Below are 71,345 nucleotides of genomic sequence, written 5' to 3'. Positions count from 1 at the left end.
CCTCTAGCACCAGCGCCACCAGTGCTTCCAGCACTGCCAGGACAACTGGTACTTCACAAGCCTCTACCACCAGCGCCCCCAGTGCTTCCAGCACTGCCAGGACAACTGGTAATTCACAAGCCTCTACCACCAGCGCCCCCAGTGCTTCCAGCACTGCCAGGACAACTGGTACTTCACAAGCATCTACCAACAGCGCGCCCAGTGCTTCCAGCACTGCCAGGACAACTGGTACTTCACAAGCCTCTACCACCAGCGCCCCCAGTGCTTCCAGCACTGCCAGCACAACTGGTACTTCACAAGCCTCTAGGACCAACGCCCCCAGTGCTTCCAGCACTGCCAGCACTACTGGTACCTCACAAGCCTCTACCACCAGCGCCCCCAGTGCTTCCAGCACTGCCAGCACTACTGGTACTTCACAAGCCTCTAGCACTAGCGCCCCCAGTGCTTCCAGCACTGCCAGCACAACTGGTACCTCACAAGCCTCTACCACCAGCGCCCCCAGTGATTCCAGCACTGCCAGGACAACTGGTACTTCACAAGCCTCTACCACCAGCGCACCGAGTGCTTCCAGCACTGCCAGCACAACTGGTACCTCACAAGCCTCTACCACCAGCACCTCCAGTGCTTCCAGCACTGTCAGGACAACTGGTACTTCACAAGCCTCTAGCACCAGCGCCCCCAGTGCTTCCAGCACTGCCAGGACAACTGGTACTTCACAAGCCTCTACCACCAGCGCCACCAGTGCTTCCAGCACTGCCAGGACAACTGGTAATTCACAAGCCTCTACCACCAGCGCCCCCAGTGCTTCCAGCACTACCAGCACAACTGGTACTTCACAAGCCTCTACCACCAGCGCCCCCAGTGCTTCCAGCACTGCCAGGACAACTGGTACCTCACAAGCCTCTACCACCAGCGCCGCCAGTGCTTCCAGCAGTACCAGCACAACTGGTACTTCACAAGCCTCTACCCCCAGTGCTTCCAGCAGTACCAGCACAACTGGTACTTCACAAGCCTCTACCACCAGCGCCCCCAGTGCTTCCAGCACTGCCAGGACAACTGGTACTTCACAAGCCTCTAGCACCAGCGCCCCGAGATCTTCGAGCACTGCCAGCACAACTGGTACTTCACAAGCCTCTACCACCAGCGCCCCCAGTGCTTCCAGCACTGCCACAACAACTGGTACTTCACAAGCCTCTACCACCAGCGCCCCCAGTGCTTCCAGCACAGCCAGGACAACTGGTACTTCACAAGCCTCTACCACCAGCGCCCCCAGTGCTTCCAGCACTGCCAGGACAACTGGTACTTCACAAGCATCTACCAACAGCGCCCCCAGTGCTTCCAGCACTGCCAGGACAACGGGTACCTCACAAGCCTCTACCACCAGCGCCCCCAGTGCTTCCAGCACTGCCAGCACAACTGGTACCTCAAAAGCCTCTACCACCAGCACCCCCAGTGATTCCAGCACTGCCAGGACAACTGGTACTTCACAAGCCTCTACCACCAGCACCCCCAGTGCTTCCAGCACTGCCAGCACAACTGGTACTTCACAAGCCTCTAGCACCAGCGCCACCAGTGCTTCCAGCACTGCCAGGACAACTGGTACTTCACAAGCCTCTACCACCAGCGCCCCCGGTGCTTCCAGCACTGCCAGCACAACTGCTACTTCACAAGCCTCTACCACCAGCGCCCCCAGTGCTTCCAGCACTGCCAGGACAACTGGTACCTCACAAGCCTCTACCACCAGCGCCCCCAGTGCTTCCAGCACTGCCAGGACAACTGCTACTTCACAAGCCTCTACCACCAGCGCCCCCAGTGCTTCCAGCACTGCCAGGACAACTGGTACTTCACAAGCCTCTACCACCAGCGCCCCCAGTGCTTCCAGCACTGCCACAACAACTGGTACTTCACAAGCCTCTACCACCAGCGCCCCCAGTGCTTCCAGCACAGCCAGGACAACTGGTACTTCACAAGCCTCTACCACCAGCGCCCCCAGTGCTTCCAGCACTGCCAGGACAACTGGTACTTCACAAGCATCTACCAACAGCGCGCCCAGTGCTTCCAGCACTGCCAGGACAACGGGTACCTCACAAGCCTCTACCACCAGCGCCCCCAGTGCTTCCAGCACTGCCAGGACAACTGGTACCTCACAAGCCTCTACCACCAGCACCCCCAGTGATTCCAGCACTGCCAGGACAACTGGTACTTCACAAGCCTCTACCACGAGCACCGCCAGTGCTTCCAGCACTGCCAGGACAACTGGTACTTCACAGGCCTCTACCACCAGCGCCACCGGTACTTCCAGCACTGCCAGGACAACTGCTACTTCACAAGCCTCTACCACCAGCGCCCCCAGTGCTTCCAGCACTGCCAGGACATCTGGTACCTCACAGGCCTCTACCACCAGCGCCCCCAGTGCTTCCAGCACTGCCAGGACAACTGCTACTTCACAAGCCTCTACCACCAGCGTCCCCAGTGCTTCCAGCACTGCCAGGACAACTGGTACTTCACAAGCCTCTACCACCAGCGCCCCCAGTGTTTCCAGCACTGCCAGAACAACTGGTACTTCACAAGCCTCTACCACCAGCGCCCCCAGGGCTTCCAGCACTGCCAGGACAACTGGTACTTCACACGCCTCTACCACCAGCGCCCCCAGCACTTCCAGCACTGCCAGGACAACTGGTAATTCACAAGCCTCTACCACCAGCGCCCCCAGCGCTTCCAGCACTGCCCGGACAACTGGTACTTCACAAGCCTCTACCACCAGGGCTCCCAGTGCTTCCAGCACTGCCAGCACAACTGGTACTTCACAAGCCCCTACCACCAGCGCCCCCAGTGCTTCCAGCACTGCCAGCACAACTGGTACTTCACAAGCCTCTACCACCATCACCTCCAGTGCTTCCAGCACTGCCCAGACAACTGGTACTTCACAAGCCTCTACCACCAGCACCCCCAGTGCTTCCAGCACTGCCAGGACAACTGGTACTTCACAAGCCTCTACCACCAGCGACCCCAGTGCTTCCAGCACTGCCAGCACAACTGGTACTTCACAAGCCTCTACCACCAGTGCCCCCAGTGCTTCCAGCACTGCCACGACAACTGGTACTTCACAAGCCTCTACCATCAGCGCCCCTAGTGCTTCCAGCACTGCCAGCACAACTCGTACTTCACAAGCCTCTACCACCATCACCTCCAGTGCTTCCAGCACTGCCAGGACAACTGGTACTTCACAAGCCTCTACCACCAGCGCCCCCAGTGCTTCCAGCACTGCCACGACAACTGGTACTTCACAAGCCTCTACCACCATCGCCCCCAGTGCTTCCAGCACTGCCAGCACAACTGGTACTTCACAAGCCTCTACCACCAGCGCCCCTAGAACTTCCAGCACTGCCAGGACAACTGGTACTTCACAAGCCTCTACCACCAGCGCCCCCAGTGCTTCCAGCACTGCCAGGACAACTGGTACTTCACAAGCCTCTACCACTAGTGCTCCCAGTGCTTCCAGCACTGCCAGCAAAACTGGTACATCACAAGCCTCTACCACCAGCGCCCCCAGTGCTTCCAGCACTGCCAGGACAACTGGTACTTCACAAGCCTCTACCACCAGCGCCCCCAGCGCTTCCAGCACTGCCAGCACAACTGGTACTTCACAAGCCTCTACCACCAGCGCCCCCAGCGCTTCCAGCACTGCCAGCACAACTGGTACTTCACAAGCCTCTACCACCAATGCCCCCAGTGCTTCCAGCACTGCCACGACAACTGGTACTTCACAAGCCTCCACCACCATCACCTCCAGTGCTTCCAGCACTGCCAGGACAACTGGTACTTCACAAGCCTCTACCACCAGCGCCCCCAGCGCTTCCAGCACTGCCAGGACAACTGGTACTTCACAAGCCTCTACCACCAGCGCCCCAAGTGCTTCCAGCACTGCCAGGACAACTGGTACTTCACAAGCCTCTACCACTAGTGCTCCCAGTGCTTCCAGCACTGCCAGCACAACTGGTACTTCACAAGCCTCTACCACCAATGCCCCCAGTGCTTCCAGCACTGCCATGACAACTGGTACCTCACAAGCCTCTACCACCAGCGCCCCCAGTGCTTCCAGCAGTACCAGCACAACTGTTACTTCACAAGCCTCTACCCCCAGTGCTTCCAGCAGTACCAGCACAACTGGTACTTCACAAGCCTCTACCACCAGCGCCCCCAGTGCTTCCACCACTGCCAGGACAACTGGTACTTCACAAGCCTCTAGCACCAGCGCCCCCAGATCTTCGAGCACTGCCAGCACAACTGGTACTTCACAAGCCTCTACCACCAGCGCCCCCAGTGCTTCCAGCACTGCCACGACAACTGGTACTTCACAAGCCTCTACCACCATCGCCCCCAGTGCTTCCAGCACTGCCAGGACAACTGGTACTTCACAAGCCTCTACCACCAGCGCCCCCAGTGCTTCCAGCACTGCCAGCACAACTGGTACTTCACAAGCCTCTACCACCAGCGCCCACAGTGCTTCCAGCACTGCCAGGACAATTGGTACTTCACAAGCCTCTACCACCAGCGCCCCCATTGCTTCCAGCACTGCCAGGACAACTGGTACTTCACAAGCCTCTACCACCAGCGCTCCCAGTGCTTCCAGCACTGCCAGCACAACTGGTACTTCACAAGCCTCTACCACCAGCGCCCCCAGTGCTTCCAGCACTGCCAGCACAACTGGTACTTCACAAGCCTCTACCACCAGCGCCCCCAGTGCTTCCAGCACTGCCAGCACAACTGGTACTTCACAAGCCTCTACCACCATCACCTCCAGTGCTTCCAGCACTGCCAGGACAACTGGTAGTTCACAAGCCTCTACCACCAGCGCCCCCAGTGCTTCCAGCACTGCCACGACAACTGATACTTCACAAGCCTCTACCACCAGTGCCCCCAGTGCTTCCAGCACTGCCAGGACAACTGGTACTTCACAAGCCTCCACCACCATCACCTCCAGTGCTTCCAGCACTGCCAGGACAACTGGTACTTCACAAGCCTCCACCACCAGCGCCCCCAGTGCTTCCAGCACTGCCAGCACTACTGGTACTTCACAAGCCTCTAGCACCAGCGCCCCCAGTGCTTCCAGCACTGCCAGGACAACTGGTACTTCACAGGCCTCTACCACCAGCGCCCCCAGTGCTTCCAGCACTGCCAGCACAACTGGTACTTCACAAGCCTCTACCACTAGTGCCCCCAGTGCTTCCAGCACTGCCACGACAACTGGTACTTCACAAGCCTCTACCACCAGCGCCCCCAGTGTTTCCAGCACTGCCAGCACAACTGGTACTTCACAAGCCTCTACCACCATCACCTCCAGTGCTTCCAGCACTGCTAGGACAACTGGTACTTCACAAGCCTCTACCACCAGCGCCCCCAGTGATTCCAGCACTGCCAGGACAACTGGTACTTCACAAGCCTCTACCACCAGCGCCCCCAGTGCTTCCAGCACTGCCAGGACAATTGGTACTTCACAAGCCTCTACCACCAGCGCTCCCAGTGCTTCCAGCACTGCCAGCACAACTGGTACTTCACAAGCCTCAACCACCAGCGCCCCCAGTGCTTCCAGCACTGCCAGCACAGCTGGTACTTCACAAGCCTCTACCACCAATGCCCCCAGTGCTTCCAGCACTGCCATGTCAACTGGTACTTCACAAGCCTCTACCACCAGCGCCCCCAGTGCTTCCAGCACTGCCAGCACAACTGGTACTTCACAAGCCTCTACCACCATCACCTCCAGTGCTTCCAGCACTGCCAGGACAACTGGTAGTTCACAAGCCTCTACCACCAGCGCCCCCAGTGCTTCCAGCACTGCCACGACAACTGATACTTCACAAGCCTCTACCACCAGTGCCCCCAGTGCTTCCAGCACTGCCAGGACAACTGGTACTTCACAAGCCTCCACCACCATCACCTCCAGTGATTCCAGCACTGCCAGGACAACTGGTACTTCACAAGCCTCTACCACCAGCGCCCCCATTGCTTCCAGCACTGCCAGGACAACTGGTACTTCACAAGCCTCTACCACCAGCGCCCCCAGTGCTTCCAGCACTGCCACAACAACTGGTACTTCACAAGCCTCTACCACCAGCGCCCCCAGTGCCTCCAGCACTGCCAGGACAACTGGTACTTCACAAGCCTCTACCACCAGCGCCCCCAGTGCTTCCAGCACTGCCAGGACAACTGGTACCTCACAAGCCTCTACCACCAGCGCCCCCAGTGCTTCCAGCAGTACCAGCACAACTGGTACTTCACAAGCCTCTACCACCAGTGCTTCCAGCACTGCCAGGACAACTGGAACTTCACAAGCCTCTACCACCAGCGCCCCCAGTGCTTCCAGCTCTCCCACGACGTCTGGCACTTCACCCATATCTACCACCAGCTCCACCAGTGCTGCCATCTCTACTACAACGACCAGCATGTCTACCACCACGCTCGCCACCTCACCTACCACAAGTAATCAATTTCTCCAATTATCTTTTTGAACTACATTTCTCTTCTAATCAGTCTGTTTGCAATATCCAAAATTTTAATTTTTATATACTTTTCCATTTCTATGGTTTTTACTGACAATCCTTCATGTCATCACTTTGTATTGACTGTTCACTCTCTCTGGTGTTTTTGTACATTCCACCTCAGTACAACTCTTGCCAATATCTCTGTAACATTCCATGTCATTTCAAATGTCCTGATAATCTTGTTTCCTTGCTTTTGCACACTGCAAGTCTTTCCCCTGCATTTTTTATCCACTGATTTAATTGACTGTGGTTTTCATTTGCATTTTCACATCTATGTTGTATATTTTCTGTTGACTCAAAGCATGGTGCACAGATTCTTCCCCAAAGGGATATAACTGTCCTGTTAAAGTGTATCTTTGACCTCTCTCTCTGACCCCATTCACTTTTTTTTTTAAAGATTTATTTATTCATGCATACAAGAGCTGGGGTACAGGCCAGAAGTGTGGGGGCTGAGAGGATTCGCCAGAGACAGAGTGGGGAACAGGACAGACCCCATTCACTTTTACACTGTTCCACCTTATCCTCTAAGCATCTACATTTGAGGCCTATATAGGGTCATTCATCAACCCTGAACTCTGTCTCCACGCCCTTGAGTGTTTCTCTGGCTCATACTTTCCTCTCTTGTCTCTACGGAAGTTTCCACTCAGCTCTCTTCACTCTGGCTTCACTCAGCTCATTTCAGGTACAGTTAGAATATACCGTATATTATTTATATTACACAGATTATATATGATATTCTATATACATCACATGTATAGCACAGCAATATACCTGTGAACATTCGTTCCCATTCAGATTGATAAAGGTAGTGGTATGCATTAAAATACAAATACTAATTAAATTACTTGAATCATTCATTTACATTTAGATGAACCACAGATATGCTCAGACGCACAGTCTGGGTCTGCCCCAGGCACTGCCCAATCTCGTCTTGACCTGATGCAGTTGAAGGGCACTTCTTCAGCTTTAGGTTATTGTATTTTCTCAGGGCTGCTCATTGCTTCCTCTGTTGAGCTCTGTGTTGCTTCCTCTTCAGGTTGGAGGTTTTGTTCTCTGGCTTCTCTCCAATGTGTCTTTGTCTTTTGAGATCTCTTGTTCTCAGATAGAGGGCTGAGCATTTTTGGAAGGGAGGTCTGGCCCTTGTCTTCTCAAGAAGACCCATAGGTATCTCCCAGCCATGGCCTGGTGACTACCTATCCGCAGGGCCCAAAGTTGGTGTTAGCTGCCTCTCTGAGGGGAGATGGGCCCCTTTCTTTCTTCTCTTTAGTCCCACTTGTCAGCCTTCTCTTTAGATGGTCAGACAACATGTGGACACACCCCAGCTGTTATTTTTGCTGCTACTCACAAGTTCTTGGGTGCATCAATCAGGTCTGAACATCCTTAGTAAGGAGAAAGCGAGAGAGAGAGAGAGAGAGAAAGAGAGAGAAAAGAGAGTGAGATAGAGAAAGAGGTGGGTGGGAGAGAGGAGACTGAGTTAGGATTTGTGGGCGTCCATTGTGCCCAAGACTCTTGACTTATCCCCTCCATTCTTCCTTAATGTCTGGGACCCAGGCCCTGCAACCAGAGGCAGCACCACATGACCGCCATGGTGTGAGCCCTGCTCTCCCAGTGGGGTGGTGGCAGACCAGGAGGCCGCGGGGGCGCAGTGTCTGTAGCGCACATGAACGGCTTGTACGCCTCCCCACACCGAGCACACTGGGCCAGGGCCTGCACAGGTGCTGCTCTGTTCAAGACAAGCCAAAGAGAACAAGCCCTGGACTTTCCCGCCTGGGTGGCATTGATACTTGAGAGGTATCTATACCTTGTCCCATCTGTTTAAACTAAGTCTACCCTCCTCCCCTGAATGCCATGTCCCAGCAAATAAAAAAGCGATCCTGAGCCGTCACAGCAGCAGCAATTGCATCCCAGCTCTTCTAAAGTAGGCGTTGAAGGGACATTGCCTGTTCACTCCCGAGCTTGGTCAGGTGCCCTGGCTTCTGTCCCTCTCTGTCTCCTCTTCTCTCCCTCAGCCCCTAACTGTGCTGTCCCCCACCTTTTGTCTTTCCTCACTCTTTGGGGCTAAGGTGGGTCTCCAAGGCCAGGTCAGGTCTGACCTCCACCTGGAACATTGGGCAGGAGACTCAGTCTCTCTCTACCTCACGCCTTCCCTCTGTAGGGCGGGGGTGATACCTGCCCATGCTGGGGGTGATACCCTGACACTGTCAAGTTCCGCAGTGTCTGTGAGAATACGTTGCCCGTTGTAAAGTGCAGTGCAACTGCGTGTGGTGGAACAGGACCTTGCCTCTTGCAGGTAGCTGCCTCAACGGAGGGATCTGGAACGGGATGAACTGTGTGTGCCCCAGCGGCTTTGTGGGTGACCGGTGCGAGTCGGTGGACAGTTACATCTGCCAGAACGGAGGCTCCTGGGATGGAATTAAGTGCCTGTGCCCGGAACCATACATAGGCAACGAGTGCCAGTTTCTGAAGGGAGATGACTTTTGCTATAACGGAGGCACCTGGGACGGGATTAAATGCAACTGCACTGAACAATTCATAGGGCCGAAGTGTCAGGACGTGATTTCCAACATCGAGCTAAGTGAGTGAGGTGGCAGGGCCTTCCCCCCAGCCCTGCAGGCCAGGAACAGGGCCTCTTCCCACAGCAACCTTTGACCTGGTGGCAAGAAAGTTAAAAAATGAGTAAAGCAAGACGTTGTAGTTTGGAACAAAATACAAACTTGCTACAGATGTTGGAGCAAAGTGCACTTAAGAGAGATGAGTATGTGATGGTGCAGAATACAAAGCGTGTGTGGAATCTCTAAGAGAACATAAGAGCGAGGGTCCTCAGCTCCATCCCAAAGCCATGAGGAGTACAGTGACACCCCCTCCGGGGTGGGATGGGGGTGGCAGGAGATGTGGGTGTCCTTGGTAGGGAATTCGGGGGTGCTACCCTCAGTAAGTGCTGCTGCTTTCTGACCCCTTCAGCACCCCCGCCTACCATCAAAGCCCAGGTGGAAGTGACCGTGACAGTGACTCAGAACTTCACTGAAGACCTACATGACAACTCTTCTGAGGCTTACCAGAATTTCACAAGGGAATTCAAAAACAAGGTGAGCCTGGGAGAGCAAGTACTGGGGCCACTCACTCTCTTCCCCCCAGAGAGGAGTCCCTAGGGGTTAAGAAGGTAGCTGAGGGCCCATTGTTCTCTGGGGAGAGGTGTGTGTGTTTCTCTGCTCTCATTTCCTCAGGGCTGGCCAGGAGGAAGGGGAATGACACAGGATTGACCTGGTTGCTGCTGGGTGCCCAGGGCAGGCTGGTCTTTGGGAGGGGGCTGCTCCCACTGGGCAGTGTGCCACTGCCAGCTGGGGCGGCCGGGGCTGCAGGTCCACTGCCCACCTTGCTGCGTCTACAGCATCCCCCTTGCCTTTCAGATGAACAAGGTTTATTCCCAGATCCCTGAGTATAAAGAAGTCATCATCAAAAGTCTGAGGTAGGTACCGGGGTCCCAGAAGAAGGCCTTTGGAGAGGACATGGTAGTCATGTGCGTTAAGACAACTACAGCTTCGTCCCCTGTCCGTGTGCCCGGGCTGTCCTGACAAAACGCCGCCCACCAGCAGTCTCCAGCAGAACTTGATTTCTCATGAAGCTGGCTGCTGGGAGTCCAAGATGGAGGTGTGGGCAGGTTGGTCTGGCAGACGGCCAGCGTCGTGCAGGGGCCTTTCCTCTTGTGTGCACATCCCGGTGTGTCTCTACCACCAAAGTTTCTCTTCTTATAGGGACACATTGGATTAGGGTCCTGACCCCCAGCGCAGGCACATTCTGGGGTTCTGGAGATTAAGGTCTCAACATATAAATGGGGGGGCGCACAATTCGGCCCCTAACACCCTCCAACAATCATAGCTTGACATCATTTTCCAATGGAAGTACATAATGCCTGGGAGCGGGCCTGGGAGGCTGCCCCAGGACATCTTTCCCTCCCTCCTCAGAAAAGGCAGTGTGGTGGTGGATCATGAGGTCATCCTGGAGACTGATTACTCCTTAGAATATGAGGAGGTTTTGAAGAATGTCACCGACAATGTGGAGAAAACAATCATGCATGTAACTGGAAATGAAAGCTGCACAGGTAAAGGCCTCCACTTCTGGGAGCAGCTGGAGGTTCCTTCACAGCAGCTTTAAGCTTTGTCCGCCTGGGGGACAGGAGGGGGGGAAAGGCCAAGAGGGGGATGGGGATGAGGACTAAGAGGCCAGGAAGCAGGTCCAAAGGCAGTGGCCCAGGGTAACAGATGCCAAGAGAGGTTTTGAGGGGCGGGGGTGCAAAGCTAGGGGTACACACAGACTAAATCCCCTGCAGCCTCAGAATCTATATGCTTTATGCAAAATACATTCTTCTCAAGCTAAGAGGAGAGAAGGACCGGGGGAGGCGCAGGAAGCTGGGATGGTCATCGCTCTAGAGAACCGGCTGTGAGGCTGGTGTCCCCCTCCACAGGGAAGGGCCTCCCACCCCCACACTCGCACCTGTGCCCCCGCTGAACAAGCAAGCACTAATGGATTTCATGTCTCCATCACAGGCATGTGTTTCAAAGCCAATTCCACCAAAGTGCAAGACTTTACAGTTACCAACTACAACCCTGAACGTAGGTGACCTGAGGGAGCGGCTTTGGGAAGGGGGAGGGAGCGGGCAGCCAACCCAGCCACTGACCATGCGGCTCCTCCATGTCTGTGACCACAGAGGAATGCAAGGAGAGGGCTGGGAAAGGCTTGAGCGAGTACTTCTTTCTGGAATACAAGGACAAGAAGCCCAACTGCATCAACCTGTGCACGCCTGGCTTCAACCGCTCCATGAACTGCAACATGGGGAAGTGCCAGGTGGAGCCCTTCAGAGGCCCCCGCTGCTAGTGAGTACCCCCACTCCCACTGGCCTCATTCTGCCCCACTCCCCCCACCCCACCCTTCAAGAGAGAGTCTGGAAGCCAAGGTCTTGGAATGGGCCTAGCCTCTGCTGAACAAAATCCGCCACAAAGGACCACAGCCCCAAGGCCAGGACCAGAATGAGCCAACGGTGGCTCTAACTGCCCTCCCTCTCAGGGGTTTATGCTGCATTCTGTGCCAAGGCTGAGGAAATAGGAAGTCTACCTCAGGAAGCACCTGTCAGACTGAGAGGACTAACAGGCCTCCCATCCCCTGAGGGAGCAACATCCCCTGCTGGGGAAATATGAGGAAGGAGAGCTTGAAAGCCCAGTTACAGGAGTCGCAAGCAAAAGCTTTGCTCACCAAAACTAAACCAAAGGGGTGGGGGAAGGAGTCACACATTTGCAAAGAGCTGAGTGGCTATTGTGGGAAGATTTCCTGGAAGAGGAGCTGCCAAGTCATTTGGGGGAGGGGAGCAGAGGACAAGAGCTCAGAAAGCACATCTCTAGGGAGAGGAGAAGCTTCAAAAATGGAACAGATGCTGGGGATCAGAGCTGAGGGATAGTTTTTCTGACAGGCAAGGAGGCTGAAAATGAGCATAGTCAGTGTGTGTGTGACAGAGCTGCTGCTGCAGCCTCAGGTGCCTGTGCACAGCCCAGGGCAGCCCTAGAGCTGGGCCAGCTATTCTCGTCCTGGGTTGCAAGACCTAAAGGCCAGGTGCTAGGCATGGGGCCTTCATCTCTGTCCATCCCCTTGTGGCTCCTGGCTCTTCACCCCACCAATCTCTTTGTTCTCATCAAACACCCATGGGTCAGGGGGGATTCGGAGACTGGGAGGCTATGGGCAGTGCTGGCCCTGGCTCAGCATGGATCCCCACTTGCCCGTTCTCTCCACCTCAGCTGCTTGACCACAGACACTCACTGGTACAGAGGGGAAAAATGTGAGTTCAGCACCCAGAAGAGCCTGGTGTATGGACTCCTGGGGGCAGCAGGTGTGGTGGTGATGGTCGTCCTGGTCACCCTCCTGGTGTTTGTGTTTCGCTCCAAGAGACAGGTGAAAATGTGAGTTACTGTGCTGCCTGCACCTCCCCCTCCCTTCCTGATCCCTCTGTCTTTAATCATCCATCCTCCAGTTGGATGGTGGGAGCACTGAAATTAAAGGACACAGTGAGTCCCCAGGTCTTTATCTCCTGCCACCCATTCATAATGCCGCCTCTTTGGTGTTTTGTTTTGTCAATAGGCAAATGAATGCAGTGACTAGGATGAGGGAGTGGCAGGAAGAAGAAGGTGGATCCGGCCCAGGGGCCTTCCAGAACATTGGCTTTGACAACTCTGGAGGTATTGGAAATTCTCAGTGGTCTCAAAATATCTCAAAGTGTGTAAACACATGTGGGAAGTACATGGTGGGGAATGTTGGGGCTTGAAGGAGCAAAGGGGGACAAGATTTCCATTGCTAAACATTAGGTTCTATATCTGCACCCCAGTTTACTGCTGGCTCTTGCAAGGGGCATAAGTGCAGGCTCAGTATAAGTAGACATCAGGGTGGCCCATGTTATTTGACAATCATAGATTTCTTTAGAACATAAACCTGTGCCTGTGTGAATGCACTTAGGATAGGGACGCTCATTACAGGTGAGTTACAGCTCAGTGAAGGGATGATCTGTAGGTTTTACTAGGTTAAAAGTTCATGTGAAAATTTCTACAAGTCAAGTCTTGAAATTCTAAAGAAGGAAAAATGGAATGCGAATATTTCTAGAAGTCAAGCCTTTAATTCTAAAGCAGGGGAAAATCAGGATTAGAGAAATGTTTGTCAGGCAAGAATGGGGAAGAGAAGGAAAGGAAAGAGTACAAGAAGAAGGCACAAGATAAGACAGTAGGAGACAGCATATCACATCAATAAGTACAACAAATATAAATGGGTTAAACATTCCAAATAACTGGAATTTTTGAAAAGCTAGCTATTCCTTGTTTGTGGAAGGCACATGAAAAATAGAAGTACAGAGAAGGTATGGAATAAGACAAGAAATATTAGTTGTTGTTCTGTGTATAGCTATATTTATTCTTGAAGGAAAAAAGAATGTCCAGGGCATTCTATAAATGATCAATATATATTGGGAAATGGTTTACTTTGTTAAGAAGACTAGTCTTACTTATATGCCCACAAATATACTTCAAAATATATAGAGCAAAAAATAAAAAAAAACTACAAAGAAAATTGATGAATGCACCAGTATGGTGGGGGATTTTTAAAATTTCTCCCTTCGTAATTGATTGATCAAACAGACCAAAAAAAAGAAAAAAAGAAAGAAAGAAAAACCTTAAGATAGAAGATACATATTTCATACAAAATAATTAACAACTTTAATATAATTGTCATAGACCATGCTGGAGAGTAGACATTCATTACAAGAGCATACAGAAAACCTGTAAGAATCTCCACACACAAAACCATAGAAAGTCTCAATAGATTTCAAAAAAGTTATCAGCCTATCTTATCTGACGACAATACAAGTGAGTTAGAAATTAATAACAAAAATGGTAGCCTCCCTGGTGGCACAAGGGTTAAAGTCTCAGTGCTATCAAGCTATCACCAGCAACTGTGGCCTGAGTTCCATCCTTGGCAGGGAGCTGACCCACATGGCACCACAGACCTCTCCTGTTTCTCCCGCTGCTCCCCTCAGCAGTGTATCTCAGTAGATCCATCTGTTCTGCTCCCTACTCTGTCTCTGGTGAATCCTATCAACCCCTGCTCCTCTGGCCTACATCCCAGTTCTTGTGTGCATAAATAAATAAAAATAGATCTTAAAATGTTCCTGGAAAACAAAACCAAAGAGACTCTACCTTAGGACATTTTTATAAAATGACTCTAAGTAATTCAAGGGCCAAATGAGAAATCATGATGGAAGTTAGAGTAACACTTGAACCTGAATAATCATGGGACTATATGGATGAAAACTTGTGGAATGCAGCTTCTGTTGACCTCAGAAAGAAACTTACATTGCTTACATCAGGGGAAGAAAGGGAAGATTGTCAATTATTGAGCTAATGTTTCAACTCTAGAAGTTAAGGAGAGAACAACAAAATACAGTCAAAGAATGATGATACAGAAAAAACAAAGAGCAGAAATACACAAACTAGAAATGCAAAAGAAAGAGGCAGTAAATCAAAAGTTGGTGTTTGAAAAGATTAATGAAATTGACTAATTTCTACTTGAAATTATTGGAGAGAAAATGATGAAGGCACAAATCCTCAGTATCAGGGGCAAGTAAGGGCATACAGCTCTGGAAACAGCATTATTTAAAACACAATACGAAATTCTTATGAATATCTTCCAATCAATAAATCCATAAATTTAGGGGAAATTCTGAAAATCAGAATGACCCAAAAGCTATTTTGAAAAATAAATCGGATGGTTTTACAAGTGAGTTCTACCACAGAGTCACAGAGCAAACATTGATAATCTTACAAAACTCATTCAGAGGCATCCTCAACCCAGGTCAAGTCTAAAAGGGTTTTCATGTACTTCAAAAGCCGCTTGCAAAGAGTTTACATTTTTGTTTTTGTTTTTGTTTTTCACATCTTCCAAGAACCAGTCAGACCATTTGCTGAGGTCTGATAACTTAGGAAATCAGTCACGTTTGCTATAGTTTTCAGTTTCCTGGAGAGTGAGGATGCTCCAATCACCCTGAGGTGGGTAGGATTAGATGGGGGAGACAAAAGTATATCTTCCTAACCATCTGCTTTGGTGGGGCTTTCTTTCCTATAGAACAAGAAAACTACATCCCCATGGACTCCCTCTATAGTAACTTCGCATCTTCCCTGAGCCACATAGACACTGAAAGAAAGGTAAGAAGAGCGTGAATGGACGCTGACCTCCATGATACCTTATGTCCCCTCCTTGGTGGTAGGACCTTCCAGAAAGTCAAGTCAGGGATAGTTTATTATCCAGGTGATCATCCAGAACTATATTGCTGGGAAATGGACAAAATAGGAGAGAAAACAGGTGGGGAGCAGGGAATCTAAGCCCTAGGGTGGAATCAGCCCCAGCTAGACCCCTGAGGAGGCTAATGTTTCAGAGGTTTTCTTTCCATTTAAGTATGCCTTTGACAGCCAACTTATTTAGTTATTTTAATTTTTAGCCCCCATAAATGTCAAAATAATTAGTGCAGTAAATACCCCATGTAGATTAGCAATGTTTAACATGTTGCCATCTTTTTGTTTTATGTTAATATATACTCACCAAGTTTTGTTGAACCATTTGGAATTTGGTTACAAACATTAAGATATTCCTCTAAGCATTTCAGCACATATCCACAAATACTATTATCATGCCCAATAGGTTGACATTAATTTCACAACATCTAATATCCATTTTTCCAATTAATCCAAGAACATCTCTTATTATTAGTTTTTTCAAAAGTTAATGCAAATTTGACTCACTGAATTTTGTTGTCTCTCTTTGATGTGTCCATCTACAGCTGACTCCTACCTCTTTAATATATTGGTTTTTAAAATAGAGTTTAGGATACTTATTTCAACTTTCCTTGTGATGTCATGTAACTTGTCCTTCAATCCTCTGTTTCTTCTATAAACTGGAAGTTAGGGCTAGAGGCTTGATTAGACTCAGTTTAAACATTTTGTTAACCATACTTCACAGATGATGCTATTGTATCATCTCAAGAGTTACACACTGTCAGGTTATCCCACTACTATTGAGACCAAGATTCATTACCTGGCAAAGGGTCACCATACCTCAATTAGCACCTTAATTTTGTTTCAACTGGATGGATATTTTATGTCAGAAAATGCATTTCAGAGTATTCACAACTCAGGAGTGTGATTGACTTTAGGTGCTATGCTGCTTAGAGAGAGCTGGGGTGGGGTGGTGGTGGTATGAAATCCTCAGTGATGGGATTTGGGGGAGACAAGTTGGTCTGTGCTATATGCCAGGTAATAGGATAAGTTCTAAGCTGCACACTTCCCCAATCCCAAGACTATTATAGGGTTCCCACATGGGCCGGGCCCTCACCTGGTTTTACATCTCTTTCAGATCAATATTCAGAGGCCCCAGGTGAAGATGTAACCACGTTAAAGCAAAGGAAGAGTTGCATGAAGCTATGGGGTCCAGTAATGAGAGATCTCAGTTTGTCTAAGTTTGGTAGAACATTTCCTCATTGAGAACATTCTGCAGGAACCTGATGAGAAACAACACTGTGCTTGCCAAGAAGAAAATGAGAGTCCACGGTAGATGGAAAAGCAGGAAGCTCTGATGAATTTGTCATGATCTCAAACTTGGCTCCCCTGCTTATTTGGGGGGGGGCAGGGGGGAGGTTCTTCCACCTCCCTGCCCAGGTTCAGCACCAAGGACAGCACCAAATCAAATCCTTTAAGATGGTGATTGTACTCTGTTCTGAACTTCACATCATGCTTTTGTGAGATTGCTTGCATTTCATCTTCATGAAAAAATAAATGCTTAAAATAATATTTTGAGGATATATATATATATATACAGTATTATGATTATTTAAGTTCTTATTTTTACCTGGAAGATATGATATTTTGTTAGTCACTATAACCATTGTATTTTAATAATCATATAAATATAATGTATATTATATTATAATAATGAAATAAATATCATTTCATTAAATTTTTCATGGCTCCCAAACCTTTCTCCCATCAATACTCTATATAACCGCTTGTTTCCCACCTGCCAGACTCTCTTTCACTCTCCTCCAGGATGTAGGGTTTGACGACTTTGGCTTCGAGAGGACAAAAGGGAAATCTGCAGCTAGGAAGTGCCAATCCCTGCACCATGGGCTGGGCACTGAGGAGGCCATGAGATGACTGCATGCCTACCCGCTCACCCACTTGCTCACACGAGACAGGGACTCACTTCCTACTTGCTCACACGAGACAGGGACTCACTTCCTACCAGGAGAAAAGCAAGTTCTCCTACTGGAAATAGGCCCAAGATCTTTTCATAGATCCTAAAGACTGGAGTTCTGGGTTCTGGTTCCAGCTTCCTCATCAACTCCCTGGGTTAAATTTGGAAAAGATCATTTGACCATTTGGACTCACTCTTACCTTCCATTGACACATAGAAATATTAGTATAATAGTTGTTTCTGAGGTTCCCCTCATCGCTCTTATCTTTAGCATTTTTTAGGATGTCTTATGATTCCTACCATATAGTTTAAGGTTGATTTTATTCTGGAAGGCCTTTCCCCCAGGCCGCCCCTCTTAACCCTAACCTAAGCCAGAGCCTCGGCTCTGCTGCCCCCTCGTGGGCATTTAGAGCATGTGCAGGCACCACCCAATTCACAGCCAGTCCCTCCTGGCCTCTCCCACCAGAGATTTTAGTCTTCACTTGGTTCATTCTCATATTTGACATCAAAATCCCAGCTCCAAAAACGTGCTCTTAGTCCATTTGAGCTGCTATGACACACTCTAACTTGGCGGCTTGTAAACAACAGACATGTTCTCACAGCTCCAGAGCCCGGGGTGGCCGAGATCTGGATGCTGACAGATTGGGTGTCTGATGAGAATCCTCTTCCTGGCTCATAGGCAACATCGTCTCACTGTGTCTTCACGTGGCAGAGAGGTGAGGGAGGCCGTGGGCCTCTTTCATAAGGGCACAAATTCCATTCAGGAGGACTCAGCCCTCAGGACCTTTCAGCCCCCAACTCCTAATACTGTTAGACTTTGACATGTGAATGTCGTGGAGGACGCTCCTTAACACTGTTTTGTACACTTCTGATGTGACTTTCCTGATGTTCCCTACTTGTCTGTCCCTACAGGTAAGGAGGGTTTTGTACCCCTTTTGTACCCTTGTTAACCATTCTTCACAGATGATGCTATTGTATCATCTCAAGAGGTACACACTGTCAGGTTATCCCACTACTATTGAGACCAAGATTCATTACCTGGCAAAGGGTCACCATACCTCGATTAGCACCTTAATTTTGTGCTGATTAAGGTGCATGAAATTGCGCAATGTCTAACACAGTGCCCTGTGCATGGAAGATGCTATTGATGTTTGTTAAATTGAATTAAATCAAGACTCATCTTCACAAAGTCTTTAAGTACTCCTGTCACATTCGTCCCATTTTCCTCTGGCCTCCTTTTGGGTTTGTGTCAACACAACTAAATTCTTGTGTTCCAATTGTTTCACATATGCTTACCTTGCCTCTGGACAGCACCATGTTCTGGGGCCATGGGCTCTAGCTTGGGTCATACATCCCATGGGCACTTAGATGTCCTGATTTTGTCCTTCCCACTGACAGCCAAGACTCTCCCTCTCTGGAAAAGATCAATTCAAAAGGAATGGTCAGCAGAGCGTCCTCCATCTCAGGGGGCCCTGGAGTCTGGGAATGAAAACAGCTTCCTGGCTCCCTCCTTCTCCTTCACTGAGTCTTCTCAGGTCATGTTCAGTCACCCAGAGGCCCTGGGGAGGGAGAAAGTAGGAAATGAGGCTGAAAGTCCAAGGGCCACCCCCGATGAGAAATTAAGAACAATGCTACTAGCCCACCCATAAAATATGTAGAAACAAGGGAAATCATTTTTCCAAAACCCCCTCTAATATTCAGCTTTTTTGAAAACAGTGAGGTCTTGACATTTAGAACTCCAGAGGTTTTGCTAGATCTGGGAAGATGTGACAATTGTGTTTTGCTGAGGGTGATGTGCCTCTGTCAATGGCGTTTAGATTACACCCCCAGGTTGGGCAGGCCTGATTCATCTGCAATGATACAGCAGGCAGGGAGCTGGCGGCCTCCTAAGTCAGGCTGCTTGGCAAGAGGCAGGGCTCACAGGGGAGCCAGGCGGCTAAGGAAATTTACTGCGTGTTGTAGTCAGGGAAAGTGGAATTGGACCTGAGTGATAATCAGCCTGATTAGCTCAGTGCCTCCTGGAGAGAGCCAAGGGCAGGGAAGCAGTGAGGTGGGGGTGGGGAACAGGTCAGCTGGCATCAAGTTGGAGCCCCAGGGACTGGGGTTTGCTAAGGTCAAGAACAACCAGGCCCAGAGAAGTGTATGGAGTAGCAACCCCAGAGAAAATAAGCCTAACACCCAGCCATGGGAGAAAAAGTGGTCAGAAGCAACCACCAGGCTAAAGGCTGGGAGCCAGGAATTGTAGGCAGGGGTAGTGGGAGAGCCAGAGTGAGGACCTGGACAGTGGGCAGAGCTGGAGTGCCAAAGGGCAGGCGCTGGCCAGGTAACAGCCTCTATCCACTGTCAGCCACCCCCTCTCCGGCCCCATCCCCCGAAACTCAGCCTCTGCCAGTAGTTCTTGATCCGAGCTCACAATTGATCTTGGTGATGGGCCACGCTTTTCTCAAAGGCAGCTGCAGGAAGCCCTGGAGTCACAGGCCCTGTAGTTGATGGGCCCCTGCCAGGAGGCATCTCCAGACTTCCCATACTCTCCTGACCAGTCACAGCTCAGCCATTTTTGAGTCTTGGGCAGACACCAGACCTGGTACGAAGTGCACATGTACATTAACTCAGTTTCTCAGCCTGGGCACCTCAACCCAGCATGTCCTGAAAGGGTTACAAAGTGCAGCGAGGGAGGCCCCAGCTCTCGCAGCACTGGGGAGGGCTTGCCAGAGACTAGTGCCCCAGCCCCAGGTTACTCCTGGCCTCCAGCCTTACCAGTGCAATCAATTTTCACACGTGCCAACCATGGGCAAGGTTTGAAAACACACCATTGTTTTATTTGATTCTCGCAATGACCGGATGAGACAAGAACCATTGTTTCCTTTTTACAAATGAGGAAACAGGAGTTGAAGGATTAAGGGGCTAGCCTGTGGCACCAGCTAGAAAGAGGGAGATCTGCACTGGGCATGCTCACTTTGCAAGTCCACCATATGAACAAGCCTATGGAAAGCTGCTCTCTCTCCAACACCAGGCTAAAATCATTAGCAGAGCCAGCTGTACCCCAATACCTCTCTGAGGGTACTCCCCCAGGTAGAGTGGGGTCCACTTTCAACAGGAAGGGGCATGTCTGTTTCTATGCCATTCCTTGACTTGTGGGCCCTTCCTCCATTTTTTAAAAAAGATTTATTTATTTATGCATACAAGAACTGGGGTACAGGCCAGAGTGCGGGGGGTGAGAGGATTCACCAGAGACAGAGTGGGGAGCAGAACAGGCAGACTGACTGAAATACACTGCTGAGAGGAGCACTGGGCGAGACAGGAGAGGTCTGCCGCGCCACGTGGGCAGCCCGCTGTCCATCTGGGGATCTCGTGCTGCAGAGGCTGCAGACAACCTCCCAGTGCAGTGCCCAACCCCTTGCACCACCAGGGAGGCCCCCCCCTTCCTCCATCTTTAAAGTTCATCACTCGGACCTCTGCTTCTGCCCTCACATCACCTTCTCTCCCTGTGACCACAGGTAAGTTTCTCCACATTAAAGGACTCATGTGATGAGCTTGGTTCTGCCTGGATAACCTCCCCAGCTCACAATCCCTAATTTAATTATATCTACAAAACCCATTTGCCATGTGAAATAACATCCACAGGCTCTGGGGATTAGGATGGGGATATCGTTCAGCCCACTACAGAATCGAGCTAGATTTTTGCTCCATAGAGTTTGTTTTCCCAGTAACATTGACCAACAGGCCATTTCCCCATTGGCGGTGGTGTCACCTCCTCCTGTGCCAAGCAGCCATGTCCACACCACCTGGTTCTGCACTGTCACTCCCATTCCACTGCACAATCCTTCCCAGCACAGCAGCAGTGTAGTTTGGTGGGTTTTTTTTTTAATCATGACTTCATAAAATATCTTAAAAATTAGTAGGGAGAGTTCTCCTTCCCTCTTTTTTTTTTTTTTTAAAGATTTATTTATTTTTACATAAGAACCGGGGTACAGGCCAGATGTGTGGGAGGGTGAGAGAATTCACCAGAGATGGAGCAGGGAACAGAACAGGCAGACTGACGAAATACACTGCTGAGGGGAACAGCGGGCAAGACAGGAAAGGTTTGCTGCGTCATGTGGGACCCTCGCCGGCCGGCTGGGATCAAACCCACACTGCAGAGGCTGCGGACAGCTTCACAGTGCAGCTCAGCCACCTGCGCCGCCAGGGGAGGCCCTCCTTCCCTCTTCTTTTTCAACATTTCCTCAGCTATGTAAGGACTTTTATTCTTACAGGTATCGATACACTCAGGATTGAATTTCATAGATTAACTTGGGGAGAATTATCATCTTTGCAGGGTTAAATCATCATATCCATGAAGTGGTATATTTATTTTTTCTTCAGGTCCTCTTTTTAAAGTTCTTCAAGGAAGTTTAAACTTTATTTCTGTAAGGGGCAAGGGTTCTCTGCATCAATCCTCAAAGTATGTGTGTGGCAGTGGCAGGGAGGAGGGGGTCCCTACACCTCCACAAGCAATTCTCTGACCCCAGCTGAATGGAATTCAGGTACTTTCTACCTTGAGATAGTGTGAGATCCCAGAGGTGGAGGGTTCAGTTTCACAGGCTGCCTTCCTGTGCTTCTGACTGGTCATAAATCTGGTTCCCATGGCTTCCTCCTTGGGTTTCATTAATTCGCTGGAGCAACTCACAGAACTTGGAAAACCTATTGTAGGGTAAGGTAAAAGTATCAGGCTTTCCTGCCCTCCTGCCATTAGGTTAGATGACGGAACCCTGTGGTCCTGAATGCATGCCTGATGGCGGGCACCTGGAGTGGGGTGTGGGCACATGTAGATGGGATTTACCTGGGCTTAAACTGGGTTTATAAGGGCGGTGATATGGGGACGCCAGAAGCAGAGAGTAGAGCAGAAGAAGCAGAGAAGGAGAAGCAGAAAAGCATGAAGGACCATGAGAGCAGAGAGATCACCGGAGAGCCCAGACAGAGTGAAGACTTGCTGGGGGCTAGGAGGCCTGCCAGTCTCCCGGCCCCCCAGTGCCCCTTTCTGCCATGTATCTGGTAAATCCCAATAGAAGCCTGCAAAAGCCACTGATGGCTCCAGGACTCTCCTCCTTTACCTGGTCTGCTGGATTAGAAAAACTGCTCAGTGTCCCTTCCAGCCCCTTACACCTATTTACACACCAGATAGCCAGTTTATTACAAGGATATTAAAAAATATGAATCAACAGTCAAATGAAGAGACATGGAGGGAAAGTTCCTGAAGGAAGGAGCTTCTGGCCTGGTGGAGTTTGTGCCCAGCTCGGTGGCACAGGGCGCCCTCTGATTCACTAACCTAGAAGCTCTCCAAAGCCCTCCTTTTGTTTTTTCTGTGGGTGTCTCATTACTTAGGCACAATTGATTAAATTATTGGCCAATACCAATTGATTCACCTTCCAGTCCCTCTGTGCTCACCAGACATCAGGGGTCTCTGAAAATTGAAAGCCTCAATCTTCTAATGCTAAGGTTAGTTCTGCCAGCAATCAGCCCTCAATCTTAGGTACTTCCCAAATTTACCTCACTAACCTAACAAGGGCCTCCCTGGTGGCGCAAGGGGCTAAGCACAGCACTATGAAGCAATCCGCACGAGTTCTGCAGCACCAATTCCATCCTGGCAGGCCAGGGAGCAACCCACACGGCGGCGCAGCAGACCTCTCCTGTCTCGCCCACTGCTCCCCTCAGCAGTGTATTTTGGTCAGTCTGCCTGTTCTGTTCCCCGCTCTGTCTTTGGTGAATCCTCTCACAACCCCCCCACCCCCACTCCACTGCCGCACCTCTGGCCTACACCCCAGCTCTTGTACACATAAATAAATAAATCTTTAAAAAAAAGAGAGAGAGAGAGAGACGCCTTTCATGCTCTGAACCAGAAGTGGTGATGAAACCCAAATATGTATTTTTCATTATAGATCACAGTACCACAGCGGTCACTAGATCCCATCGACGGGAACTCAATCTTCGCGTTTCCTGAGTTGAGTTCTCCACTAACATCCCTTCTCCACTTGCAATGAGAAGTGAAATCATTTGTCTAAATCCCTTGAAGGACTGCATCAACTACTAAAAGGTTTTAAACACTGGACTTCATACCTCTTTGACTCCCTGCTCTACCCTGGGCAGTGAGGCCCCAGCCACATGCTGGCCCCTGCTCTCCATGGGCTGCCCCAGATCTGGGGGAGGGGCAGGGAATGCCAGCAAACTCATTTGCTCACAAGTCTCAGCCACATCCTCCAACTTGCCTTTATCAGGAGCCAAGTTGACACCCCTGTCTCCATTCAATGGACTCCTGCATTCTCCCAACTAATTCTGAACCTGGGATATAAACCAGAACTGGCTGTTGAGTATCTTTAGGTCTTATGCAGCAGCTAGTGGGGATTGTGTAGGCTTTTACCTTGGTGACAAGCAGCTGTTTTTTTCAAAAAGCGTTTGGCTTTTGTTCTTTAAAAAACTATGATTTTCTATATATACACTAATATCTATATCTATATTCTATGTATACTTTAATACTCTCATTTTAAGTACAAAGCTCAATGATTGAGACAAATGCATAGATTTGTGTACTAGCCATCACAGCGAAGATACAGAATATTTCCATCACCCCAAAGAGTTTCCTTCTGCTCTTTTATAGTCAAATTCCACCCTATCCCAGCCACAGCAACCACAGATCTGCTTTCTTCACTATGTGTTTGTTCTAGAAATTCATATAAGTAGAATCATACAATATGCATTCTTTGTTTCTGGAATAACTAAGTTTCCTCAAACTGAAAAGCTACTTTGAGGCACAGGAATGAAGCAGGCACATCCATATCACACCTAAAGTTCACTCAGGCCAAATTACATAAAGGGGTCCTTGACACTGGAGGTGGTGGGCAGGACTTCAGCTCGAGGCAGGGTCACACCAGGTTCCCTGACAGAGACCTCCTTAAACCCTATTTGTTCTGTGTGATCTTTTTTGCAAGAGCCTAATGATGCCAGGTACCTGGGAGGACATGTCACACCTGCCTTTGTCAACAAGATAAATAGAACGGTGTCTAGATCACAATGGGGGAATTGGTGACCTCTCAGGACAGTGCAGTTACTGGTCATGGGGCTAAGATGGCATCGATACAAGATGGAGTCGCTTTGGTTTTCCTACCCTCCTTCTCACTAAGTCCTCACGTGGTCTTTTCCCTGTGCACTGCCTCTTGGGTCCTCCTTTTATGAAGATAGCTATTTGGCTCATCCTAACGACCCCACTGAACTTGATCAACCCATACACAGTCACATACCGAGGTACTGGAAACTGAGGGGTGTTAACCAGCCTGACCGTCACAGAACTTAATGTTGACAAGCTTTACTCACTGCAGATATGTCATACCTCATCAGCAAAGGTAAATAAAAACAAAAAAGCAAAGACTGTAGTGGCTGTGAGGTAGGGACTAGAGAATGACATTCGTTGCCAGCTCCTTAGTTCTGGTTGACATGCTTCCTCACCGATTCATTACCTCTTCATTTAAAAGGGGTGAAATGTAAAAACCAAGTACATAAGCGAGTAAATACATACGTCCATCATCATAAGGAAAGTTAAGTTGGAATCTTGCTTTAGAAGCAGAGCAGTGGCCACAGACCACTTAGCTGAGGAGTGAGACTGCTGGAGAAGCTTCAAGAAAGGATAGGAGCTCCTGGGGCCAGTACACAGGAAGGAAAGGGAACGTGAACTGCCCCGGGCAAGCGTGTACTCATTTTTATTTTATTTTTAATTTTTATTTTTATTTTTAAAGATTTATTTTATTTATACAAGAGCCAGGGTACAGGCCAGAAGCGCGGAAAGGTGAGAGGATTTACCAGAGACAGAGCGGGGAACAGATCAGGCAGACTGACGAAATACACTGCTGAGGGGAGCAGCAGATGAGACAGGAGAGGTCTGTTCACCAAGTGGGTTGCTGCGAGGCGGCGGTGATAGAACCGGCACTGCAGAGGCTGCAGACAGCTTCACAGCGCTGCGCTCAACGGCCTGCACCACCAGGGAGGCCCCTGTACTCATTTTTAAACTAAACCCCTGAAAACTGAAATGCATTTCTTTTTTTTTTTAAAGATTTATTTATTAATTGATTGATTGATACATACATACAAGCACTGGGTACAGTCAGAAGCGCAGGAGGGTGAGAGAATTCACCAGAGCCAGAGCGGGGAGCAGAGCAGGCAGAAGGACCGAAGTACACTGCTGAGGGGAGCAGCGGGCGGCAGGAGAGGTCTGTGCGCCATGTGGGACCCTCCTCTGGTGGCCGGGGAGCAGCCGGCGATTGAACCAGCACTGCAGAGGCTGTGGGCAGCTTCGCAACCCAGCGCTCAACCGCTGCGCCACCAGGGAGGCCCTGAAATGCATTTCTTAACATCTTTAATGCTATTGTCTATATTCAGAGATGCAGTGTATCATGAAGACCCTCTGGGGTTGACTATGGTTCCTTTTAAAGATCGCATGTGGTCAGTCTGTGCTCTCAAAGAGTGGGTAGTCTCTGTTCCATTGGCATAAGAATACACCCAAGTAATTATTTCTATATAAGTAATTGTCATCAGTTCATGTTTACCAGTGTGGCAGGTCCTGGGTTTACTTTGACTCTTGATGAGGAAAAAAAAAATCCTGGCTGCAGGCCTCCCTGGTGGCGCAAGGGATTAAGGACCGCACTACGAAACAATCTGCAGCCTCTGCAGCAGGAGTTGGATCCCCGGCCTGCCAGGGAGCAACCCACATGGAGAAACAAACCTCTCCTGTCTCGCCCTCTGCTTCCCCTCAGCAGTGTATTTCAGTAGATCCACCTGTTCTATTCCCCACTCTGCCTCTGGTGAATCCTCTCACCCCCTGCAACTCTCGCCTGTACCCCAGCTCTTGTATGCATAAATAAATAAATCTTTAAAAAAAAAATCCTGGCTGATGTTAAATGAAACAAGTCATGCAAGGACCTGCTTTTGTTGCCAGTCATTTTGCTTTATATCAGTTTCCATGAACAAATCAACAATGTTAAGTGAGCACTTACCAAAGTTTATTCAAATGTTCTATTTCCTAATTAGGCTGAAGATAGATATTTACTTAGAGAAAGATATGAAAGGAAGATTGAGATCTCAAAGACAAAAATACTTTAAGGCAAACAGCATTATAATAATCCAAAGGAATAACGGATGTTAACATATGCTAATAGCACATTAGTAAAAATTTACTGGAAAAATACTCCAGTCCTAAATGTGTTTAGATTTTTTTTTAAAGATTTATTTATTTATGCACACAAGTACTGGGGTACAGGCCAGAGGTGTGGGGGGGAGGGTAAGAGGATTCACCAGAAACAGAGCGGGGAACAGAACAGGCGAATCTACTGAAATACACTGCTGAGGGGAGCAGCGGGTGAGACAGGAGAGGTCTGCTGTGCCATGTGGGCCACCCCACTGGTGGGGGATGGAACTCGTGCTGAGTGGCTGCCAGCAGCTCCATAGAGCTGCAACCTAAACCCTTGTGCCAACAGGGAGGCCCCAATGTGTTTAGATTTAATATAACTTATAATATATTAATCACAAACTGGCAGACGTTTGAAAAGAAATGGGCAAATTCACAGCCTCAGTGAGATATTTACAAAAGCATGCATGACTGATTAGTATCTCAGAAAAAAAAATCTTATCAAGAACACAGAGGAGGTGAATGAGACAGTTATAAGCTTGACTTAATGGATATACATAAAGTGTTACCAGAAATTTAAAGAACATACATTTTCCCAAACACACATTTATAAAATCCTATGACACACTAGTTCCTAAAGCATATCTCTGTAAACGTTGCAGGGAGGGGACAATGAAAATAGGAGACCAGTGAGGAGGTTACTGCAGTAGTTCAGGCAAGAGGGTGGGAAACGAGGTGGGATTCCAGATACATTTTAAAGGCAGAGCTCAGAGTTTGCTGATGGCTGGGGAATAACGCAAATAGAAAAAGAGGAATTAAGACGGTGACTCTAATGGATAATACTGTATTGCATATTTGAAGGTTGCTAAAAGAGTAGATTTTAAATGTTTCTCAAGAAAAAAATTGTAACTATGTGTGAAGATGGATTTGAACAAAACTTACTGTGGTGATCATTTTGCAATATGCTCATGTATCAGCTTATTATATTGAACACCTGTTTGGCCAGCAAACCCAGGGCAGGTTCATTATTAATCTGGCAGATGGATAAAGGAGATTCCCGGAGCCCTCCCTCTGTGGATTTTTCAGGCTTTAATATTCTCTCAGGGAACCCAGCACACAGGCACACGAGGAGGCTGGTATGCAAGGAGGCAAGCATGGGGGTGGGGAGAGCTGGGAGGCAGGCAGGCAAACAGCCTCCCAGCCCCCCACAAATCTTTACTCTTTCGCTGGGCTCTCTCTGGCTTGTGGTCTCACCTCTTCTGTAGTCACTCTCCTCACATAGCCGTCTCTTATTGCCTGACTTCTAGGCTCAGGTGTGCATGCTTACGTGTGTGTTCCAGGTGTCCACAATCTGGCACATGTGCCCCACACCCACACTCCCAAGCACCTCCTGCGCTAACACAATCAAAGCTGCAGGTGATAGCCACAGAAGTTAGTGGCGTAAAAAGGCTGGTTAATTCACTTACCCTACAGCACCTAAAACAAATACGTTGTTAAATGTCCACTATATAACTGCTAAAAGAAAAAGAGGAATCAAACACAATTGTAAGACACTTAGACTTAGCAACTGGAAGATAGAGTTCATTATTAAGATGGAGATGCTGGGGGTGGGGGGCAGGTTGGGATGGGGACAGTTAGCACTCAGGAGCATATTAAGGATGGATATGGAAGTGTCCATTGGGGCAGTCGGGCAGAAGTCTGGAAGTCAGGGCAAATGGTTGGTCTGGGGATGCAGCTTTGGGAACAGCCATTTTAGCAAAGATAGAATATCAGTGTGAGTCATGGGGCTGGATCAGATCCCTTCAGGAGGGAGTGTAGACAGAGAGGTCTGATTGTGCACTCATGTTTAGGGTCGGGAAGAGAGGAGAGCCCAGAGGTGTGAGCATGGAGGACTCATGAAGACCTGCAAACCTGGGAGGCCAGGACACAAGAGGAAGGAATTTCAAAGAGGACCTTACAAGGCCATGTAAGAGGAGCACCAGCAAGGTGGAGGGTATTAATGACGCTGGCTAGAGCAGCTTCCGGGGAGAGTTGAGAACAAAAACCTATTTGTAGTCGGTTCAAGAGAATGATTGTCTGGTATGCAAGGTTGAGCAGGGGACTGATTTTCTTTTGTTTTAAGACTGGAACTATGTTAAAGGATGGGGGCGGGTGATATTGCAGGAGAGGCAGATGCAGAAAAGTGCTTGAGCAGGTGGTGGGGGATCCCCTGCAGTGCTGAGTGGAGCCATATTGAAGCCTGAGGCTAAAGAAAAAATCAAGAATTCTGATTCAAGAGTTGAGTTCAGAATAAAGGTTCTGTCTTTACCTAAAATTTTGATACTTGTTCATTGTGGATTTTTTCATTAATTTTGACTTTAAGTGATGGCATTAAAGTATTACTTATGCTGATTGGTGAAGGTTTAATTGCTCCTTTAGATTTTGCCCCTGAGGCCTATGCTGTGAAGCTGAATCTATGTGGCAGATTTCCCAGTATAAGAAGGAGAGAGAGGAAAACCCAGTATGTCAGAATAGAGGTGGCACACAGGCTGACAGCCACCCCCCAAAGTGCAGAACCAAGGTTAGGTGATTAGCACAGGCGGCTTGGTAATGGACTCTCCTGGGGTAGAGTCCACTTCAGCAGGGACAGAGCTCCCTCTGGTGGGCCTGCAAGGCAAAGACAGCTCAGAGCGGAGGTGGGGGCTGCATGTCTGTAAGAGGCTGGGAGACCAGGGATCCAACAGAAGCAACGCTAATTTTACTTTTAAGTGAACATTATACAATCATTTCATTTAAAACTAATTTGCAGCATAAGTACCTACAGGATGTAATGCTTGTGTCTTTTTCCAAGAATATCAACTGTGGGGCCTCCCTGGTGGCTCAAGAGGTTAAGCACTGCACTATGAAGCAACCCACAGCCTCTGCAGCATGAGTTCGATCCCTGGCCGGCCAGGGAGCAACCCACATGGCGCAGCAGACCTCTCCTGTCTCGCCCGCTGCTCCCCTCAGCAATGTGTTTTGGTCAGTCTGCCTGTTCTGTTCCCCACTCTGTCTCTGGTGGATCCTCTCACCCCCCCACATCTCTGGCCTGTACCCCAGCTCTTGTATGCACAAATAAATAAATCTTTAAAAAAAAAAAAAGAATATCAACTGTGTTCCGGTATTTCCCATCATAAAACAAACAGAACTCTCTGGAGCACTTATCTCCCACAATTACCTCTTTTAAACTTCCCCATTCACAGCTAAAATCCTTGAATAACATTTCCAAAGCCACAATCTCCACTTCTGAACCACCCAATTCATTCTTTATGAAGGATGGGAATTTCAGTAATTGGAATGGAGGAAATTAAGCAAATACACCCAAGTTCTGAGGCTTCTCCTTCTTTGATTACAGGCTATTTTTAGCACATATTCTCATTTTATAAATTAATCATCCTATTCAACTATTTTCCCACCACCACCCCTTATATCATTTTGATTCTTTCTCCTTCCCCCTCCCTCTAAACTTTAGAAACCTCACTTCATTTATTAGTGTGCACTATTTTTCATAAGTACTTTGTCTAATAATCATCCACTATGTAAACATCCAATATTTGTCCTTGTCATTCTGACTTGCTTTACTGTACCATGGTTCTTTTTAATGATACTTTTTCATGTTATACCTGCAGTGTTTCCTCTGAGAAACTGAGGGCGTCCAGCACAAAGTAAAAGCCAAGACACACTTGAGGGCAGCTGAACCTCAAATGTGCTCTCCTTCCCCTACACAGGTCACGTGGCAGAGTGGAAAGGTAAGAGCTCCAGGTAGCTGACCACAACCTTTGCCCAAATCATCGACTGACAGACAACTAGGCTGTGCAGACACAGGGAGATTCCAAGGTCAGACTGAAGAACAGAACAGCCAAGCAGATTCAACGGCCACACACCATCAGAGAAGCAAATCACAGTTTAAGTCTATTTAAGTTGTTAAGCGAAGCTGCATAAGCACCAAATACGCCAAGACATGCAGAGAAGAGGGAAAGTGACCCCATTCTCAGGTGAAAAGGGGAGTCAACAGAAATTGATCTGAGTGTGTTCAGAAGTTGCATTCATCACAGATACTTCAAAGCAGCTATTATGAATATTTTCAAGGAATTAATGGGAAATATAATGGCAATTGTATTGTCATTGTTTCTCAGCAGATAAACAGAACCTATTTTTTTTTAAAGAACCAAACAGAAATTATTTGGAAAATAAAATAACTGTAGTGAAAACTACATGAAAAGGATTCAACAGCAAATCTGAGATAACAACAGAAAGAACCAGTGAGTCCAGAGACAGATGCATAAAAATTGTCCAATTAAAAGAATAGAGAGGGATGGACCTCCCCGGTGGCGCAGCGGTTGAGCGCTGGGTTGCAAAGCTCCCCGCGGCCTCTGAGGCGCTGGTTCAATCCCCGGCTGCTCCCCGGCCACCAGAGGAGGGTCCCACATGGTGCGCAGACCTCTCCTGCCGCCCGCTGCTCCCCTCAGCAATGTACTTCGGTCCTTCTGCCTGCTCTGCTCCCTGCTCTGGCTCTGGTGAATTCTCTCACCCTCCCGCGCTTCTCACTGTACCCAGTGCATGTATAAACAAACAAACAAACAAACAAATAAATAAATAAAATACGTGCCTCTTTAAAAATAAAAAAACAAACAAACAAAAGAATAGAGGGGGAAAATTTCAAGACAAATGGACAGAGACATATAATGGGAAACCCAGATGGTGAAGAGAGGAAAGGCAGAAAAAAATATCCTTCAAAAACAGAGAGGAAGCCCCCGCCCCTGGCACTGCTGTGTGCCAACCTGGTGGGGGTCTGGGTCCTCTTAGGTGAAACTGTTATAGGGCAGGGAGAGGGGGAGCCCAAACCCCGCAAACCTGCCTATTCTATTTAGGGTTCTGCCATCCGCCGCATCAACACAAAACATGAGACTTAATGGGAAGGAACTTTAATACAATTAGGAAACAATACAAGAAAGGCAAAGAGTCTAGTTTCTAAATCAAGCACCCAAAGTTACCCGTCCCCTCGTGGGTAAAACTCCATCCAAATGGGATTGGCCCAGAGCAAGGCCCCAAAGCCTGCCACAAGTCTAAAGCATCTTCCAGTGGGGACCCACAGAAAAGGGTCAGAAACAACCAGACAAGCCCAGAAGGAAAAGAGCAAAATCAAAATCAAGATAAAAGCTGCTATTGTCACCTCCCCACAGGTCTCACCCACATCTGTGTCACCCCGTCCACGACCAAAAGACAAGCGCAGTTTCTTCATGTGTCTCTAGGCTCCATGCACCTCCTCCAGGTCTCCTTCTGGCTCCATCCTGCTTCCTTCCTCAGTCTCCTCTGCAGCCCCTTCTCTTCCTGCTCAGCTCCACCCTCCCTTGGGTGGGGCAGGGAACCTGGAACCTCCCCCTTTCCTGGGGACCACCCTGTTACAAAATTACATCCAAAGACACTTCAGTAATTGCTATGATGGGAAACCCCAGAAGGGCATCTAGATGGAGAACAATGGTGATGTTTAATGAAACACCAGAGGCCTCCCTGGTGGCACGAGGGGTTAAGTCTCAGCACTATGAAGGTGTCACCAGCCACCTCAATACAAGTTCAATCCCCGCCAGGAAGGTGACCCACATGGCACAGCAGATCTCTCTTGGATCACCCGCTGCTCCCCTCAGCAGTGTATTTCAGCCATTTTGCCTGTTCTGCTCCCCACTCTGCCTCTGGTGAATCCTCTCACTACTACCCTCAGCACTCTGGCCTGTACCCCAGCTCTTGTATGCATAAATAAATAATTTTAAAAAAAAAATAAAATGAAATGAAATGTCAGGTGGAACTGAGGCGCGGTATAACAGGAAGAGCTGGTACCACTTCGCAAACTAACAAAGGTTTGTCAATGAAGCAGATCAGATTCTGGGCTGATGGGTAACCAATCAGTGAAAAAAGCCCACCTGCATAGTTGGAAAAAGGGCATAGGTACAGTTAGCATGTTCCAAAGTGACCAGGAAGTGTCTACTAAAAAGAGAACCTACCACTTTAATTCCGAGTTCTTTTTCCACAAGCCAAGACCATGTTCTTTCTTAATCAGAAAACTGCAATTAGCTTCCAGCACATTCTAAATCATTTTCTGCATGTCCATTTCTGCAACCTTTCCATGTCCGTGTTCCTCTACTGTTCACAAAGTGAACAGAAGATGTATACAAATGGGCAATATGTTTTCATCAACAGCAAATGGAGGTGAAGGAGGGAAGAATAGTTTTCTGTGAAAATAACCCCCTTCTCCACTAGGAACACGCTCATATAACTCTTGTCTTTATTTTCCAATAAGTTATTAGCTCTTGATGTTTACCAACATCCTGTATATCGTATTTGGAGAATTTGGATATTTTTCATTTGTCATTGTTAAAATCAAGGACAAAGTTCTAATATTTTTTCTATGTCGCTGTTACTTGTAAGGCAATATATCTTCAGTGACAAATTATTTAAAAAAGTAGATTCCAGGTAGTTTTCTATCCAAGTTAAGAATCTTTCTAAATAAATTTCTTATTAAAAGAGTTTTAAAAATTAACACAAAAATAAAAACATCCCCAGAAACAACCAGAGACACAGACCATGAGAGCCTGGGGGATTCGGCAGCCCCATTTCACTGAACTCACTTATTCCCAACCACAGCTTCCAAACCAGCGCCATTTCAAGGGACGGCAACACAGCAGCTAAGTGCGTTGGGGTTTGGGCTGCCACAGCAGGGGTGGCTGTCTCTAGAGCTGGAATTGGGACTGTGTTTGGGCCTCAGCATTGGTTATGCTAAGAGCCCTTTTCTGAAGCCACAGCTCTTCTCCTGGCCTTTCCCGGCTTGGCCCTCTCAGAGGCCAGCGGGCTCTTTGGCCTGACAGTGGCCTTCCTCATCCTCTTCGCCATGTGAAGGAGCAGCCACCAACTCCCACAGTTCTTTCTCCCAGGTCTTCTCTGCCCCGTACTTCTCCAGGCAGCCTGGGGAAAGTGGTTGGCTCAGGAATAGGAGGACAAATAAATACAGTATTAATAAGAAAAAAAAAACTATACAAATGTTCATAGCTGTATTTGTAATAACCCCAAATTGGAAACAATCTGAATCTCTTCCACTGAGACCATGGATAAGCAAACTGTGGTACACCTGAGCAACAGGATGTTACCTGGCAATAAAAAGGAGAATTACTGATGATACATGTGCCACAACTTGGACAGATCTCAGGGACATTAAGTTAAAAAGGCCAGTCTCTCTAAGTTCATACTGTATGCTTCTGCTTATCTAACTTGTTTTTTATTTATTTATTTATTTATTTATTTATTTTTTTTTTTGTGGGACCCTTGCCGGCGGCCGGGGAACGAACTGGTGCTGCAGAGGCTGCAGGCAGCCTCACAGCCCAGCGCTCAACCGCTGCGCCACCAGGGGAGGCCCATAACATTTTTTAAATGACTAAATTATAAAACTGGAGAGCAAACCAGTGGCTGCCAGGGGTCCAGGACAGGAGACAGAGTTTGTTTGTGTTAATGGGATAATTCTGTGTCTTGACTACGGTGCATGCATCTATATTGTATAAAATTGCATAGAATTATACAGAACACACACACGAGTGTACACTAAGAAGAGTATGTAGAAACAGAGAGTGTTGATAGAACATTAAATTCTATAAGTGGACAAAAAGTACATGTACACTAAGCACAATTATGTAAAATATAGTCATGTGGACTAATAACAAAGGGAATGCGCACAAGGAAAAATAGTTATTTGGTTACAATAATTATAGGAGTGTTTTAAACTTTATTTTAAATTAGCCTTATTATCTATATAAATATTTAAAAAACACAAAACTTTTGTTCTCCTCCCCACTTCCAAGTACCTACAGAACAAAGTCCAAACTTGCCTACTGAAAATCCTAGAATGGCACCCCATTACTTTAAGGCCTCACAGGATTCTAAGTTGAAATTGTAAAGCTAGTTACATTTTCTGCCACTTCCCTCCACCCATCTCTATTCTACTGCTCTTAGATGCCTTCCCAGTCCTCTGGATAAACCCTCAGCATCTGCCAGAATCTCCACTTCCCCCTATTCCTTCTAGATGGTAATGATCCAGTGGGCTGAGCGGAATTATCACTTGGCTTAGGAGTCTGTACTCAGGGTAGAGAAACTGTCTTCCCTGGGGCCTGGCCACACACTGTAGACTCTCTAAGCAATTGTTCAACATTAGGGAAACACAAGAAAGAGAGTCACGGTGAAGCTGCCTCTTTCAGGAAGCCTTCCTGACCCCCCACCACCACCACCCCCATTCCAGAGAAATCAGGCTCTCCTTCTGTGCTGTCATAGCACTTCGTGTGACATTCACACTGTGTGAATAAGTCACTTTGGGTGACTTATTCGCTCTATAACACAGTTTCCTCACCTGTAAAATGGAAGCAATAATGACACCTATCTTGCCAGGTTATTATGAAAATTAAATCTGTTTATGATTAGGATACCCCAGGCCAGGCTCTTGGTAAGTACCCAATAAAAGGAAGCCACAGTGATGATTACTTTGCCTTCTTAACATTATCTGTCTTACTGTTTCATAATGCAACATGCAGGGATTTCCCCTCCTCTTTTAGATTATAAACACTCCGTCCTCTATTGAATTATAAACTCCTGTGGGCAAGGAACATATCTTGTCTATCTTTGTATAGATCACAGATGTAGGAGATATTCAACAAATTGCTTTTTTGTTGGTGGTGATGACACTGAAACTTTATATAAATATCAAGAGTAAAGCTTTATAATTGACCTACTATTACTGCATTATGACCACCACAGGTCAGGTTTCCACCCATGAGCATACAATTGAGCCCCTCTTCCCCTCTCACCACACCCTTCTCCCTGCCTCTCTGGCAACCACCAAGCTGACAAATTGTGCAGACCAGCATACCCACAGGCACACACACAGACAGATGTGTACACACTTGGGAACACACAAGCACCAGTGCATTTTTTTCTGTCCTTTTCCTGATTGATGGTCTGGTCTGGCCTAGTTTGCAGCAATCCCCAGTACCCGTCTCCTCCTTCTGGACGCTGCATTCTCCAGCTGTGGCTTTGTGACCTCTGTCTTGGATTTCCACTACCCTCTGGTAACTACATCTCCACTTCTTTCAGGCCCAGTCCCTCCCTCCTAAAATGTCTGTGCTCCTGTCACCCAGGCTAAACGGTTAAGCTGCTCTAGGACCTTAAAGAACACAAAAGGAAAAAAGCTTATCTTTCTCTCTGAGACTTGTATATGAGTAACAGGAACAGCCTCGCACTGAGCCTCAAGGCCAGCTGGAAATTGATCATGCAGAGAAAGAAGGGGCTACCCAGAGGTGGGCCCCTTGAATAAAGGTGAATCCTGCCTCTGGACTCCTGTTACAAAGACTTCCCTAGCTGGCTTGGGTGGAGGGCACCCTACTCTCCTGTGGCCGCTGTCACTATAAGGTACTAATTTCTTTGGATCCTGGCCCCTGTCTCCTGAATTGCTTAGTTTCCTTTGTCTCCCAATAACTGTAACACAAGGGTGTGAACAATTAGATGACAACTCTTTGACAATCAATCATATCACAAGTTAGCTAGGGAAAGAGTGCTGCTTTGTGGCCCCCCCAAAATTCTGTCCCTACACAGCAGGAAGTAGCTCCAGAAGAGGGACGTCCGCCCCTGGTGCCTTAAGAGTGAGGAACAGGATGCAGACAGAAGAGGGAATTCTCCCTGGTTGGTAACCCTCAGTTCCTTGTTCTTGCCTGTCTGTCCTTGCCCTGCTCCTGTTTATCTTTTCATGCAGACAAAACCAGAAAACCAGGCAAAACTGGCTGAAACCAAGATAGAGGTAGAAGTAAGATAAGGGTGAAGCCACAACCTCATTATCACGGTAAAAAGCTGCCCACCAGCCCGGGACAGCTGCCAGTCAAGACCAAAGTTGGAAGAAAAAGGGGCATGAATATGATGGCGGAAAGAATAGAAAACCTAAAGGCGGCATCACAAAACTAAAACCTGACTCACACAAGGAGGCAGGGGGGGGCGGTGTAGAGGGGATTAACATGACCATTAACCCAGCCATAGAAATCAAGACCCTTAGGCACCAGTGCAGTCTCTGCACTGGCTCAGGGCAGCAGCCCCTCTGCCCACCTGTGACTATGCAGGTGCATCTTTTCACCAACTCTCTCTCTCCTGCCTGCCCCTGACCTGCACCACGCTGGGACTTCTCTTCACTGACCTCCCTCAGCAGAGGCAGCTCTCCTCAAGGCCGCCTACCTGCAACCATGCAGGCCTCTCTCAGCAAACCTGCCCCTTCCGGGGCAGCTCTTCCTGCCCGCTTGTGTTTATGCAAGTGTCCTTTATTCTTCCTTCCCTTTTCCTAATAAACCTGCTCTTTAAATATAACTAATGTCTTTGTCTCCTGGAGAACCTCGCCCGGGAAACTCACCGCGTGCTGCTGAAATGGGAGCTCTGGTGAAACCTTTCCCAGAGTGAACCCAAGGACCCTGCACTCCAAATGCACAGACTCCAAAAACGACATCAAATACAGTTCCTGGAAAACCCTATTTCTCTGAAATCCTACTGATAGCACCCTTTAGCCCTTTCCTTAGCACTCCCCCACGTAAGCCCCTGCTTCTTCCTGGTCAGGGAGAAGGCCTCTGTGATGGTAATCCGCCACGTCCTCAGGTCTGCAGGCACCAGATGAAATCGTATTTCCTCCCACTGTTAGGGGAAAAGGATGTCCTGAGCTAATAATCAATCCAGGCTTTGTGGACTCCACCCCAACTCCAGACCAAAGCCATCAAGACATTAAAAAAGACAAATCCGGGCCTCCCTGGTGGCGCAGCGGTTGAGCGCTGGGTTGCGATGCTGACTGCAGCCTCTGCGGCGCCGGTTCGATCCCCGGCTGCTCCCCGGCCACCAGAGGAGGGTCCCACATGGCGCGCAGACCTCTCCTGCCACCCGCTGCTCCCCTCAGGTACTTCGGTCCCTCTGCCTGCTCTGCTCCCCGCTCTGACTCTGGTGAATTCTCTCACCCTCCCACGCTTCTGACTGTACCCAGTGCTTGTATAAACAGAACAAACAAACAAATAAATAAATAAATAAAACATGCCTCTATAAAAAAAAAAAAAAAAAAAAGACAAATCCTCAGACAACCTGTTTTATATCGGGGCTGCCCTGTAACACCACCAACCTTTGTCTCTCCAGGTTTGGCTTAAGAGCAACGAGTAGCCAGACCCCCACAGAACCCTTGTCACATCCCCTGAAGGGCCATCCCAGCCCTGCTCTTCGCATGCTGGACACTTTCTTTAGCAACTTCATCAAAACTGCAGACACACTGAACTAGTCAGAGAAACTCACAAGCTGGGGTGTCCCCAGCCCAGCCCTCCCCTCCTCATCCCCAGACCTGCCGAACACCTCAGGGCAGCCTGCCCTCCCTCACCTCCCCCCAGGGCCAGGTACTGTGCTCTTCCCTTTGACAGTGGCTCCCAGTGAGGGAAGCTTCAGTCCTGCACCCTCCCCTCTGACCCTTTTGCAGTGTCAGCGGTGGCCTTTGTGGCTCACTGGGGCCAGCCGTCAGGGTCCCCCTCTGCTGCCCTGGCCTCTGTGAGCTCCTGCGTTCATTTCCTACTGAAATTCCATTCACTGTGGCCTGTCTATGCTTATAAACTTACGCACGCCTATAAGGACGCCGTGTGATGAATCACCACAGTAAATCTTAACTGTAGAATCTCATCAGTGGGTCTATGAGTGTCGTTTGCAGTTGTTTCAACTTTTTTATGCTTCAAAATACTCCTTTAATGTTCAGAAACTATCCTTCAATGGTATCTTTTGGCTTTTTGGATAAACTCATACTCCTTCCTGCAGAGAATAAGGCCCTCTTTGAGCTGGCCGCTGGCTCCCTCTAGAATCTCATCTGCCACCACCCACATGTTCCCCTCTCACAAACCCGCCTAAATTACTTGGAACTGTAACAGGGTGGTCCCCAGGAAAGGGGGAGGTTCTAGGTTCCCCGCCCCACCCAAAAGGAGTGGGGAGCTGAGCAGGGAGAGAAGAAGCTGCAGAGGAGACTGAGGAAGGAAGGAAGCAGGATGGAGCCAGAAGGAGACCTGGAGGAGGCACATGGAGCCGAGAGACACGTGAAGAAACTGCGTTTGCCTTTTGGTCGTGGACTGGGTGACACAGATGTGGGTGAGACCCGTGGGGAGGTGACAATGGCAGTTTTTGTCTTGATTTTGATTTTGCTCTTTTCCTTCCAGACTTGTCTTGTTGTTTCTGATCCTTTCCTGTGGGTCCCCACTGGAAGGTGCTTTAGACTTGTGGCAGGCTTTGGGGCCCTGCTCTGGGCCAATCCTGATTGGGTGGACTTTTACCCACAAGGGGACGGGTAACTTTGGGTGCTTGATTTAGAAACTATATTCTTTGCCTTTCCTATATTGTTTCCTAATTGTATTAAAATTCCTTCCCATTAAAGTCTCATTTGTTTCGTGTTGATGGCAGAACCTATTTAGAACAGGCAGGTTTGTGGGGTCTGGGCTGCCCCTCTCCCTACCCTGTAACAGATTCACCCAGAAGAGCTGGGGTGCATCATTCCTCTGTGCCCACACACTTGCTATTCCCAGTTTCCAGAATGCCCTTCCCTGCGTTTCCTCTCCAGCCACCCCAAGCCTCAGGGTCCTCCTCAAACTCATGCCTCCTCCAGGAAGCTGACCCCCTGGGAGCGGAGTCGTGTTTATCTGGTTTCCTTTAGCCTCTTCCTCAACTCAGCAAAGGTTTGTGACCTGCTGGGCCTCGCCAGAAATGGATGTGCAGATTTCCGCAGCACCGAGCCCTCCCGCCCCGGCTACCCTAAGGCTCTGAAGCACAGAAGAGCGCTCAGTTCTCCCCTCGGGCGGCTGCCCCGCCTCGCAGAGCTGCACACCTAGCAGGGCGGACCCCGAGGCCGCCCGGCGGGGACCCGGGCGCCTGCAGCGGGGCGAGCCGGCGCGGGGGTGGGGGCGCGGGAGGAAGCGGTCCGGCGGGGGCAGGGGAGAGGGCGGGGCCTGGGCGGCGGGTCGAGTCGGTGTCCCAGGCCCGAGACGGAAGTTGCACAAGTCCGATTAGTTTCAGTTTTGCTTCCCTTTCAGACGCCGGGCAGCGGCGGCGGCCAGACCGCGGCCTCCCGCTCCCGCCGGCGCCCAGTCGGCTCGGGTAGGTAGGCGCGGGCGGCGCGGCCGGGGGGGCGGCTGGAGGAGGAACTGGACCGCAGCGGGGGGGGGGGGGGGGGAGCCCCGAGAGGGAGGAAGGAGGTGGAGAGACCCAGGAGGCTGGCGGGGACTGCCCTCCCCTCTGCCCAGGGCCCGAGGCTTCCCTAGGAATGTCCCCCCCCAACTCTCCGAGCTCCCCTCCCAGCGCACACTCACACTCACACTCACGCTCACACCCCTACCCACCGGGCACGCACACGCGCTCACACACCTACCTTCGTTTCCGGAAGTTTGGGGGGAGAGTCCCCAAGTTCCTGCAAGTACTTCACAGCCAGGGCGCCGCGCGGAGAGCTGGTGTGGAGAGCTGGGGGACTAGGGATGAAACTCACAGGGCCCCGGCCCTTCTGCGGTCTCTGGGAAAGCAGGAAGCCTCTCCTAGCAGGGACGGCTGAGAGAAGAGGACTCTAGGAAAATGAGGCAAAGCCTGAGGTGACCTGTGTTCCAGCAGCTGGAAGGAGAGAGGGCAGCCCCTCCTTTCTGCTCCCGCCAGAACAAGGCAGGAGAGTCAGGGCAGGAAGGGAGGTCCCGGCTGTCCATGATGCAGCTCCCAGGGGCTAGAAGACAGGTGTGTGGGCTGTGGGAATTGGCACCCCTTCCGAGCCCCACTTGCCAGGCTTCAAGGCCACTCTGCCCATCTGGAAGCTCTCCTGTGTCCTGCCTGCCCACCCCTGCCCCCTAGCACCCCGCCCCTGCAGGACCCCAGGACCATTCAGGCTTGCCAGTGTAGTGTCATTACACTGTCAACTGTCTGAGACCCAGGCTTCTAGGTTCTGTCATTTCTCCCAGTGACTGAAACAAAGCCAGTAGCATTGACTTTTTTTTTCATTTTCTCCATGTTCACAAGAAGAAGGCGGATCACCCCCTAGCCCAAGAGCAAGTGGGCCAGAGGCCCTGACCGAAGACCAGAAGAAAATTCCTAGCCATTCAGGTGAGACCCCAGTCCTAGTGGGGCATGAGGATGGGGGGAGTGGCAAGAGGGCAGGCTGGAGACCCTGTGGAGGTGCCCTCTGCCCTCTGACCGTGACCCCTCCTTGCAGTATGGTTTCCCAGGGATCCTCACCCTCCCTGCTGGAGGCCCTGAGCAGTGACTTCCTGGCCTGTAAAATTTGCCTGGAGCAGCTGCGGGCACCGAAAACATTGCCCTGCTTGCACACCTACTGCCAGGACTGTCTGGCCCAGCTGGCTGAGGGTGGCCACCTCCGATGTCCCGAGTGCCGAGAGACTGTGCCCGTGCCCCCCTCAGGCGTGGCCGCTTTCAAGACCAACTTCTTCGTCAACGGGCTCCTGGACTTGGTGAAGGCTCGGGCGGGTGGAGACCTTCGTGCAGGGAAGGCAGCCTGTGCTCTGTGTCCCCTGATGGGCGGCACCAGTGCGGGGGGGCCAGCCACAGCCCGGTGTCTGGACTGTGCCGACGACTTGTGCCAGGCCTGTGCCGATGGGCACCGCTGCACCCGCCAGACCCACACCCACCGAGTGGTCGACCTGGTGGGTTACAGGGCAGGGTGGTATGATGAAGAGGCCCGGGAGCGTCAGGCCGCCCAGTGCCCGCAGCACCCTGGGGAGGCCCTGCGCTTCCTGTGCCAGCCCTGCTCCCAGCTGCTGTGCCGTGAGTGCCGCCTGGACCCTCATCTGGACCACCCCTGTCTGCCCCTGGCTGAGGCAGTGCGTGCCCGGAGGCCAGCCCTGGAGAAGCTCCTAGAAGGCGTAGACAGCAACCTGGCCGAGCTGGAGGCCACTCGAATGCTGGAGAAGGAAGCCTTGGCCCAGCTGAGGGAGCAGGCGGCCAAGGTGGGGATGCAAGTGGAGGAGGCGGCTGAGGGAGTCCTCCGGGCCCTCCTGGCCCAGAAGCAGGAGGTGCTGGGCCAGCTACGGGCCCATGTGGAGGCTGCTGAAGAGGCTGCCCGGAAGCGACTGGGGGAGCTGGAGGGCCGGGAACAGGTGGCCAAGGAGGCTGCTGCCTTTGCCCGTCGGGTGCTCAGCCTGGGTCGTGAGGCTGAGATCCTCTCGCTGGAGGGGGCGATCACACAGAGGCTTCAGCAGCTACAGGGTAGTCCCTGGATGCCTGGGCCAGCCCCTTGCCTGCTGCCTCAGCTGGAGATCCACCCTGGACTCCAAGACAAGAACTGCCATTTACTACAGCTTTCCTTTGAGGAGCAGCAGCCACAGAAGGACAGTGGGAAAGAAGGAGCCAGGAGCCAGGGAAGCAGCGAAACCCAGAGCTGCATTGAGAATGGAGCCAAGAATGAGAGACACGATGGAGTCCAGCCCCAGGGTAAGGATAGAGCCCCGACACCCCAAGAAGATGGAACCCAGACCCCGAAAGAGGGCAGAGCCCAGTCACCCCCAGAAGATGAAAGAGCCCAGACCCCGAGGGGTGGCAGATTAAACAAGAAGAAGAAGTTCAAAGACAGGTTCAAGTCGATTTCCCGGGAGCCCAGCCCAGCACCAGGGCCAAACCTGGAGGGTTCTGGCCTCCTCCCCAGACCCATCTTTTCCTGCAGCTTCCCCACGAGGATGCCTGGAGACAAGCGGTCTCCCCGGATCACTGGGCTCTGTCCCTTTGGCCCCCGGGAGATCCTGGTGGCTGATGAACAGAACAAAGCGCTGAAGCGCTTTTCCCTCAACGGTGACTACAAAGGAGCAGTGCCGGTCCCCGAGAGCTGCTCCCCGTGCAGTGTGGCAGCCCTGCAGGGTGCCGTGGCCTTCTCAGCCGGTGCCAGGCTCTATCTTATCAGCCCTGATGGAGAGGTGCAGTGGCGCCGGGCCCTGAGCCTATGCCAGGCCAGCCACGCTGTGGCTGCCATGCCGAGTGGGGACCGGGTGGCTGTCAGCGTGTCTGGCCACGTGGAAGTATACAACATGGAAGGCAGCCTGGCCACCCGGTTTATCCCTGGAGGCAGGGCCAGCCGGGGTCAGCGGGCACTGGTGTTCCTAACCACCAGCCCGGAGGGGAATTTTGTGGGTTCAGACTGGCAGCAGAATAGCTTGGTGGTCTGTGACGGGCTGGGTCAGGTGATCGGGGAGTACCGAGGGCCAGGCTTGCATGGCTGCCAACCAGGCTCCGTGTCTGTGGATAAAAGGGGCTACATCTTTCTGACCCTGCGTGAGGTCAACAAGGTGGTGATCTTGGACCCCAGGGGGTCACTGCTTGGTGACTTCCTGACAGCCTATCATGGCCTAGAAAAGCCACGGGTGACCACCATGGTGGACGGCAGGTACCTGGTTGTATCCCTCAGTAATGGGACCATCCATGTCTTTCGGGTTCGTTCTCCTGACAGTTAATGGGGTAGGGTTGGTTGGGGTAGGGTGGGGCTGGGGAGGGAGGGGAGAGGCAAGACTACCCATGGGATGTGGTGGGCGAGGGTATTTTCCCGAGGGCAGGGGTTGGCAACTTTTCAATGTGAGGTGCCAAACTGCTCCCTATTTGGCGTATAGGGATGGGCAGGAACCAAGGGTGGTGGCGTGACCATGGCTCAGAAGCAGAAGAGGAGGGTGGCAGGGGTGCTGGCCACACCTCTTGCTTTCTGTGGATGGCTGCTGCATTTAGTTTAGGTTCCTGAGGTTGGAAAGCTCTCTCTGATTTGTGTTCTTCAAAACCATTCCTGATAGAGTAGCCTGGGAAGAGTAGCCTGATAGAGTAGCCTGGGAAGAAGTCACCCGAGTCATGAAGGGCCCAGGGTGTGTTAGACAGGTGCCTTCTGAAAGACAGCAGAGAGCCTGGCACTCTTCAGACTGGAGCAGGGACATACCAGTCGGAGGAGGCCTGGGATTTCCACAGAAAATGACTTCTTCCACCAGTCCAACCCAGAAGTTGAGGCTCCTAAGATAATGGCATCTCCCAGGGAGGTAGAAGGTCAGTTTCTGCCAAAATGCGGACACCAGCTGAGGCCAAGAGGTGGTTACTTCCAAGTCCATGAAGAGAATGTACTTCTAAAAAACTGAACCGGGCAGGGCTGCAGTCTAAAAAGCAGAGTTCTGGGTGTAGGAGTAGCGGAGGCCCCTGGTCCTCCCCCCCCCCCCACCTCCAGACTTACGGAGGATGTAAAATAAATCTCTAGGATGCAACACTTCTGTGTTGACATTTTTACATTTCCTGGAGTCTAGCATTAGCTTTCCCATAGTTTATTAGCAAAATCCCTTTTGAGAAATTTTGGCCTTCATTTGGCTGAACTGGGGTGAAGGAATGTCGTTTTTTGTAGGCTGCTGTGACTGAGGACAACCACCTATAAGCCTAGAGGCCAGGTGTGGATTGGGGGACAATCCCAACCAGGGATTGTTGTTGGCTTCCCAGGGGCAAGCCAACCAGAAAATCTGGCAAGTGGGTAGTGGGGCTGAAAAAGTGACAGCTAGGAGCGGGAGCCATTCGCAGGTGTTTCCCGGCCCTAGTGCTTTGCGTGGGCCATGGCCACAGTGGGACCGAGGTGAACAGGTCTGGCTAGGGGTTGTGGAGACGTGACCAACGAGAGTCTTAACGTAGAGATCATTGGCAATGAGAATTCACGGAACCGGAGGGATTTGGGATGAGACCAGAGGGGAGGTGTAGGGCATTAGGGGTAGGGCAAAGAGAATCCTTCTGCAGGAAGGTCACTGCTTATTTAATGGAGAGAGTGCAGAAATTATCAGTGTCAAGTGGACACATTCATATATATAAGAACTTAAAATGTATGAACAGCGAAGAATAATGAAGATTAAAGGAAAATCAACAGCATGAGAAAACTACGCAGAGTTGATCTGAGGAACAGCAGGGCCTCCAGTATGTGAGTGACGGAAAGGTCTGCTTGGTCAGAGGGCCACACAGACACAACACCGAGGAGGCACACACCCAGGCTAGTAAAATAAGATAGACCATTTGTATTCATCAGAAATACATTTTGAAACTATGTCATGGTGAAATAGACTCCTGGCACTATAAAATGAAGTCTGGAGAGAGATTTGGCAATGCCTGACCAGGGTCCAAAAAAAAAAAAAAAAAAGGCTTATAAAACTGAGCTGTTCCACTTTTGGGGAATACATTCTGGGAAAATAATTCAAAAGGGAAAAAGTATTTGCAAGAGATGTGGCCATCCTATATACTACAGTCATTAACTGGAAACTGCTGAACAGTGGGGGGTAGATAAGTAGATTGTGGTCTATTAGGACAATGAGCTGCTGCCTTCAGATATGACAAGTACGAAAACTATGTGGAAGAATATGTTATATGATGCAACCATAGTCAGTGATTGGGGGGAGTTTGGAATTATGATCACATAATGATGGCAACAAGGTCGAAAGTGTGACTGAATAATTCTGGAGTGGAAATAGGTTCAAAATTTGTAAATAGTGATTGGGGAGATTGGGTTCTTTTTTGAGTTATTTCATGCTGTTGTTCATATGTGCACATTCCTACTTCAGTGATTATTACCCATTAAGTAACATATAGGCTTGAATATTTACTTTAAAAATATACACGCCTCTGTAATTGAAATTCAAGAATAGCTGCTGGGTTTGCAAATGAACATGGGAACACAAATAAGACTCTCCCATTAGAGGAGGAGGAGGAGGGGTCGGGAGGAAACCCCAGCAATTGGGACCTAGATGGAAGAAAGAGTTGTCAGGGCCGGATTTTGTTTGGTGACTGACCAAGGAACTTGCCTTGGGGGCTTGGCAGAGGTCAGGATGTCCCTTTGGGTGACTGGATCATTGTAGAGAGTCCAGAAAGCAGGGGACGGTTTTGTTGGTTTTCCCAACTAATTCAGACCAATTGGAAACCAAGCGGGGGGGGGGGGGGGGGGGCGCGGGGGTCGTATGAGACCAAGCAGTGTGGGAGGAGTTGCATGGGTGTGTCTGTCTTTGCAGCTCAGTGTGCCGAGTTAACACTGTCATGGCTCCTAGAAAGTGCTAGGAAACATCTGTGAATCAATACCTAGAAAAGAGTGGGACAGTGGAAGGCTGCAGATATTTCCCACCTCAGATGCCATAGCCCCAGCCAACCCTGTCATTCAAAACCCTGGCTTGTGGGAAATCTCCAGTAGGGGGCACTGTGGACACAGCCCACCCTATGCCTCTCAGGGTGGCTGGGCTCCAAGTCAAAAAAAAGAGATAGGGGTGTCCTGCTTATGTGTGTGTATGGAGGGAGGCTCTGGGGTACGGGGACTCTAGGGGATCCTAGCTCAGCTCTGTTCAGCTGTGGAGAAACCATATGTGGAGGGCCTGGCTGGTGAGGAGGCTCCAGCCCTGGGGCGCAACTGAAAGAGAGCAAAAATAGAGACGTTCAGTAGTGTGTGTCAGCTGCTACAAGAAGAGAGCCCCACAGATGCTCTGGAGATTCAGGAAGCTGGGCACTGGAAGATTGACAGAAATAATAAAGTTTCCTCACTAAGGGGCAGAGGCACAGAACACTAGCAAAATGTGAAACAGATGGGAAGTACAGCATCAAGCATAATTTGGAGGTAAAAATCCCCACCTTAACTGGGACCTGGAAATCCAAATGGGCCCCATGGAAAGCACTGCCTGGCATTGAAGGAAACTATGGGTGTTAGGAAATTGGGAACATCACGAAAGATACAATGACACCCCTTCCCCACTCCCACCCCACGTTGCACTGTGAAATTAAATTCATCAATCATTCCTTTTTCTGTTTGGAACTTTCCAGGCTGAACGAAGAATGCCATTTGGGTAGAGAGAAAGGGAGTAGAAACCTTTTTCATATTCTTTGTTCCTAAAATGGAAATGGAAATGAGTAGGCAGAGATGGAGGTTGAGGGCTGGCTCTTCCACTAAATAGCTGTGTGATCTTGGTCTAGCTCCCTAACCTCTCTGAACCTATTTGTAGATGTGTAAAAGAGGGTAATGGTATCCACCACGCCCACCTCGCAGGGTTGTTGTGAGGACTGGGTGAGCAGCACGGAGACGTATATTGTATGCCATGGGTTAGAGAATAGTCCAGCTGACTTGTGCTCACCCAATAATGCTCTTCCATCGGTGTAAATTGAGCAAAGATAAAAGGTAAAATCTCGAGGTAAAATGTCGAGACTATCTGGGTAGTGTTATTACCTGCAAACTGTCTTTTCTTTTGGAGGAAAATGTTTTGTTTAGCTCCGCAGCTATTCCTTGAAGAAGCCATATGCTAAACCACAACAGTGATTTAGGAGCAGAAGGGACACAGACCAACTAGCTAAGACTCAGTGCCATTCCTACAAGCCAGCTGAGAAGCAGGCCGCACTAATTAGGGCTTGATAAACAGACATTTAGAAAAAGTTCAAATTGGCACGAGTGACCCCATCTTTTGCTAGTTTAGGGAAACTGTAATTTGGGAGGGAATAGTTCTCCTTTCTCTATAGTCTTATAACTATTGAATCCATAAAGCACTATCATAGAATAAATGTACAGTGATGAAATTCCAAAGGGACAGAAGTCTTAAGAGAGATGTCAGAAATCTTGCGAGGAAATTGGTGAGGTTGGAGACCTGAGGGGGCGGGCGCAGTAAGTGGGAGCCAGGGTCAAAGTCAAAGTAAGTGGTTGCCAGGGTCTCCCCGCAGCAGGTCAGCTGGGAATGAGAGTGACCCTGCAGGTGAAGTGGGAGTAGACAGGGCCACAGAGTTGGGCTTTTTTGGGGAGAAAGCAGTCTTGGACTAGCTGGAGTGGGGAGCTGCCCACTGGGGCACTCAGTGTTCTAGCAGGAGAGAAACCAAGGTCAGACACAGGCTTAGGAAAATAGGTAACTTGGCTAAAGGTAACAGAATCTGCCTACTCAGCTTGTTCAGGAATATAGTTAAGTGCATAGAGACAGGAGGAAGAATAGGTCTTCTACTACAAATGCCTTTGATAGCGGGAGCAGAGAGTGTACGGCAGGGTCAGGCTGTACCACACTGAAGCGTCAGGAGGAGTCTTTGGGGCCAGGTGGAGAAGGGTCTGTATATAAAGAGGTGATTAGGAAGTAGAACTGGTTGGCTTAGCAGACCAGAGAGACGTTGTTGAACACAGAATGGGGCGTTGTGTCCACCAGCAAATTTTTCTTAGCTGCTAATGGATTGTGATGGAAACACCTTCATTTCTTTGGTTGTGTACTTTATGGCGGTCTTCTGTTAATAAATGCTTTGGAAAAAATTCAACCCTTTTCTCAGATGGATTTGTGGGTATGGGCAACATCAACACCTAGATACTGAAGGGAACCAGACAGCATCACTGTGCCCGCCAAGTCCAAGATGCCCACGTGGAGTCCTTGGGGACACCGCAGGGACAAGGGGTCACCATCTGGGGACCCTCCCTCATCCAGGCCTGGCCACTTGTAGGACAGAGGAACCTGCTGGGCAGACTGTCCCTCCAGGCTGACTCTCGGGGGAGCCAGCGGGTGATTAGCCCAGCATGACTACATGAAACCACCTTAGGCAGGTGAACAGGGAACTGGATTGGGGTGGCTATGCCCCCTGTGTCAGTCTCTGCTTGTTTTTTGGTTTGAGGGAGCCACAGCATCAACGAGCCCCTTCGGCTGCTGCAGTTGTGATTCCAAGGTGGCCCCTGCAGAGCTGGCAAATATGGGGACCCTGGAGTATCCACACCCTCTGCCCTAGTCTCTAGAGCCCTGCAAGGAGCCCTCTCCCCTCTGAGGTGTCCTGAGGAAGAGGAGAGACCTGGGGTTCTTAATTCTAATCCACAGGCCTCTGGCCTCCCCATCAAACTCTGGAGATCAGACAGCAGTCATTGACTGCCTGCCTGCCTGCACATCACATCCATCTACTTCCGGAAGCCTCAAACCCTGAACGTAGATATTAACATTACTGACCGGCTTGCTTATGAGAAGCTGATTTAGGTCCTGACTCCAAAGCTCCCCTATGGCCAGCCCTGAGCCAGTCTCCTCGTTCATGAACAGAGCTGAGAAAAATGAGGCCTGGGATTCTTCCCTGAGCCCCCATCCCCAGAACAGGCCTGAAATCTGGACACAGGAAGGAAACTTGGAGGCATCCCCACATGCCCTCCACTGTCTCCTGCTCACCTTCAGAGCCCCCCAAGATGCAGAAGGAATGACAGCTGAGATGAGAATGTTTTGAGTGGCTTGGTGGGAAGCAGGGGGTGGGGATCAGGGCCCACCACTGCTGTGGTGACAGCCTGAACAAGAATTCCGCAATTCATCATCTAGTGACTCAGCCTGGCTTGGATGGCGCCTCTGCCAACCCCAGGGAGCATGACTCAGCAGCTGAGGGGGCCGGGCAGGAGACACCGCTGCGGTCCATGTGAGCGGTGACTGTAGGGAGAACAGCCTGTTCCTAGCTCCAAGCCCCAAGGCGGAGCATCTGCTCCTGTGGCCTGACACACGTGGCCAGGTTCCTAGCCATGAGGCCAGACGGCCTCCTTCAGGCCCGAGTTTCCCACTGTGCAGCAGAGAAGTCACAGCCTTGGCTCCAGGCCTGCTTCCTTTTCCCAAGGCCTGGGGACCTGCAGCGAGCCGCACCTCCTCTCTCCTCGCCACTCTACTGGGATCAGCCAGCCTCCCAACGAGGGCAGCAGAGGCTGGGGTGAGGAGGAGGGACATGTCACAGGCTGGGCACACAATCTGGGTCCCTCCTAGCTGCTGGGGCTGGCGGAATGGGGCTTTGGGGTCTTGATTTTGCTCAAGGGCCAACTCAGAAAATGTCTCTTTACCCTTAGAAATAGCGAGGTCAATTTGCTCTCACTGCAACACTAAGTTAAGGACAGTCCATCACTTACCAGAAGAAAACAGCCAAAGCAAGCCGAGGTAGAATAGCCGAACCACAGAGGGGAGAACAGGAGGAAGAGCCACCTGGGGCAACCTGCAGGGCACGCCACCATGGGGTCTTTCCGCAGGGGCACCAGCCCTTCTCTGGAGGCCCTGTCTCCTCAGATTTTTCACACACACCTCTTTCTTCACCTGCAAACCCTTCAAGACTAGTGTCTGATTCACATGAAGCCTTCCAGAATCAGATGTTCCATAAATAGCTATTGGTGGAAAGATCAAATGGTGAATTTGTGCTAAAACTTCAGATGCAGCCTTAGGGGGAGCTGGCCATGCCACAGGCTGTACCATTTTAAGGCAAAGAGGTGCAACTCTGTTCCTTGGAAGAGAGGCTTAAGTAAGAGTGATGCTAGCAGCATTCTGGAGAAAAAAAGAGTCATCTGATCCAGCTGTACTTCTTCTTTCTCCCATTGCACTTTCACCTTCTAGCATTCCATTTCATTGAATTGTTTATTGTTTGTGGCCCCTCACTCCTCTCCCTCCCCAGTTTCCACCCCTGGAGAGATGTAAATTCTAGAAGGAAAGGCACTTGGCCTGTTTTGCTCACTGATAAATGAGCTAATGCCTGGGATCCAGTAGCTATTGAATGAGTGAATGAATGATATCCATTGAGCATTTACTTCAAGCCGGACCCCTTTCTCTGCACACATTATCTCATTGATTGCCCGCAACAGTACTCTGAGGTAGATACCACTATCATCTTTGGTTTAAAGATGAGGGTGGTGAGGCTGGAGAGATTATTTAACATGACAAGATCACCTGGAGCTGGCAGGTGGCCGAGCAGAGGCCCACGCCCATCGGTGGCTGGTGGCTGCCAGGACCCAGCCCCCACCACGCCCTGGCGAGACACTGCACTCAGGCCTTCGAGGAAGCCACACCCTCCTTCATTTTTTCTAGTCAATGTTCTTCTTTCTCTCCCTCCCCCCAACTTTCCACGTGATCCCATTCTACAACCCAAATATCCCTCTGCCCTGAAGTGGTAGGCAGGGCTGTGCCTGAAGTGCACCCCAACACCTCCCTCCCTGCCACCCCACAGACAGCTGGGAGGCTCCAGTCCTAACCCCAGGGGAGACAGAACTCCCCAGATGAATTTTCTGTCGGTGTCCTGCTGCCTGGCACTGAGCTAGAACATAGGAAAGGCCCTTCCCACCCCCTGGGCGCGGGGCCGAGACACCATCTACTTGGCAGGTCCCTAGCGGGGAGAGCCACGTCCGCTCACCTCTGCCCCACTCCAGCCGCCTTCTTTGCCTCTGTGAGCTCTTGCTCTCCTGCCAGGAAGTCTTCCCAGCTGAGGAGAAAGTGCACTTCAGGATAGACTTTGGGGCTTGGATGGCTCATGCGTGAAGTTGGTGGGGAAGGAGATAAAGAAAAGCACTGACCTGCAAGGTAAAGGGGTGTGGCTTCCCCAAGGCCCATGCAGCGTCTCCTGGGAGTGGCAGAGGATGGCCCCGGGTCAGCCACGTTGGCACTGGTCTCTGCCCAGCCATTTGCCCTTATGTGGCCCCTGGAGAAAAGGACAGAGACCCAAGAGACCTGAGGGCTCGCATGTCCACTCACAGTGCATACGTTTCCGCCCAAGTGCGGCAGGAGAGGAAGGGAAGGAAGTTGTGATGTCTGAGCAACAGCTGGAAGTGGGTCATCAGGAAGGTGGATGCTCTATTGGGGTTCCCAGGGAGAATCTGGGTCCAGATGTTGGAGAAGCAGTGCCACACCTGGAGTGTGGATGTCTGCATGTGGCTGGGGCCTGGGAGCTTGTCGGTGTTTAGAGTAGGTTGGGGGGTGTGTCTCTTGCTAAATGTGCTGTGGGGACGTGCCTCAGGCTGCTCCCAGGCAGAGCGCTCTACTAGCTTTCACTTCATCCAAGAATCAAGACTGGACTTTCCCCAAAGCTCACTTCCTACTGTTTAATCTTCAGTCGAGACTCATAGCTGCTAAGCCTGTCTCCCAAGGGTGATTACTGGGTGTGGGTGAGCAGCAGGGCCCTGCGGGGTGCTCTGTGGCCCATCCACCTCTCCGTCCAGAAGCCCCTCTCCTAACACAGAAGGTTCTCCTCCTCCCTCTTGGGTCCTTCCTCCCTCGCCTCCACGAAACGAATTCCAGATGAGGAGAACCGTATTGAATCTAAGCTCAATAACCAGGTTACTCCGCGTAGGTTACTCAACCTCTCTGGACCTCATCTGTCAAATGGATGCAATATCCTGACCCTGGAGACTCCCGGGATGAATAAATGAGATGAAGCGTGTAAATGCACGTGGCCAGTGACCAGCATGTAGGAGCTTTTCAGTCAGTGTCCATCATTCCTCACCCCTGGGCCACGGGCTCTCTCCCCACGGTTTCCAGAGGCAAAACACTGGGGCTGGACTGTTTGCCTTCCATACCATGCACTAGTCCATCAGTCCACCTCGCAGAAAGTATTTATTGGATCCTGCCTCTAAGTGACCAAGGCAAACAGCAAGTGCAAAAATGTCCAGGGGCACCATGGCCAGCTGGGGGGGCCAGATGAGATGGCTTCACTGTGGAGCTTCATCGCAGCTCCACACATGGCTCTCCACTGCACACCACAGGCAAAACAATCTCAGGGATCACTGACAAGAACCCAATGCACCGGGAGCCAGACGCTGCTCATGAATTCATACACAGGGCCGCAGCCCCAGGGCCCTGGACACATGGCGGCAGTGTGGAGTCAGCAAACCCGGGCCTGGGGTGACCAGGTCTGCAGCATCCCCGCCTCCTCAGGACGCACCTGTCCTGTGGCAGGGCCACCAATGTTTGCAGGACAGGGTGCAAACTCTCCTGCCCACCCTGGAGTCCCAAGCAAACTGGGTCTTCCTTTATAATGAGGAGGAACTTCTGAGGTTGGTATTTTCTCTCAGAGAGAAGGCAATGCAGTTACTTTGCTAAAATGCAATCACTATCTTATCTGTTCCTTTGAGGTTTCACCCAGGTCTCCTTAATTGGATTTGGGGTATGCACAGACAGACAGTCTCCTAGGTAATTTCTACAGAGGGCTAATATCCTCTCCTAATAAGGGTTTCTTCCTAATTGAATTCTCAGAAGGTGATGTTAAATCTTAGGTACTTGGGCTGGCAGGCCCACCCACAAGGGGAGTATCAAGAGACGTAAAAGGTACACCCCTAAATGATATAACTCATAGGGAAAGCAAAATGAACACATGTAACAGAGCCAGAGAGCAATCCAGTGCCGGAGTGTCTGACCTGGGGGCCTGATCCCAGGAGTACTCGAGTTCAAGGACGAGACAGCTTAGGGCTGCCTGGAGAAGTCTGGGAAGGCTTGTGGGAAAAAGGGGGACTTTCAGGGACCTTGGGATGTTCCATGGGCAGCTGGTTTACAGAAGAAAGGAGAGGAGCATTCCAGGAGCAAGAGTTGGGTGAATAAACAAATTGGATGGTGCAGATGTGGGCAGGGGAGACGTGGCTGGTGGGGATCCTACCTTATGATGTTTGCCCAGCTTCCTCTTTGACCCACTCTTCCTGCTGTGGAGAAATTGAGACAGCCCGGGGAAATCCCACAATTACACAGGTTCAAGCAGGGCCCGCTTCCCCTGCCCTCCCCAAGGGAAACCCAGTAGGAGAGGGAGGGCAGGGGACCTCCACCCAGGCCAGAGGGTAGCCCTGCTGCCCTGCCCCGGCCGTGCTGACCGTGTCCTGATTCAGCCAGGAAGCCAGTCCCAGACACAACACGGCCTTTCCCCTCACCATCAAGCCCCTTGGCGTTCTCAGAAGTGATAACAGGGAGTTCCCGAGTGAGGGGGTTTCCATCTGTGCTCAGCTGCTGCCTCCCACCCTGCCCCCCATTCCCCGAGTAAGCCACCGCCAGTGCTGACCAAAGCAAAACGGAGCTCACGCTGCTCATTCCTGAAAGCACGGGGCCTGAGGATACGGCCCCGGGCCCTGCTCTGTCAGCATGGGTTCAAGAACCACCCCTGACACAGAGCAGAATGGGTCCCATCAGTGCTGGTATAAAGCAGGGGCTCAGAATGAGAAGGGGGCCTCTAAGATCCCTACACACAATCTCCAGCCCCGCTGTAGGTCTTCAGCAGGTATTCCTTTCTGCACCCCGAGATAACCTGGCCCTTTGGCTGAGCTGAAGGATCCAGGAGGGGGCCCCGAGCTACAGGTGACCCTGGTACCACTAAGGCTGTCTGGGTTGGGGCCAGCCCTGTTGGGTGCGAGCTGGCAGCTGGAAAAGAGGTCGAGTGCCCCAGGGAGCCAGTTGTCGGTCTAGGCTGTGAATAAGGGGAACCTCATCACTCCCCGGAGCTGCGGGGCAGGAGTACCAGTCACAGAGGCTGACTAAGGGTGCAGGTCCAGGCGTGCGGGTGCTGAACGGGGAGCTGGGAGGGTCTCCAGGCTCCTATACATAGAGCAAATCCCCTGGCTGCTTTTTTGGGGTCCTTTCCAAGGTCTTTCTACCCAGAAAAGCATCTACCTTCTACCTGCATGATTCTGCTTCTCCAGATGACACTTCCCGCCACCCCCAGCCCACCCCTGTCCCTGAGCCCTCTGTCCCAAAGACCTGGCCCAGGCCTCAGGCGGCCCTTGGCAGGATGCCTGACCTCATGTGTTACTCAAGAGTCATTTGGCACCACCCTTCTTGGAATTCCTCCCTTATCTTTATCCTGGGCTCTTTGAACAGGGCTGGACAGTCCCCCAGCTGGTGTGTATCTCCAGGCTGGCATGTATGCCCTGTGGGCAGAAAACAGTGGAACTGTTCTGCAGGAATGCTGGAAGATGGCGATTATGATAGCGCCCTCATTCTCAAGGGCCATCTCACGGCCAGATCCCATGGGGGCCTTTCTGAGCCGCCCACTGGCGGCTCTTTCAGGGGATTCAATGCCTGTTCTGGCTCCTTCTGCCCTGAAGGGGAAAATGTCGTGCATGCCCCAGGCTAGCTTCCCGTCATCTCTCCCCCTTCTCCACCCATCTCAGAGTCCAAGTTCAGTCCGTAGAAAAGCAGCCCACAGACAGGGCAGGGCAGGACAACTGCTCCCCAAGCAAGTGGTCAAAGGGTAGGGAGCAAGTCCTCCTCCCATCAGACCCCACACCTCTCCGCCCTCCTCCAGGCTGACCGGGTGACCCAGCCGCAAAGCCTTTGGGGAAGACCCACAGCTCCACCCTGTCAAGTAATAAGAGGACCTCTGCCTGCAACAGCTGCCCCAGGGCGCAGGTGCCTGAAGCCCCACACCCGAAGCTCTAAGGTGGGAACTCCAATGCTAGAGGCACCTAAAGCACAAAATAAAACAAAAGCCTGGTATCCCTGGATGTTGATTCATGACTCAACTCATCAGAGGCAGTGGCCAGATTTAAGGACGGTCAAACACTCCTGGGTGAGTCCCTTGTGTAACTGGACCCCTGGCCCAGGGCAAGGATGTCACAATTCTCGGGAGGATTAAGACAACAAATTCCTATGGCCCTAGTTGCAATCAGTTCCTTGTTTATCCACAGACCTGGCAGGGGCTAAAAACAAGGTCAAGGAGTTTTGAAAGAAGGAATCAAGGATAGGTAGGAGCAAGGAACATACAGTAGGGGAAGGGCTGACCTGTCCTGGGAGTGGGGGGTGGGGGAGAAGGAGGGTCAGTCAGCACCCAGCTGGGGGCACAGCTAAGGCACTGAAAACCAAAACAGAGGCTGGTTATGAGTTGGGGGTGCTAAGAGGGCAAGCTCCTCTCCTTAGTTGAGTGACCTTGATCAAGAGACTCCCCCACCTCTGTATGTCCATGCCCTCATCTGTAGAATGGAGGGAGAGGGGGTGGCAGCTGCTGCTCCCTGACTCTGACCTGTATGAGGATGAACTGAGGTGAGCATATCCCTGGGGCTGGCAGACGCCGCAGCTTGCACACCTTAGCTCCCATCACTGCTGCAGCTGGAGAAGAGGGATTTTCCTGAAGCGCTAAAGAAAGGCCTGCAAACCTGACATCTTAAAAATGAATGGATTTCAGATAAATGACCAGGGGCAGCCATGAACCCAGACTGCCTGGTGTGAGAGCAGCTGCTTAGCATCCAACCTTCCTCCAGTCTCATCAGCATGGAGGCTGGGATGGGGTCTCAGAGCCTGCAGCCCCATTGCGGGGTGTTTCTCTCTGCCCCTTCTCAGTGTAGGCTTCTTCTGGGCCCTGAAAGAGGAAGGAACTTTCCCCCTTCACTCCACACAGTGGGGAGCCGCAGGCCGGCCTACACCCTGACCTGGGCTGCACATCTGCAGCTCTGGCCCTTGGACCTGGAGTTGTCTTCCTCGGGAGACAGCCACTGGCATTCCAGGACTGGGGCTTTTCATCCACCAGCAGCACATGGACTTTATTTTCCAGATACTCTTGGGTTTTGCTGTTGGCCTCCCTGGGATCCTGATCTTGGCAGGGAACCCTGTTTTCTCTCCCGTAGGAACTCATCTGCCTTGGAAGGCCAGGAAGGGCGCAGGGTGCTAGTTGTCCCGAGCAGGACCCAGACCTCCAGCTTTCTACTCCACATCCATACCTGGAAGGAAATTCCTGGCTGGGTATCCCCCGCTGGGGCTGTTTACCTGCTGAAGCAGGAAAGCCTGTCTCTTCCTTGGGCCTTGCTCCCTGAGGATGACTCTGCCCCCATGCATTGTTTTCTTTCCGGTGGAATTTCTGTTCTTAAGGACTCAGTGTTCTGTGTTACTCCCACCACTGCCATCTGTTACGTCCTGGTTTCCTCCTGTCCAGACAGTGCTGGCCACTGGCCAGGACCTCGGCCATTTGTGGAGACTCAGGGGCTGAGGACAGCAAAGGTGAAGCAGGAAGTAGAAGCTGAAGTTCCTCCTCGGTGAGGGCCTCAGGCCTCGTCTGTGGGGCCTGCTGCATCCACAGGGGTTGGTATGACATTTTGGGTGGGCAAGCCCTCCCCTGCTGTGGGCAGTATGAACCCAGGGGACAGCCTGGGAGGCACATGTGAGGAGGCTCCCCATGGAAAGGAACTTCATACCTACCCTCTCATCAGCCATTCTCTAGATTTGCTGCAAGACTGTCCTGGTTCAAAGGAAAGTAAGGAGCCCAGGGAGACAGGCCATCACTGAGGGCAACCTCCTGTGGGCACAGGGCAGGGTTTGGGGTAGCAGACAGGACCACCCAACCTGTGCCTCTTGCCCTACTTGTGGCACGTCCTGAGGCATTGCTTGTGTTCCCACTGCGCCCTCCCTGTCCTGGACCCTGGCCCACACACTAGTTCCAGGAAAGGGTCCCAGTTTGACCCCTGTGGTCAATGCACCCCAGGTCAGTCTGCCCGGCCAGTCCTGGAGCAGAAGGGGCCCAGAGCCCTTGTCTGATCTGAACTGCCTCCTCTCTGCCACCTCAGCTCCACTCACCCCAACAGCCCTCGACACCCCCACTTAAATCCCTTAAGGGGGTGTGTGTGTGAATAATAGTTACTCGTACAGCCTGCATCAGCCTTTACTCACAGCCCTATTAGTTCCTGGCACAGATGGGGGGAGCACAGCCAGGCCCCCCAGGCAAGGCACTCAGGAGGAAAGCATGGGAATAGGAGGGACAGCAGGCATTGCAGCATCTGCTTCTAATCAAAGTTCTCTAATAGGTGATGATGCCTTTATCAGGCATCTGCAGGGATCCCGGTGCTACCCGGCCAGTACCACATGGGTCAGAGCAGTTGGTAGCCTTGCCCCAGTGGGCCAGACCCCCTGTGGAGTTTCTGGGGTTCCTTCCTGATACCTGATTGGCAGAGCACCGCCACCCCCTCCCCCCCCTCCCCCGCCCCAGCACAGGTGCTCCAGTCCCTATCCTCAGGAAGCCAAGGGATTCAAGAGAGGACACACAAGGGAAAAGCACAACTTTTCAAGTCAGCTGAAACCTGCGATTGCTTCCTCTGGAGACACTCAGTGGCCGGGTCCCCCCCAGCATCTTCTGAGATTCCCATATCACTGTTATAAAAGTGGCGTCATTCTTCCCACTTTGCAGAAGAGAAAACAGGCTCAGGGGAGTGAGGACACTATCCAGAGCCTCCTTTTGTCCCCAGGCCACATCTGTCTCTTTCTATAGAAAGTGTCCCGTTCAGACCTGTGGCCTCGCCCAAGGAGACCGGGGTTCGAGGAAGGATAATGATTTGCTTGCCATCACATGTCTCTTTGGCAGCAGGAAGGCCAGTTACTCTGATGACTGGCAGAGAATCCTGCATGCAGAGCAGACACACCTGTAAGCAGTTGTGACTGGATATTTGGCAGGGTAGGAGGGGGATTCTTCAGGTGGCAGAGGGTCTCTGTGCGCTGCGGCCTCCCGGGTCAGGAGAAGGTAGCAGTGGGGGTCAGAGAAGAAAAGCAGGATGTAAGTGAGAAGATCGGGGTGCTCCAGAGAAGGCAGTGGGTCAGGAAATGGGGGACTAGGGAAGCCAGGACCGGGCTCCCCCACTCCATCTTTGGATGGGACATCTAACCTGTCCCAGGAGAGACTCTCAGAAGCTGCCTGAAAAACAGCTGTGCTGAGGACAAGGGGGCAGCCGCTGTCACATGGCCTCCCTGAACCCCTGCTCCCTTTCCTTCACCTACCGTACCCACGCTCCCCAGCCCTTATAGCTGTGTAACTACATGAGGGCTATGGAAGGTTCTAGGCCCAGGATGACCCCTGCAAGCCAGCAGCCCAACTGAATTTCTGCTCGCCACACCAGCTGAGGTATCCCAGGATGACTCAGATGAAAAGAAATGTGGAGAGGGCCCAGCTCTACACGGTGAGGAAGTAAGGGAGAAGGAACGGGGCCCTGTCCAGTGGCAAATTCCATCTGTGTTGTGTCACCCTGGCTGCTTCGTCCCGAGACCTCCACCACCCACTGACCCCCTACTGACGCAGGGTCACCTCTCGGCGTCTGCTCTGCTCGGGAGAAGTCAAGTCCACAGTCAGAATATGGACTAGAACACATATGTGTTTTGAGGAGGTGGGCAGAGGATATAGAAAGAGCAGAGACCTAGAACACAAAAGCCCAAGAGGGGAATAAGATGGAGACGGGGTGCCTCAGGCAGAAAAGGAAAGCTTGCTCCCTAGAGGTGAGGGTATGGAGAGAAGATGGAGTAATTTCTCCCCTTTTCCATAGGCCTTTGCATCTCCTCAGCCCCTCCCATCCATACTGCCCCCTGCCTCATAACCCAACACCAGCCCACTTCCTCCAGGAAGTCCTCCCTCCACATTCGAGCCTAAACCCAGCAGCCTATGTCTCCCCACTCAACAGACAGTTTTATGGCTTTTTCTAATTAGTTCTGTCCCAGTGTGTACATTCCTTCAGGGGAGGGAGGTGTTTATATTTCTCAGAGCATTGATTGTAAAAAAATATTTGACCATTTTGAGGAAGTCAAGATTCACATAATAACCAAAGTAAAATAAAACAGGATGTGTCTGGAGAAAGTGACAAACGGAGACTTAGAAATGCATGAGAAATGCAAAAGAATGAGGAACAAGTTCTCGTAAAGATGAAAGTGAATCAGAGTTGGACAATCCAGAAATACGGGGAAAGAGAAGTGCAAGGAGAGATGGAACCCAACTCGGGTGACCCAGAGGTGCACTGCAGGCCTGAACAACCTCATTCTGACTGATCCCCACTAGCCTCTGTGATGATATCTACCCCAGAAATCACACTCACCCACCTTCCCTGCCTATCAAACCTCCCCTTGTTTGGGGTCCACTCGCTACCCCTCTTTCTCCCAAGAGAACAGGCCTCCTTGCCTGGAAGGTTTAGGGTACCCAGGGAAGGGGCTACTGCCCTCTCTCCTGCCCCTTGGAAATAACGGGTGAGACAACATGATGGCCACAGTGGCTTAAGGATAGAGTCAGAAGTGACGGTGAGTCAAAGGGACGTGTACACAGGTATTAACGTGTGCTGGGTGCGATGGGGGATTGATAAGGGAAAAGGGTTGTGGGAGGCAGAGCAGGTCCAGAGGGCCAAGACGGGGCGCCATCAAGCTCCGGCTGATTTCTACCAGGATGGTAAAACAAGTTCCCCTCCTTCCCACCATGCTGGGGGGACACCCACGTCCAGGGTTGGGGTCAGTTCTGGGACTGTCTGGGTCACTGTCCTGGCTCTGCTCCAACCAAGGGCGGCCCCTCTGTGACAGCTTAGAATGCGGGCCACAGACAGCCTGTCACATAGTCCTCACAACAACCCTGAGGGTGGGACAACTGCCCCACCCATCGACAGATTCCGTCTCCACCTCTACCTCCAGACAACACTCCCTGAGCTAAACTTTGCCAAACACGCGCGCGCGAGCAGCAAAGTGTCTGACCCAGAGACCACGGTTCTCCACGCACAGAGAATGTCACTGTGCGTCCTCAGCACACCACAGCCCTCTGGGCTTCAGGACGCTCACCTGCCACTGCATAGGATCAAGTGGCTCTTGGAGCCCTCCCCTCCGCTCCTCCCCAGCCTCTGATATGCCTGGGGAGAAAGCAACTGCCCAAGAAAGGTCCCCGGGTACTTGAAGCTGGCAGGGGCAGGACCGGGCAGAAAGGACCAGGGGCTGGAGCAGGGGAGGGGGAGTCAGCGTCGTGTGAGGCGGGACCTGGCCAGGGGGAGGCAGGCCTCTTGGGTTGCCCCCAGAACACGAGCATCAGTGAAAGTGGCTGTGACCTGGAGCCGGGCCTGAGCTCACTCCTCGGAGAGGGCCAGAGAGTCCAGCCCAAACACGGGCTATTTTTGGTGCTGTGTAGTTTGGAGAGTGACCAGGCCCAAAATAGTGCTGTGAGTTAGCAGGACCCTGTCCTCCCACCCCCGGCTCTCCCAGTGAAATCACCAAGAATCTAGAGGCCTGCTCCAACATTCCAGGGAGCCTGTGTAACTGATAGGAAGCCAGGCTGTCCTTCCCACAAGAAGGCTTGGAGCAGAGTGTTTGACTGTAAAAGGGATTCTGGAAGAGGAGAGGGAAAGGGATTGAGTCAGAGACAGCGGAAAGCAGAGAGCAGAGAGCGGGAGACAGGGTGAGATCTCACAGGGGAGACCAGGGCAGAGCGGTGGGTAGGGACAGGAGATAAACAGCAGAGGGTTGCAGAGAAGAGATCAAGAAGAGGCAGTTGCGAAAAAGACAAAGTAAAAGGAGGGGGTGGCTGGCGTTGGGACAGCAAAGATGAAGTGGGAGGCGGGAAGGGAGGTGAAGAGCGGAGAGACCATGGTGCTGACCAATGCTCAATCCCAGTGGGCTGCTGGGGCCTGCGGGTGGGTGGGGGACAGTCCCAGAAGTTGTGAGTCTGGGCTAGTCACAGACCACCTGTTGCAGGGCAGATGGAAACATCTTTCCCAGCCGCTGGAATCAAAATTTCCCCCAGAAATCCAGAGCCCTGTAACATCCTCTTATCTCTGACCCTTCAGGAACCAGAGGTCCAGCTATTTCAACAGCATGGACTTTTCCTTTGTGTCCTTTTGACCCCTTACAAAAGAGCCAGGCTTGACAGAGATGACTGTGCCAAGGGTATTAGTTTGGGGTTCAGGGAGAGGAGAGACTATGACGGTCTCTTGAATCAGACTAGATCCTGATAAGGGTGTCAGTGGGGGCCTGAGCCGAGGAAAGGAAGGTCTCCAAGGGTAGGCATGTGACGGTGAGGCATTTCACACAGTGGGCCAGGGGACCAGGGTCAAGTCCAGGGTCAAGTCCAGGTTGATCGGCTAGCGGCTCCCGCTATCAGAAAGTCAAAGGAAACCTCAGGAACCAGTGTGGGATCCAGCTACACTAGGCTTTGCCTTGGTACTGTTAGGGGGAAAAGATGTCCTGAGCTAATTCCATACAGGCTTTGTGGACCCCACCCCCACTCCAGACAAAAGCCATCAAGACATTGGGAAAGACAAATCCCGTCACCACCAAAGGGAAGGTGCCTGGGACCTGAGGGTGGAGTTAAGCAGCCAGGTTGGGTATGAAAACCAAACATGTGGGCCTTGGGCTGACTCGCTGTCACTCGCCTCCTGGCTTCACGGCTCCTGGCTGGCGGCCAGCTCTCAGAGCGCCATTTGGGATTCAAGATCGGCGGATCTGGTAGGACGCATTTAAAACTTTGTCTCCCACTCTTCTCCCTGAGCTGTACATTTCCTCATTTCCCCTTTCCTTGTAAATAAACCTTTATTAACCTTTCGTGTGTGCCTGCAGTAGAGCATTGATAAATCCCTTTAAGCGCGCGGGTGAGGACCCACAGTCAGGCACCCCGTTTTGTATCGGGGCTGCCCTATAACAGTACATTCATCACTACTATTAAGTCCTGCACGTTTAGGAAAATACCCCTTAGTAGTCAGCCCTCTCTGTTTCCAATGTAAAACACTCTCCCTTCCCCTAGTGGACACACAGCTGCTTCCGGACCCTCCTGTGGCCAGGAATGGACTATCTTTTCCAGAATGACATGAGGGTCATCCATCAGGTCGAGGAGTGAGGACAATTGGTCACTACCATGGGGCCCAGGCTGTCCATGGAAATCAGCAGGGGCTTTTATGACTGAAGCCTAGCAACTGGAGGACTACAGCTTCTGGAATAGCAAGGAGGAAGGGACAAGGTTCAGCATAAGTGGCTGGAGAAGCCAGGCATGGTGGACCTCAGGGGAGCCACTTTCAGCCGAGTCCTGACCGACTGTTCTGCACACTCGAGGCCTGGAACTTCCAAGTCAGACTCCCAGATCTCTGATCTCTGCTGACCCCCAAGCATGGACAGCAAGGCACTCTGGGCATATAGGAGATGAGTTGGGGGCTGGACTTCTCTGTCCTTCCCACCCAAGAGAAGTTGGGAGTAAATGCCCCCTCACACCTCGGCATGCTCTTAGGGACGAAGGCCAGATGGAGAAGAGGCAAAGTCATGCACAGGCAGCTGTTACCTGGGAGCGGCCCTGTAATGGGGCAGTGACCCTAACTTTCCAAGTGAGGCTTCCCCTTCATCCTCGCCACCCACATCCCCACCTGACTCCAGGGCCAACAGAGAAAACAAAGACGGAGGCAGAGAGAAGATGAAAGCTGTCCAGCACCGGTTGCCCTTGGTATCTGTTTACTGAAAAAATCCAAAACAAATATCCCGACACTACCACCCACTTCAACTTCCTATGATTCTACCACCGGCTGTTGCCATGGATACACCCAGCTGAACCCCGCCACCTACACAGAGCAGGACAGTGTGTGGGCCCCCAGTTCAAATGTACTGTCCCCACCCTCCCTCCAGACACCCTTCTGTCCACAGCATCCGGGCCACACAGCCAAGGGAGCCTGACTGCTCCAAGCCCTCAAATGCACTGGTCTGGTCCTACACACTCACCTCAGTCAATGTCTCTAGAGAATTTCTGGTCACTCTTCCACGCCCAACCCCAACGCCCTCGAAGCACCCCCGCCCAAACCCACCATGAATTGACTCTTTCACTTCTGTCCCCTCTTCCCCTGCTCCAGCCCCGCCTGGCTCTGGAGGAAAGGGATAAGGCATAATTCCCCACTACCGCCGCCCCACCCCCACCCCCACCCCCACCCCCCGCAGGCGGCTCAGAGAAAGGAAACCTAAAGGCCAGGCTCCTTGCTTTACTCCAGTCACCCTTGGTCCTTTTCAGCCTCCCAGCACACCTCAGACACGCACCAGACAGGGTTGTTGACACAAAGAGAGCCCTTGGGGGCACTGCCGGCGTCTGGGCCCGTGGGGGACTCAGCCATGCATCATCCAGGGGCAGGTGCCCGGCAGGGAAGAGGCAAGACAGGAGTTCTCTGCAGGGCTCGTGTCCTAGACAGTCAGAGCCAGACGCTCACTTGGCACAATCTGTACCCTCTGGCCGTGGGGTGAGGCCAAGAGGAGGGAGGGATGTTTCTTTCAGGTTGGCGGGCGCACTGGGTGGCAGCACTGGCAGCACTGGGTGGTAGCACTGGCAGCATTTGGCTTTGTGCGGGCGCACTGGGTGGCAGCACTGGCGCAGGGGGGCACAGCCACAGGACAGGACCGTTAGCTTCTTTGATAACTCCACAGTGACCCATTTCTCCAAACAGTGGACGTGTGAGCTGCTTTTCCCCAGGCTGAGCACTGCCAAACACATGCCAAACACCAGGCAGTTGGACTGTGTGGCTCTGCCAAGGGTCATGTTGGCATGACATCCAAAGAGACAGGGACACGGGAGAGACTGACCAAATCAGAGTTTGTTCAGTTGCGCCTGGGCCCCCACACACGTACACACGCCGCAGCACGCACACATACGCACGCTGCAGCAAGTCCCACAGGGGAGGTGCTGAGGGGGCCCGGCTGTTCAGACAGATAGCCAGAGCCAGAAAGTGGGTGGGGCCGGGCCATGAGTTCATCTACTTCCTGCCCGCATCTGGTATAAAGGGAGGTGGCGGCCTCCTAGGAGCACAGCTGCCTCTGGCTGCACGGTCAAGAGCACTGTCAAGAGGGCCACACCCCCTGCCCAGCAGCGGAGTCACCATCAGAAGCAGCAGCAGCAGCAGCAGCAGCAGCAGCAGCAGCAGCAGCAGCAGCAGCAGCAGCAGCAGGACAAACCGCCATTCACAAGGCACCTTGAGACCTTCAGGTAAGGAAAAAAAAGCAAATTCTCTCCACCTCTTCCTTCAGGTTAAGGCAGCGGCTACCCTCCCACCCGAATCTCCTCCATCAGAGACCCCCATTTGTCTTGTGTTCCCCCGCACATGCTGCACACTTGAGTCCACCTACGGTAGCAATGATTGCAGGCAGCAGGGCAGAGGCCAGCCCCCACAGCCCACTGCCCAGCAGCTCGTCCTCTGCGGGTCCCTCTCCACAGAGATGCGCTCCTTCCCACCTCAGGAAAGGAAGTTTTCACACCTGCTGACGCGAAACAACAGTTGTGAAAACATCGTAAGAGAATTTAAAAGCATCATACGAATAAGAGATGTTAAGCTCTAGCTCTGCAGCCTCCTGGGAGGGAAGGAAGGTGGAGAGTGGTGCCCGCCATCTCCAAGATCTCTCTCGGGGGCTCAGTCCAAGGGAAGAGCTCAGACTCCAAACCCAGTGTGGCTTCTTCTTCTTTTTCTTTTTTTAAGATTTATTTATTTATGCATACAAGAGCTGAGTACAGGCCAGAGGCACGGGAGGGTGAGAGGATCCACCAGAGACAGAACGGGGAACAGAACAGGCAGACTGACTGAAATACACTGCTGAGGGGAGCAGCGGTCGAGTCAGGAGAGGTCTGCTGCGCCATGTGGGTAGCTCCCTGAATCGAACTCATGCTGCAGGGGCTGTGGACAGCTTCATAGTGTGGTGCTTAACCCCTTGCGCCACCAGGGAGGCCCCCAGCGTGGCTTCCTATTGAGTCTTGCCCTCGTGTTCACTCACGGCCTTCCAGTGGCAAATACGGGGAGTCTGGTCCATGGCCAAGTGCCTTCCCCTCACCCCCCCACCTGCCAGTTTTCTGGAAACATTCCCTCATGGAGACTTTCCCACTCCTAGGATGCAGATGTCTCCGGTCTTTGCCTGCCTAGGCCTGGGCCTGGCCCTCATCTTTGGTGAGGGTTCCGCCTCCCACCACCGCCAGTCTCAGGCAGCTCACCTGGCCACAGACTTTGGAGTGAAGGTGTTCCGGCAGTTGGCACAGTCCTCCAAGGATCGCAATGTGGCTTTCTCCCCCTACGGGGTGGCGTCTGTGATGGCCATGCTGCAGCTGACCACAGCGGGAGAGACCCGGCGGCAGATCCAAGCAGCGATGGGATTCAAGACAGATGGTGAGAGCAGGCGAGCAGGAGGGGCCTCACGGGCCAGGGGTGGGACCCGCCCAAAGCAGAGGAAAGGCTGACCCCAGCTTAGCCCTGCAATCCAGGCACTGCCACGTCCAGGACACTCCACCTCCTTCTACCACACACCGCATCCCTTGGTCCTTGCTCAGCCCCAAGGTGTGCGGGCCAGGGGCTGGCTGTAAAATAGTGTTGCCTCACCACTTATGGACTGGGTAACCATCACCCCTCTGAACCTCAGTTTACCCATTTACAAAATAGGCACAATAAAAGGATCTACCACAGAAAGCTGCTGTTAGGCTGAAATTGAATTGGGCATATAAAATGTTTAGCATTCCTATTATTATTGTAAGAAAAAAGTTAAACAGAGAAAAATATGCTAACCCAAAGACAGGGTTAGGACCTGAGATTTTTGATGAAAGGAGGGAGATGCAGTTTGGGACTAAATCTCCCTCCAGAGACCCCGGGAGAGCAGCAACCATCCATGGGGCAGGGTTGGGCCTCTCATTGGGGGAATGTTGGCCTGGGGGGAGCCTTCCATCCAACAGGGGCTCACGGAGTCCTTTCCTCCTTTCCTCGGCACAGAGAAAGGCATGGCGCCTGCCCTCCGGCGACTGCACAAGGAACTCTTGGGGCCATGGAACAAGGATGAGATCAGCACTGCCAATGCCATCTTCGTCCAGCGGGATCTGAAGCTGGTTCCAGGCTTCATGTCCCGTTTCTTCAGGCTGTTCCAGACCACAGTCAAGCAGGTGGACTTCTCAGAGGTGGAGAGAGCCAGGTTCATCGTCAATGACTGGGTGAAGAAACACACAAAAGGTGAGTGGCAGGGAAAGGAGGCGGGTTCTAAGGGACGATAGACAAAGGGGGTTTGGAAACAAGCCCAGGTATCTTAGCTTCTAGCTTTGAGCACACGCTTGTCTGTAGACAGAAGTCAAGGGCTTTGAGAATCAAAGTGTCATGTTTTTTGTAACTAGGCCTTCTCTTGAGGCTGCTCTAAAGGCAGCCCTAGAAAGTGTTGTGAGACGTCCTAAGAACGGAAATAACCACCACAAGGTTATTTATAACACACAACCCTTAGAGATTGCAGCTGAGGGAGCAAAGTAAGACTTATATTTCCAGGTCTGCTGCAAGATAGGGCTCATGGATCTAGAAAGTGGGGTGAACTGGAATCCTTTCTGAGATTTTTAGGAAGATGGAGCAGATTAAAGGCAACTAGATTGGTTCACTTAAACCCCCCGTCTGTCATCTGACTGGATCGTTTGAACAGACAGACATCCATTTGCAGATTGGGAGTTGAAGGGAACTGTCTGAAGGGACTAAAGAAGAGCTATCTCCCGACCCCCTGGCTTTCTCATAGGCATGATCACCGACTTACTTGGAGAAGGGACTGTGGATCAGCTGACGCATCTGGTGCTAGTAAATGCCCTCTACTTCAACGGCCAGTGGAAGACACCCTTCCCCAAGTCTGCCACCCATGACCGCCTCTTCTACAAGCCTGACGGCAGCACCATCCCTGTGCCCATGATGGCTCAGACCAACAAGTTCAACTACAGTAAGTGCAAGAGTCCCTTCCTACATCCCAAGACTATAGCACCTCATGTCCAGGAGCTCCCATTTCTGGGATGAGAAAGCCTAGAATATACCCCAGCTCTGGCAAAGACTCCCCAAGTAGGAGACCCCGGGGTCACTGGAACAGTGGAGATCCAGAAATTTTTGAGATCCACATCTGTCCTCTAGACCCCTCTCTCTGGTCCTCAGTGTCATCACCTGGGGCCCACAAACCTTCCCCCCTGCTGAGGAAAGGGCTGTGTGGAAGCTGAGACCAAGGCAATGAGGATTGGAATGAATGTGTGGCTGAGAGTGGGGGAGTAAAGGTACAGAAGGCCAAGATGAGGCAGAGAAATCAGAAGACAAGAGAGCTGGCATAAGAGAAGGGAAACATGACTAAAAACAACTACAAGGGGAGTGTGGTGTGTGGGAGGGCTCAAAAGCCAGGATGGAAAGCTGGGTCCCAGAAAGCGTGGAGGGGCCGAGGACCAGTTGGAAACCCAGTGCTGGCTTAGATTCAACAAGAGCTGCTGATGTCTTCGCAGCTGAGTTTACCACCCCCGATGGCCATTACTATGACATCCTGGAGCTGCCCTACCACGGGGACACCATCAGCATGTTCATCGCGGCTCCCTATGAGAAAGAGGTGCCTCTCTCTGCCCTCACCAACATCCTGGATGCCCAGCTTATCAGCCACTGGAAAGGGAATATGACCAGACTCCCACGCCTCCTGGTTCTGCCCAAGTAAGCCACACTCGCCACTGTCCTCATCCCCTCTACCTCCCTCCCCCGGGTCTCCCAAATTACCACCCCCAACATATTTCCCAAACTTGACGTTTGCAGGGCAAGGACATGTGTGGGAGGCTGATGGGAAACATTCAAGCCTGGGTTTGATTAAGATTCCTCTCATCATCCCTCCACCCAGTTCTGCTTTTCTAAACTGTGCCCCACGTGGTCTGATACCACCCTCAGAATGCAAGTCAGGAGAGGGAAGAGTCAGAGAAGTGATGGAGATGGAGGGATAAATCAGTCTATACCCTTTTATGGGTGTCCCTCACTCCCCCCCATCCCAAGTCCGTATCCAAACAACGGGAACAAAGGAGCCACTTCTGCAGATGGAGCAGCCCCGACCACAGTTTCTAGTTGGCACCCAACAAAGCAGGCTTAAAAAACCCTTCTGTAGAATCAAAGAAAAGAAAGTCAAAAAGCCAGAGGCTGGGTAATTCTAGAATTGTACGGAAGCCTCCCAACACACCGACCCCAAATTTCCAGATTCTGTAATGCCAGACTGGGGAGAAAGAGGAGAATTTAGTCAGTTTTCTCTCTCTTTCCTCCTGTTTCAAAAATCAAGGTAATTAGTTGTGCCCTGGTGGGAAGCAGAGAGCACCCCAAAGCCTCACTGCTTGAGTCCTCTTCAAGGTTAGCTCTTAGAAACAACACTTTACAAGCCAGATTTTCTTTCAAATAGCCTTGTGGGAAAATGTTCTCTTGGCCCCCCCAACCAGACTGAATAAAATTATGCTGAAATGACTGCTTTATTTGAGCAAAGTAATTAGTCATAGGTTCAAGGAGGAGGGGAGATTGCAGAAGAAGGTTCATTAATATGAGAAACCGCCAGTGAGGAGAGAGACTTGCAAACAGATTTGAAAAAACAAGCCTCGCTTTTCTACCTTCACATCTGTCCCCACCCTCTCGGGCTGCTGGGGAGAAACTTGATCTGGGACTGGGTCAGACAGTGCTGGCAGCCAGGGACAGCCTGAGCTTGAGCTTCCCCTGTTCTGTGTACAGGTTCTCCTTGAAGAGTGAAATTGACCTCAGGGGCCCCCTGGAGAACTTGGGGATGACTGACATGTTTAATGTAAACCAGGCGGACTTCACAAGTCTGTCAGGTAAGAGATTTTCCTTTCTCTTGTCCTGGAGGACTAGAGGGCTCCTATGAGAACAGCGGAGCCTTTCCCGAGAACCTTGCTTCATCTACTCTCATGTTTGCCTGTTTCAGATCAACAGCAGCTCTACTTATCACAGGCATTGCAGAAAGTGAAGATCAAGGTGAACGAGAGCGGCACAGTGGCATCCTCCTCCACAGGTGGGCTGGATTCAGGGGCATTTCTGGGAGCCTCAGGCCATACCTTCTAGGAGGGCAATGAAAAGGCTCCCCCTAAGGAAAGCTGGGGTGTTCTTACAATGGCTAGTCAGGGGAGGAACTTGCTGATCAATAAGCCCTAAAAGGGTTTAGATAAATGTGTTTGTAAGCTGAGTTGACAGATCTCTACCAAACTCCTGGAGGAAACCGAGCCTCAGAGGAGTTCTCTAAATTTTCAAGATTCATGTTCAGGAGAACCACCGCGCCTCCTAAAAACCATCACCAGTGCTGCCTCCCAACAGGGCCTGGCGTCATGGACACTAGTGATCAGCTCAGGCAATGCTGAAGTCCCTCTGTCCTGAGACCCTGTCCCTTCTCTTCCAGCTGTCATAGTCTCAGCCAGAATGGCCCCCGAGGAGATCATCATGGACAGACCCTTCCTGTTTGTGGTGCGGCATAACCCCACAGGTGAGCCTGACCCCACAGGTGAGCAGAAGCACCCAGGAGGGCCTCAGGCAAGGTCCATAACTTGGTCCTACTTCCTCTGCTCAGAGGAGAGCTCTTCATAGACAATGCCGATATCTAGCTTAGTCTTCAACACAGCTGACTCAACCTCACCCACCTTCTCACATCTCCCTTCATCCAACGCAGGCCTTAGCAGCTGTGTTGTTCCTCTGGTTCTCATTACCCATGATTCTTCCATCCTCAGGAACAGTCCTTTTCATGGGCCAAGTGATGGAACCCTGACGGCGGAAACAAAGCAGGACTCATCTGGGACAGAACTGGAGAAGGATCAGAGAAGAAACTCTGGAGAGAAGAATTCTGAATTTTGATGAAACTTTCTGGAGAAAGAAAAGACATTTGCCTTTTTTTCTTATTGGTAAATCTTTCAAATCTGTCTGCTAGACCTCAGCCTCTCAGGAGAGTGGGAAGGAGAACCTTAGAGTCAAATCCTGCGGGGCGACTCAGGGCGAGATCTCCAACGCACAGCTCCCTGAGGGCACCAAACCAGACTGTAACACTCACAGAACCATGTGCACAGCTGCTCCTGCCCATGGCTCTGCCCACTCGGGTCCTCAGACCCAGATCCCACTGAGGCCCTGGCAGGAGGGCACTGCAAGGCTTACAGGAGCTTTTGTGTGCTTGGTAGAAATGATTTGTGTTCCAGTCACGTTGCCGTCATTCTTGCACTGTCTGCCACTGCTGAGGAGGCTGGCGGCAGGCCAGAGAAGGCCATAGAAGAAGCACCCTTTCATTTCAAGGTCCATCCTTCCGGGTTCAGAGGTGCTATGGGTTGGCTGAGCAATTACTCACCCAAATCGGAGACCCACCGTGGCCTGGCCCCAGCAAGTGTGCATCTGTTATTTTGGAGTGTAGGTGACTTGTTTACTCATAGAAGCAGATTTTTGCTTCCCATAAACTTTGTAGGCATAGAGGAAGAAAGGTGAGCTCTTGGCTCCAATCTCCTGGGGGGGATGGATGCCAAGGGTATTCTTGAATATTTATCTACATCTTTGTCCTTGTGTGTTTGTTAGAGAGAAAGAGGATTATCAAGAAAAATGTATTATTTAAGCCTGCTTATCGAGCTCCTTTGTGGTCTGTGTCATTGCCTCACAGGAGTCTGCCTGTGGGACTGTCATGCCCTCTTGGGCGACAAGCATGGTGGGGCCCACACTGCCACCTCGTGGCTGCCCGAACCCCCTCATTCTCTCCTCTCCTTGCCTTTACACTGGATGGATTAGGACCCCCACCGAGGTTTCCAACTTCAGCCCACTTTAGGGACCAAAAGGAGGTGGTAGGTGAGAGGGACCAGAGTGAGAACAGTGATTTCAAAATTTTCCAATATATTTAGGAGCAGGCGTGCAAGGGGCTGCGCGACCCAGCAGGACAGAACTTTCCCCAATTACAGGGTGACTCACAGCCGCATTGGTGACTCACTTCAATGTGTCATTTCCGGCTGCTGTGTGTGAGCAGTGGACACGTGAGAGAGAATGAGAAAGAGAAAGAAAACTCAGGCTCAACTACCTTAGTTAGATAACCTTCCTGAGAACCAGCTAGCGAGGGGGTATGGCATGAAGACCAGTTTATTTACGCGTCACACACAGATGGCGAATGAATGTAATCCAATCCAACCCTAACCACACCACCATGCTCTTCAGTGGAAAAAAATCTTTGTTCTTGTTTTTTCTTTTTTCTGTTTTCATCATGCACTGGACAGTGACAGCCACACACAGTACTCCCAAGGATACCCAAATGTGGAGTCCAACATTCCTGAAATTGTGTTAAATGATATGCTTTTCACTTCTGATAAGTAAACAAGTAATAATGTTATTTTTTAAAAAAAGTAATAAAAAAAAACATGCCAGAAACAGTTCCTGCCTGTACTTTTCACATTGCACACAGTACAAAATCTAAATCCTGCCAGTTCCTAGACCTCTCCAGTAAAAGGGATCCTTGTGAAATATACATCCATAGGCCAAGGCGCCTTGACCTGCCATGGACAAGTCCATGGGACTGGCCGCTGAAGTTCTGCAAGAAGGTTCCAGGGCATGATCCTCAAAAAGGACAGGGTCCCCCAAATACTTTAACCACCCAAGCGGGCCTGCTCATATTCAC

General features: G+C 51.1%; 2 protein-coding genes across 5 annotated transcripts; both read left to right on the top strand.

Annotated features, from left to right (window-relative positions):
* Window positions 1-40,739: 40,739 nt before the first annotated feature.
* On the top strand, window positions 40,740-42,983 carry TRIM56 (tripartite motif containing 56; the record flags this gene model as incomplete). The annotated part of the gene is made up of 1 exon (XM_084251036.1): window positions 40,740-42,983. The coding sequence occupies one exon, from the start codon at window positions 40,740-40,742 to the stop codon at window positions 42,981-42,983; it is 2,244 nt and encodes a 747-aa protein (XP_084107162.1).
* A 21,832-nt stretch (window positions 42,984-64,815) lies between these two features.
* SERPINE1 (serpin family E member 1) lies at window positions 64,816-69,476 on the top strand (the record flags this gene model as incomplete). Of its 4 annotated transcripts, none has more annotated exons than XM_084251154.1 (8): window positions 64,816-65,086; window positions 65,681-65,914; window positions 66,456-66,650; window positions 67,192-67,390; window positions 68,435-68,535; window positions 68,646-68,732; window positions 69,114-69,197; window positions 69,439-69,476. In XM_084251154.1, 8 exons carry the CDS (start codon window positions 64,816-64,818, stop codon window positions 69,474-69,476), a joined length of 1,209 nt encoding a protein of 402 aa, XP_084107280.1. The 4 variants fall into 4 exon arrangements, with proteins under 4 accessions (XP_084107280.1, XP_084107279.1, XP_084107278.1 ...); XM_084251153.1 differs by having other exon boundaries at window positions 69,093-69,197; XM_084251152.1 differs by having other exon boundaries at window positions 64,816-65,125.
* Window positions 69,477-71,345: the final 1,869 nt, after the last annotated feature.

Source organism: Talpa europaea (genome assembly GCF_964194135.1).
Source record: "Talpa europaea genome assembly, chromosome: 12".
NCBI lineage: Eukaryota > Metazoa > Chordata > Mammalia > Eulipotyphla > Talpidae > Talpa > Talpa europaea.
The sequence above is the reverse complement of the archived record's forward strand: the minus strand, read 5'-3'. Positions and strand labels throughout refer to the sequence as shown.